Genomic DNA, 72,089 nt, shown 5'->3' on the forward strand with positions numbered 1-72,089 from the left:
CACATTCAGTTGGATCATCTTTCTTGGGAATAGGCATAAATATGGATCTCTTCCAGTCAGCTGGCCAGATAGTTGTTTTCCAAATTTCTTGGCATAGACAAGTGAGCACTTTCAGCGCTGCATCTGTTTGTTGAAAACTTTTAACTGGTATTCCGTCATTTCCTGGAGCCTTGTTTTTCACCAATGCCTTCAGTACGGCTTGGATTTCTTCCTTCAGTATCATCAGTTCTGGATCATATGCTACCTCCTGAAATAGTTGAACGTCGACCAGTTCTTTTTGGCATGTGACTCTGTGTATTCCTTCCATCCTCTTTTGATGCTTCTTGCATCATTCAATTTTTTGCACATAGAATCCTTCACTATTGCAACTCTAGGCTTGAAATTTTCTTCAATTCTTGTCAGCTTGAGAAATGCCCAGAATGTTCTTCCTTTTTGGTTTTCCAACTCCAGTTCTTTTCACATTTCATTATAGTACTTTTTCTTCTGGAGTTGTTCTTAGACATCTTTTGTTCAGTTATTTTACTTCATTATTCCTTCTGTTTGCTTTAGCTACTCTACATTCAAGAGCAAGTTTCAGACTCTCTTCTGACATCCATTTTGGTCTTTTTTTTTCTGTCTTTTTAATGACCTTTTGCTTTCTTCATGTATGATGTCCTTGATGTCATCCCACAACTTGTCTGGTCTTCGGTCATTAGTGTTCAGTGCATCGGGTCTACTGTTGAGATGGTCTCTAAATTCAGATGCAGATGGGATATACTCGAGGTCCTACTTTGGCTCTCATGGACTTGTTTTAATTTTCTTCATCTTCAACTTGAACTTGCATATGAGCAACTGATGATCTGTTCTGCAGTTGGTCCCTGGCCTTGTTCTGACTGGTGGCATTGAGCTTCTCCATCATCTCTTTCCACAGATGTAGTGGATTTGATTCTGTGTATTTCATCCATTGAGGTCCACGTGTATAGCTGCAGTTTATGTTGATGAAAAAAAGTATTAGCAACGAAGAAGTCATGGTCTTGCAAAACTCTATCATGCAATCTCTGGCCTATCACCAAAGACATATTTTCCAACTACTGATCCTTCTTTGTTTCCAAATTTCCCAACCCAATCACCAGTAATTAACAATGCATCTTGATTGCAAGTTTGATCAATTTCAGACTGCAAATGTGGGTTAAAATCTTCAATTTTTTTCATCTTTGGCATTTGCAGTTGATGAATAAATTTGAATAATAGTCATATTAACTGGTCTTCCTTGTAAGAATATTGATATTATCCTATCTCTGACAGTGTTGTACTTCAGGACAGATCTTAAAACACTTTTTGATGATGATTGCAACATATTCCTCTTCAATTTGTTATTCCTGGCAAAATAGACCATATGTTTGTCTGATTCAAAATGGTCAATACCAGTCCACTGCAGCCCACTAATGCCTAGAATATTAATCTTTATGTATTCCCTTTCATTTTTGTTGACTTTCAATTTTCCTACATTCATACTTCATACATTCCATGTTCCAATTATTAATGGATATTTCCAGCTGTTTCTTCACATATTGAGTCGTGCCAAATCAGCCAATGAAGGTCCCATGTCATTAAGGTCAACTCTACTTTGAGGAGGCAGTTCTTTCCCAGTGGTATTTTGAGTGCCTTCCAATCTGAGGGGCTCATCTTCTGGCACTATATTAGACAGTGTTCTGCTGCAATTCATAAGGTTTTCACTGGCCAATTTTATCAGAAGTAGAGTGCCAGGTCCTTCTTCCCAGCCTGTCTTAGTCTGGAAGGTTGGCTGAAGTCTGTCCATGATAGATGACCCTGCTGGAATTTGAAATACCAGTGGCATAGTTTCCAGCATCATAACAACATACAAGCCACCACAGTATGACAAACTGACAGTGGTGGAAAAGACAACAGAGCAACATATTTCAGATATTCAGGAAGGAAAATGTGAGACAAGGATTACTGAACTCAAACTGACCTTCAAATCTCAGGCAAATTGTTATGAATATGGAAGAACTCAAGGAATATAATTTTCTTTAGGTTTCATTAGATTTGAGTTATCTTTCCCGGTCTTTTCTATGCACGCATAGAGATAGATAGATAGACAGATAGCTGCTGTCCAGTCTACTCAGACTCATGACAACCTTATGTACAACACTATGAAACATTGCTGGTTCTATGTCACCTTCACAATCACCAAAGTGTACATGCGAGTCCATCATTGTGACTATTGTGCCAACTCATCTCACCGAGGGTCTCTCCCATGCTCCCTAGCCCTATATTTCACAGCAATTGATTCCTCCCAATGACACGTCCAAAGCACGTGAATCAAACAGTGTTCTTTTGTGATCCATAAGGTTTTCACTGACTAATTTTTCGAAGTAGGAGAAAGGCCAGGCCTTTCTTCCTAATCTGTGTTAATCTGGAAGCTCTGCTGAACCTGTCCACCATGGGCAGGGGGTGTAGCTAAGGTATGCCCTGGGTTCTGCTTAAGGAGGTGTGGGGCACCCATGAGCAATTTCTACTGGCCATTATAGTTTCCACAGCCAGCTGTGAGGGATCCTTCAACGACTTAAAACTAATTGCCATAGGTGCTGTCTTCCATAGATATGCTGCTCATGGGTTACCCTGCTGATATTTAAAATACCTGTGGGATAGTTTCCAGCAGCATAGCAACAAGCAATCCACCACAGTACAACAAACTGACAGATAGTGGATGCACACATTAGATAGTATACTTCTTTTTTCTCTCCCCATTTCTTACAAAAACGTAGTACACTATGTACACCTACACATTTCTTTCTTTTTTAAATTTTGTTTATTTTGTTGTTACCGTTGAAAATATACACAGCAAAACACAGACTGATTCAACAGTTTGTAAGTATGCAGTTCAGTGACTTGATTACAGGCTTTGAGTTGTGCAACCATTCTCACCCTCCTTTTCTGAGTCGTTCCTCCCTCATTAGCATAAACTCACTGCCCCCTAAGGCTCCTATCTAATTTTTCCAGTTGCTGTTGTCAATTTGATCCCATATAGGTAGTTTTTAAAAGAGCATAATGCTAAGACAGACTTTTTTTTTTTTTTTACAAGTTAAGCTAAACTATTGTTTGGTTTTAAGAAGACTTCGGCGGATATTTTTGGTTGCACAGTTCTTTTTTTTATTTTATTTTAACACTATATAGTGGAGATCACTCCATTTACAAGTTTAGAAATCTTTCTCATTCCTTTCACAGCTTGTATTAGTTTCCCAGGGGCCCTGGTGGCACAGTGGTTAAGCATTTGGGTGCTAACCAAAAGGTCAGCAGCTGGAATCCACCAGCCACTCCTTGGAAACACTATGGGGGAGTTCTACTCTGTATGAGTCAGGGATCGACTTGGCAGCAATGTGCTTGGTTTTTAAAATTTTTTTATTTTTTGATTTAGTTTCCCAGGACTGCTGTAACAAAATACCACAAAGCAGATGGCTTTAAGGAAGAGGTACTTATTGTCTCACTGTTCTGAAGTCTAGTAGTCCAAATTTAGGCTGTCAAAAAATCCCTTGTCATCAAATTAATTCTGACTTCGACTCACAGAGACCCTGTAGGACAGAGTAGAACTGCCCCATAGGGTTTCCAAAGTTGTAATCTTTTATGAAAGGAGTCCTGGTGACACAGTAGCTAAGCGCTTGGTTCCTAACTTAAAAGGCTGAGGTTTGAACCCACCAGTCACTCTTCAAGAAAAAGATTTGGCAGTCTGGTGCCATAAAGATTTACAACTTTGAAAACCCTGTGGGGCAGTTCTACTCTGTCCTATAAGGTCACCAGGAATTAGAATCCACTTGACTGTAAAGGGTTTAATCTTCCAGGGTATCAGCAGGGCCATGTTTTCCCTGGAGGCTGTAGGGAAGGCCCTTTCTTGTCTCTTCCAGGTTCTGTTAGCCTCAGAGTTCCTTGGCTTACACATACAGTATAACTCCAGGCCATCGTTCCTCTGTCCGCGTCTCTTCTCTTTTATGAGGATACCACTCAGAGGGAATTAGAACCCACCCTAATCCCATCTGACCTCATGTTAATTTAACTGATAACATCTCCAAAGGCCCTGTTTCCAAACAAGATCACATTCACTGATACTGGTTGGTTAGAACTTCAACATATCTTTTTGAGGGACACAATTCAATCCATAACACAGCTGTATGTATGCATCACAGATTGTTCAATAGTCCTCAATTAATGAACATGTGGTTTATTTTCAGTCTTTTTCTATTACAAAATTTAAGAAGATGAGCCATGTTCATATTTCATTTTGTATTTTTACCGGTAAAACCAAAAAACACAAAAACCAACCATTTGCTCTCAAGTCAATTTCGACTCATACTGACCCTATGGGATAGAGTAGACCTGTCCCACAGGGTTCTCAAGGAGCACTTGGTGGATTCGAACTTAGCAGCGGTAGCTTTTAACCTCTACACCACCATTTTTACCTGTGTGCGTTTAGAATTCATTGCTAAGAAAGGGTTTGCTGAATGGGAGGATAAATGCAAATAACATTTTTCTAGTTACAGCTTCGTACCTTTTGAATCTGTGCATATCACATAGCAGAAGCTCAATAAATATTTGTCAGAGAAAAAGAACTGGCATAATTTAATAGAAAAACTTACATGAAAAGTTATTTAGGGCATATCACTTTTCCTTTGGGAATGGGAATTCTGTAGCCACAACGGTCTGTGATTAATGGAATCAGAATTTACAGTTCAATAAGCACGTTAAAGAATTTAGGGGTTCTGAGGATACAGAGGAGAATGGTTTTCCATGGAAAGCAAAAACAGAGGCCCTACTGGGACTTGAACCCAGGATCTCCTGTTTACAAGACAGGTGCTTTAGCCAACTAAGCCATAGAGCCCATACGTTTGTGTGTGTTAGTACTGGGGCTATCCTGATCAATGATATGAAATATTGTTGCTAGGAAATCTACACCATCCAGAGCAGTTTACCATAAGAACGTGGGCAAACTCCAAGAAGACTTTTTGCTTACTCATATGTGCTGTAGAACTAATAAAGCAGGAAAAGTTTCAGGCAACTGGAGTGCCTAGGCCAATAATGCTTCAATTATTCCAAAGATAAATCCCAGTAAAAGTCCAGGATGCCTAATCTTTCCAAATGGGAGGAAGGTTTCTAAAAACAAACTTTGCTGTTACTGCGCCTCATCTTTGGTAACTTAGATTCTTAGTTCAAATGCCCTAAGTGAGGGTCTCTAACAAAAGAACTCCACTGAGAGTATCAGACCTCCAGGTTACACATCACTTGTGATCATAGCAAGCAATGATTTGGAGGGGAGGGAATCGGAGAGAAGAGAAGACTGGGAGAGTCCAATTCAACTACGGAGTCTCCTTTAAAGTTGCCGCTCCTTTAAAATCCCACAATGTCAATGTCAAGCGCTATAATGACCCTAATCAGACAACCAGAGGTGTAGAGCCTCTTGGGGAAGGGGGCGGGGAGCGGCGAAGAGAGGGGGTCTTGGCCACATGGGATTCCTGGATCCAGGTACAGTTCTCCTGAGGTGAAGACCCTTATGGCTCCAGCGAACCTCTGTTGTGTCCTCTTCCTACCCAAGGTCTGGTTTCAAAGCCAGTAGGCCATCGATTCGCAAAAAAGTAACGTCTTCTGGTCTCTAACCCGGGCCTTGAACTCTGCAGTGACCCCCTGCCATCCCCCCCTTTGCATCGCGGGGACGCTCAGAGGGCCGGGCTGGCCAGCTGTGAACCTGAAGGAAGCTCTGTGCCCCTGGGAAGTTCCCGCGTTCCACTGTAGAAGGGCTGTGGGAGTCGGCGTGAGGCTGCAGGGCCAGGAGACCCTAGGACATACATGGGCTGAAGTGTCTGGGGTGGGGGGTAGGGCAGTGGAGGGGAGACCCAGGGACCCCACCCAGACTGCGTGGGAGAAGTGAGAGCCAGCAGGACGTGTCCTCCCAAGGCCCTGGGAAGACACCAAGACAGGCGTCAATTGCAAACTGATCTGGGCTCTAAGGTTTGGGAATTAAGACCATCAACACATTCAGCAAAAGGTGGAAGATCTGGGCAGAGTTTCTGTTGCACATAGGGTCGCTATGAATTGGAACCAACTCAATGCCACCTAACACAACAATACATTTCTAAAGAGGAACCCTCAAATTATACGATTCAGGTTCTAAAAACCTGGATCCGTCTCCTATATTTTCTGTCAAATGATTTAAATTTTGATTTTTTACATTTAAAATTTTATGTTTCAGACTAAACTTTGTCCACATGATTACGTAATTGTCCCACACCAGTTATTGAATAGTCTCCACTCTTTCTCTACTTACTGTAGGCCCACTTACTCATAAATAAAGGTTTCATGTATGTGGGGATTTTTCCCTACACTTTTGTTCTTCATTCTAGTCTATTGGTCTAGACACTCATTCATACTCACTATTGAAGAAGTGTGTACCAACAAGCACTGAAGTGAGCCATCCTAGTTTCATACATATTCCTTCCTGCTCTCACTAAGTAACAACCATTCCATTTCCTCCTACTAATAAGGGTCATATAGCTCTTCCGTGATGGTTATCCTCTTATCATCTCCCTGGACTCAACGGGTCCAAAATGCCTAGGTTTCCCCTGTAGCTCCTACTCTGATAGGCCTCTTGCCATGTCCCCTATAAAGGCTGCACTATCTTTGGGACCATAGTCACTAATCTTGCAAAGCCCAGACTTGTGGGAATGGAAAGCACAAGTCCCCAGAGGTTCATTGGAAGTAATGATAAGTGGGGTCTTTCTTGGTTCCACTTCTTGGTTCCTGGACCCATATATTCTTCCTATTGGAGACACAGCACCATTTAGAGACTCTATGTATATTAAATCCTGGAGAATGTTGCATTACTTGAGAGCTGATCCTTCAGCTGTGCCTTCAGCAAGACCCTCTGTCAGAACAAGGGCTTCGGGATGATGTGGAAGTAAGCCCATAAGTATGGGCTTACTTCCACACTTTCTTTCCTGTGAGTGACCACCTCCTGGTCAGATACTATATTGTGTGAGATTCCATGCTTGTGAACTTGAATGACCCTAGAATTCAAATAACACTTGACTGAGGTTCTGTGAACAAGAAAGTCAAACCCTGTCTTAGTTGTCTAGTGCTGCTATAACAGAAATATCACAAGGGGATGGCTTTAACAAATAGAAATTTATTTTTCAGAGTTTAAGAGACTAGAAGTCCAAACTTAGAGCTCCAGCTCTAATGGAAGGTTTTCTCTCTCTGTTGGCTTTGGAAGAAGGTCCTTGTCATCAATTTTCCTCTGAGTCTAGGAATTTCTCAGTGCAGGGATCCCAGGTCCAAAGAACGGGCTCCACTCCTAGCTCTTCTTGTTGATAGTGGGTCTATCCTCTCTGTTTGCTTCTCTCTGCTTTTATCTCTTGTAAAGCAGTAAATGGTGGTGACTCAAGATATGGTCCACCCTAATCCTACCTTGTTAACATAACAAACATAATATAATCCTCATTACTATAACAGACAGCTCACTCTCAAAAAGGTACTGGATTACCACAGGCATAGACGCTAGGCTTTACAATACATCACAAAGTGGAAGATAATCAGATCACAAAATGGAGTACAACACACAACACTGGGAATCATGGCCTGGCCAAGTTGACACCCATTTTTGGAGGCCACAGTTCAATCCATGACAAAGCACTTGCTTGTCCATGATAGAAGGAGGCTAATATTATTTAGGAAACCCTGGTGGCATAGTGATTAAGTGCTAAGGCTGCTAACAAAAGGACTGGCGGTTCAAATCCATCAGGCGCTCCTTGGAAACTCTACAGGGCAGTTCTACTCTGTCCTATAGGGTCGCTATGAGTCGGAATCGACTTGAGGGCACCGGGTTTGGTTTGGTTTTTGGTAATATGATTAACCTGCCACCAAGTTACTGTTTGATCTCTTTGAGAGCCATATTCAGGATCTCAGCATTGGTCTCTATTGTTGGAAGTGTAGACATTCAGAGGGATCAATAGTTATCTCACCTTGGTAAATGGGAGTCTGTTCTGTTGCATCCTTGCATAATCTCTATTATCTGCCACTGCAGCCACTCCATTCATGTAGCCATCATGCCAGTTCTAGGGAAGCTGATGATAAAGGCTGCTTCCATAGCAGTGGGTGGAGTGGGTTAATGTCAACTAGTCAAGTCCTTTTTTTTTCAATGCAGCTGTTCAGTGCCTTTTTCATAGTGGATGCTTTCTGGTGGCTGCCATGCTACTTCAGGGTTCTTCCTTTGGGAGGTAGGCCACATCTTCAGTCAAAGTGTACCAGGTCTGAAAATTAGCTTTATTGAAGTAAACACCCTCAGTCTCTTGACTACTCATTCTTGCCTTCTTTTGATTGTGTATATTAAGCAGCAATTTCATTAGCTGCCTATCTATTTTTCCCTCTAGGGATGCTCCTCCAGTTTTTCTGGCTGTAATAATAATTGCAGCCCCCTGTACTCTGGTGCTTAAGCTCTGCCACCTTTCTTTATTGTCGCCATTGTTACTAGTGAACCAATGTCTGTGAAGACCTCTCTAATTGTCAACCCAGGTCTGAAGAAGATAGCCACCTCTGAACTTTTTTTTGATGTTGGTGCCTTTCTCACCAGCTCATTACTATTCTTTGAAGAGACTATTCTTTCCTCACTTAGTGGACTGGACACTTTTGCCAGAAAGAAGTTGGCATAGATATATGAGTTTATTTCTGGATGGTCAATTTTGTTCTGTTGGTCTATACATCTATCCTTATGCCAATACTACACTCTTTTGATTTCTGTAGCTTTATACTGTGTTTTGAAATTGGGAAATGTGCATCCTCCTGCTTTGCTCTTCTTTTTAAAGATTGTTTTGGCTATTGCATATTCCATATGAATTGAGAATCAATGTTTTCACTTCTGTGGAAAAGGCTGTTGGAATTTTGATAGGGTTTGAATTGAATCCGTAGATTGCTTTGAACAGTACTAATATCTTAACAGTACTAAACCTTCCAGTCCATGAACACAGGATGTCTTTCCATTTTTTTAGGTCTTCTCTAATTTCTTTCAACAATGTTTTATAGTTTTCAGTGTACAGGTCTTTCTCTACTCTGGTTAAATTTATTCCTTTTAGATGTTATTGTAAATGGAATTCTTTTCTTAATTTCCTTCTCAGATTGTTCACTGCAATTGTATAGAAACACAATTGATTTTTGAGTGTTGATCTTGTACCCTGCAACTTTGCTGAATTTGTTTATCAACTCTAGTAGTTTCTTGTGGGTTCTTTGAGACTTTCTTTGTATAGGGTCACGTCATCTGGGAACAGAGATAGTTTTACTTCTTCCTTTCCAATTTGGATATCTTTTATCTCTTTTCTTGCCTAATGCTCTGGTTAGGATTGCCAATAAAATGTTGAATAGCGGTGATGAAAGTAGGCATCCTTGTCTTTTTCCTGATCTTAAGGGGGAAGCTTTCAGTGTTTCATCATTAAGTTCAATGTTAGCTGTGGGTTTTCCATAAATGCCCTTTATCATGTTGAGTATCTCCCTTCTATTCTAGGCCTAGTTCTCTGAGTGTTTTATCATGAAAAGGTGTTGAATTTTGTCAAATGAGATAATTATGTAGTTCTTTTTCTTGTTCTAGTAATGTGGTGTATTATGTTGATTGATTTTCTTACGTTGAACCACCCTTGGATCCTGGGATAAATCTGACTTGGTCACGGTATATAATTCTTTTAATATGCCATTGGATTCAGTTTGCTAGTATTTTGTTAAAGATTTTTGCATCCATGTTCATAGGGAATATTAGTCTGTAGTTTTCTTGTGGTATCTTTGATTGGCTTTGGTATCAAGGTAATGTTGACTACATAGAATGAGTTAAGAAGTTTCATCTTCTTCTCCTCCTCTTCATCTTCTGGAAGAGTTTGAGAAGGATTTGGTGCTAATTTTTCTTTAAATATTTGGTAGAATTCACCCTCTAAGCCATTTGGTCCTGGACTTTTCTTTGTTGGGAGGTTCTGAGTACTAATTCAGTCTCTTCATTTTTTTTTTTTTTTTTATACGCCTGTTGAAATGTTCTATTTCTTCTTGAGTCAGTTTAGGTAACTTGGGTGTTTCTAGGAATTTGTCCATTTCATCTAGGTTATCTTATTTGTTTGGCATACAATTGTTCATAGTATTTTTTATAACTACTCTTACTTCTGTAGGGTCAGTAGTGACATCCCCACTTTTATTTCTGATTTTAGCTACTTGCATCTTTTCTTTCTTTCTTTTTCTCCTTGTCAGTCTAGCTAAATATTTTATTAGATCCAGGTCTTTTCTAAGAACCAACTTTCTTTTCATCTCTATTCATCTTTTGGTTCTTGTTTTCTGTTTATTCAACAATCACAAATGTATTTCTCTTCCACAATTGTGATAAAAAAGGTATCTCATTTTCAATGAAAATCATTTTAGATATTAACGTTTTAATTCAAATTTAATTTGTTATAATTTGCGATGTGAAATATAGACTCAAATTACTTATTCACCGTACCAACATCAATATTATTTAATATGAGCAACATCTAAGATACATCTACTGATCCCATCCTGGCTAGAGCAAAGGAGAATGAAGAAAACCAAAGACACAAGGGAAAGGTTAGCCAAAAGGACTAATGGACCAGAACTACCATGACCTCTGCCAGACTAGCCCAGAAAAACTAGATGGTGCCGGCTACCACCATTGACTGCTCTGACAGGGATCACAAAAAAGGGTCCCGGGCAGAGTGGGAGAAAAACATAGAACAGAATTCAAATCGACACACACACACACACACACACACACAAAGATCAGACTGCTGGTCTAACAGAGACTGGAGAAACCCCAAGAGTATGGCCCCTAGACCCCCTTTTAACTCAGTGCTGAAGTCATTCCCAAGGTTCGCCCTTCAGCTAAAGATTAGACAGTTGTATAGGACAAAAAATAACACATAAGAGGAAAGTTCTTTGTAGATCAGTCACGCATATGAGACTAAATGGGCACACCAGCACAAAAGCAAAAGTGAGAAGGCAGAAAGGGACAGGAAAATTGGACGAATGGAGACAGGGAACCCTAGGTGGAGAAGGTGAGAGTGTTGACACGTCTAGGGATTGGCAACCAATGTCACAAAACTATTTGCATATTAATTGTTTAATGAGAAACTAGTCTGTACACTTTCACCTAAAGCACAATTAAAAAAAAATCACAATCTGAAAAAACATATATATTGTTTAAAAATGGTGCTTCCTTTCCCTATTGTTGAGATACTTCTGGTTTAATAAGTCCTTACAGTAATTAAATGTAAAAACTCATAAATAATTTTACATTTTAAAGAAAATTCTGTACAACTTTGATAATTATTTTTTTAAGGTCTTTAAAGTTCTAACAGGTGAGACACTTTTCAAGGTAGTTCCTTTCAGATTTATTTGTTTCAAGAGCTTCCTATGCTTTAGCATTTTTCACTGATATTGTACTGAAAGTTCATATGGCATTTTCAAACTATCCATTAGAAGTTTTGTTTGGAAAGTGGTTATCTGCACGAGTAAAGGTTTTCTTGACTTTTGAGCATGGTTTTGGTGGGCCATATGTACAGAGGAGAATGTATTTCAGATTATTGTTGGCTTTCCCATTCAGAATAAAGCATCAATTCCTCATATTCTCTTTGATGAAATGGCCCTTCTCAGAAGACTCCTCAAAGCTCCTTTAACATCCTTGTTCCTTAGGGTGTAGATGAATGGGTTGGCCATAGGAGTAATAACACAGTAAAATAGGGTCAGAAATTTGGCAAGGTCTTGAGGACCATTCTCTGAAGGCTGCATATAGATATAGATTCCAGGGCCATAAAATAAAGATACTACCAATAAATGCGAAGAGCAAGTATTGAAGGCCTTTAGTCTCCCATCAAGAGAAGGAATTTGAAATACAGCTCGGGCAATGTAACTGTAGGATATAAGAATCATGAAAAGCGGACCCATTATCAGGAGGGTGGCCACTACTGCTAAAGTAATCTCATTGACTGTGGTGTCCACACAAGCCATCTTAATAAGACCAGGCAGCTCACAGAAAAAGTGGTCCAGTACCTGGTTCCCACACAGAGGCAACAGGACTGTGAGTGTGGACTGCAGCAGTGAATTGGTCAGACCGAAGAGCCAAGCAGTGTTAGACAGCTGCAGGCAGAGCTTGTGGTCCATGATTACAGAGTACCTCAGAGGCTTACACACAGCCACATAGCGGTCTAAGGCCATGATGCCAAGCAGGATACATTCAGTACAGCCTAGCCAGTGAAACACATAGGCCTGGACCATACAGCCTATGTAAGTGATGCTCTTATTAGATGCTGCTAAGTTGAACAGCATTTGGGGCACCGTTGTGGTGGTGAAACAGAGATCCAAAAAGGAGAGGTTGGTGAGAAAGAAATACATGGGACTCTGTAGTTGGGAGTCTAGTTGAGAGACCAGAATAATAGTAATGTTTCCCAACCATGTGAAGATGTAGGAGGTCATGAGGACAAAGAAGAGAGGCAGATCCAAGCATGGGTATTTGGTAAATCCCATGAGAATGAAATCCTTTGGAAGACTTTCATTCATGTGCTTCATTGAATTTTGTTGAGAGGTGCCTGCTAAAATCAAGAAAGATTTGGGTGATTAAAAAAAAAAAAAAAAACCCTTGTGTCAGCAGAAATTCTGACGAAATTACAAAAAAATAATATGCTTTCAAGTGGGAGAGATGAGGTACACTCTCAATGGAAATCAAAACAAAGATAATAAATATTATTATTAGTAACCTTTGAAAATCTCACTTAGTAGAGAGAATGATTTTATATACATATAGTGCATATGTGCACATATATATATATAAAGTCAAAGTCCTTTTCAATGAGTTAATGGAGATTGGCGTTCCTGTATGACTAAAGGAGCCAATGGAGTGTGGACACTGTATTCCTTCTCCGAGCTTTCTGGAAGCAAAGGGAATATGGGACCTAGGTTTAGTCAATCATATGCTCCCACTGACAGGGAGTGGGAATCTTGGTGAAATTATGCAAAGGAATGATGAAGGGGAAAAAGACTGTTAGAAATTTGAGCAACTGCCTTAATGATTAATGGCCCATGGTGGCAGCACCAAGGGGTGTGTCCCACATAGTCTGTTTCTGCAGTAGAATCTTGGCTCAGTCTTTCTTCCCTTCATTTCTGCTTGTTTATCAAGTTAGGTTCATCACCCTTCCCATTGATTCTGTGACCTATCAGTAGTTTCTTTCTGCATAAGTTGTCAAATTTGCTTTATTTGTTTACAACCAAGGACTTTACTAATACGGAACATGTTGAAAGAAAATGAGTTGAAAGCTTCTGCAGGTCTCTTGTAAGTCAGGGTACTGATGAGGAAAGAGTGGGACTCCAAGAATTGGAATAAGGATATATGGAACATTCAGAATGTTCATGGTACCCTACCACCCATCTTCCCATTCTAGCCAAGGCAGACTTCCTACTATGTCTGATGAAGTAGCCTTGCTTGAGAATGCTGTACCTCCTCACAGAGAGGGTTATAAGGTAAAAGAAAGCCAATTCTCCTCACGAGGCTCCTCACATTCATCAAGTATACAGGGTTAGATACCAGCAGACTCTGCCAGGGCCAATTCCAGAGGAAAATGATATAAGAAACATTGCAGTACTTTGCTACATGTGGGTGGAATTTGTAGACTGTATGTGGAAATGAATTCTGAAAGTGCTAGACCAAGGATATTGGATATGAATTTATCATAATGGGCACGCTTACCAAGGAGACTTGCTTCAATTTACTAGCTAGAGCCCTGAGTAAGTTTGACCTGGTTTTAAAGTGACCTGCTTAAATAATGTTGATTTGCCAGAATTCCTTAATGTATGGTGGAAAGACCCTGGAGGGATGAATGGGTGAATGTAATATCTGAGTTAACACAACTGATGAGAACAGGCTGACGATGAGGACAAAATCGTCATTTCATGTGGCTCATTTGGTTTCAAAGGGAGAGAACCATATCCACAATCATAGACTATAATTTTATTCTAAGACAGCTGTTTTAAATGAGTGACATCATGTGATGATGGATCAACACAAAGTATCCCCTCTCTTTAAAAAGCAACTCAAAGTGTAAGAAACCTTGCCTTTGTTACCAATTCTATCTTTATAATACATAAAAGGAGGATATTTTATATAAAACATGGATAATTGTGATAGATTTTTGTGACATGTAAAACAAAACACAGGTATCTGATTCATGACAAAGTAAACTAAATTAATCTACAAATCTGTTAAGAATGCAGAATTCTCAAATGAATACACCGAGGCAAGTTTCTGCTTTTTCTAGATCTGGGTAGCCTCTCAATTTGCACTTGTACTAGAAACCAGAGAAGGCTTTTCCAGGAAAATGCCATACCACATACCCAGCTGAACTGTCCTTCATCTAGCTTTGAGCCAATTCTTTTCTCTTACTGTATTTATGCCATTTTGAATGACTGTGTCAAATCCAAGAAACCCTCCTGACTAATTCCACTAGAATCTGCTCATTCTCTACTCTCTCCTTTCTGTCTCTCATTTTTCCTTCCTTCATTCCTTTTTTTTTTTTTTTTTGTCATCTATGTACCATGCATTCAGTCTTCGTTACATTACTTTGTCTTTGCAGAGTTTTGGCTTTATGCACTTAATTAAGGCATTTCATCTTTGTGTTGTAATTGTTCAATTAAACTATTCAAAATAAATATTCATGTTTCTTATTTTCAGAGATTTTGATCTTATAAGCCCTTGGTGGGGTGCAGGAATTGGTATTTTCAACCAATACTCCATGTAAGTGGCTTTTAGATCATACTTTAAGGAATAAAAACAAAAAAAAAAATTTTTTTTTTAAGAAATACTCATACTTAAAAACTATTCATTCAATAAAAATTATTTGAGCGCCTATGATATATTAGTGACTATTCTAGGTGCTGGGGATACATAATTGAACAAAATAGACACTCCCTTCATAAGCTTTATATTCTGGTTGAGAGAGACAGAAACTAAGCAAACAAGTACTAGAGGGAAAAATAATACAACATAAGGGGAGGTAGGGCATGCTGAAGAGATTTGCTATTTTGTGCAGGGAAGTTAAAAAATCTTTCTCTGATAAGTTACATTTTGAGTAGAGACTTGAATGAAGTGAGGAAGAGAGCCATGGAGATTTTGAGGGAAGAACATTTCAGGCAGGTGGTACAGCATAAACCCTGAAGAATAGTCACGCTGAATGCGATTGAGTAGAAGCAAAGGTATTCGGTAATAGGAGCTCAATAGTTGTAAGATGCCTCTCAGAATAAGCAAAACATACTGTGTCTGTTTAGAGAAGAAAATGAGAATGGAAGGAATGAATAGAAAATCATAAGTCATGTCAAGTTCCTTCCAAAACATAAGGCTTCATTTACTCACCAAGAATAACCTCATGTCTTCAAATTCAATTTCCAGATGGCGCAGGAGTACCCCAAGATCACCCTATGAATGGGAGAGCCAGATTTGCCCTACACCTCCTCTAGCTCCCACCTGGAAGATATCAATTACTGAGTACCTCATATCTGAAGAACATGCAAGAAATGAAAGAAATAAAATACATGGCCTTTTCCTTTAAGGACCTGTAATCTGACCATGGTGGCAAAATATTTAATAAAATGAAATGTGTATCAAAAATTAATATATCTAGAGTATAGTCTTAATATGTAAACTAAAAAATATACTGGCTGATTCATTTATTGAGTCATTTATTTATCCATTCACTCATTGAATTAACATTATCACCTATGTCTACCAAGCACTGAGCACTGTGCTAGGCCCTGTAGGGCAGGAAAATGAACCAGACCCGATCCCTAATCTCAAGAAGACTATACACCAAGAACTCTCTATGTGTGCATAAATAACAAAGAATATTTAAAAATGTGCTAATGGCCATCCTAGACATGTAGGTAAAGAAAGGAACAAAGAGAGTTTGGAGGTAGAAGAAATTATTTCTAGTTGGAAATCAAGGAGGTGATGGTATTACGAAGATGGATGGTATTGAACCAGATCTTGAAAATTAGATATGGGTTTCAGCTTAAGCACGGCATATTTAACACGCACATTTGCTTCTTCCTACCAAAATGGCAGTGGGAATAAAAGAGGTATAAATTTACAATGAAAAAGAGACTGAGAGCGGGAGGAGATGGTAGCAGAAAAACAATGTCGACAGCACTTTGGAAGCTGGAAAGCAGATGATTGGGTGATAATTGTCTTAGAAGAGCTGAGAAAGCAGAAACCCTAGGCAGTAGTTAAGGGAGCCAAAAAACAAGTAGAGTCTTGTGAGAAGCCAGAAGGATGCAGGAATTGGAGGATTTCTGATGCCTTGAAAGTGATGGGGTGACATAGAACTGAAGAAAAAAAGGATTATCTGAAAGACTTTATAAAGAAGTGGGACATTCAGAACCCCAATTTCTTTAATGCTGCCAAGCAACTGCTCCTCCTCTTACTCTGGCAGAAGGTGGCAGGTGAAAGCGAGGGTGAGGGTGAACTAAAGATGCTCTGAACTTAAGGACACCAGGCAAACCTAAGAGCTGGAGTGAAGGAACCAAATGAAAATGGGATGAATGGTGAGACCCCAACTCTCAACCCCTCTCAATGATCAGAACATTGGCAGGATAAGTGGCTATTCAAGAGAATGAATACAAACTACAATGGTAAATGTTGTAGGAGGCTGCCAGAGAGTAAACAAGATTGGACAGGCACCAGGAGCCATGTCTTCAAGGGCAGGGGGAAGGGATTGGATGGACTACCTGGTGTGACAGAACTGAGAAGAGCTTTTACCATAATCATAGTTTATTATATGATTTCACTGTGGTAATATTTATGAGATCATGAAAGTATAGACCCTCAAAGCCCATCTAACCAAAAAGTGTAATATAAGAGTATCTGAGTATTTGAATGGTGAGGCATAGGTCTCCCCCTCCTCTTTCTCTTCATTGTGTAGGGATTAAAATTTCTCATTTTTTAATAGTAAGCAGTAAATAGTGGAAAAATCTAAATAAGAGTAAAAGCTTGTTGCTAGGAAATATGGGTAAGTAGAAGAAAATACTGAAATTATTCAAATTTTATTGCCAGAGGGGAGCAGGAATTGGGAGTGAGAAATAAGGAGGAAGAAAACTGCTATTTTTCATTGTAAACCTACTGTATCATTTGATTTCTTTAAATTTGAACACAAAGTTCTTTCACATAAATGAATATTAAATAAGAAGAAATGGAAGGGAACTTAATATCTATAAACGATAGTGAAGGGCATCGGAGAGACACGCATTGACTCAAAGGATAAAAAGCACACGTCATCAATTATTGCAGCATTGGGTGCATGAAGTGGTGCAGTGAAAAATCAGGCTGTAAAAATCAGGTCCCTAATATGGAAAATCTTGAATACTGGGTTAAGGAATCTGATCAAATGAAGATTTTTTTTTCAGAAGTAGTATGAAACGATTGGAACAGGACTTCAGGGTGTTTAATATGGCAGCATAATAAAGGATTAAAGAAGGAGAAACTGAAGGCTGGGAGGCTACTGGAGGAGTGCAAGGGAGAGAGACTGAGACCACTAGCTAGGATAATGGCAGTGGAAATCAGGAGCAAGGTACGAGTAAGATAGAAGAAGGAACTGAAAAACAGTTTGAAGTTTTAACCCAAGGTGCTGGGAGAATGGAGCTACAATGAACAGAAAAGGGCTTATATGTGAGGACTTATCAGAGTGGATGATTTCATCAAGAAAGACTTTTTAAGAAAGGTGAATTTTGAGTTCAGTCTTTAAGAACTGGCCTTGAGAGTCCATTCACCAAAGGATGGATTCCTGCCTTTCGCACACAACCCTAGGTCAATCTGACCAATTACCCATCCACAAAATATCATACAACTTCCTGAATCTGTGAGTGGGGTAGTTTGTTTCAGTTGTTTAACCACAAGGGCAGGGCCAGGGACAGATACAGGGGCAGAGGGTGTGGCAGGTAATATGTCTCCAAAAACAGAGATGATAATAAATGACTATTTGATAGAAGTCCATGCATTTGCATATGAAATGTGAGAGGGAAGGAGCAAAACAAAATTTCTGCCCCCCCTCCCAAAATCCTCAATATTTTGGCTTATTGGTCATTGTTTATACTGTTTGATCTTTTAGTTAATGTTCAAAGTATTGGATTTTAGAGGGTTGATTTTTAGTGACCTGAACTGTGCTCTCATTGCTCCCTGATTCCTAAAAAAAAAAAAAATTCCTAGACAACTGGTTATTTTGGATATGTTTCTGGAATTGGGGTAAAGAGGTGACAGCCTGGCTTAATGAGAATTCACTTAGCTCATTGAGGCATCTTACCCTGCCTGACCTTATGCAAAATTCAGAACCTGCAGTTTCTCTCTCAAAACAAAATAAAATAAGACAAATAACACCATCCTATGCTGGTGTGACTAGAAAGAGACATCACCAGAACATACCTCTTCTCATCTGGACTTGTATTAAGAAAGTGTCTTTAGCTTTGGAAGCTTATTTAGCAGAAAGACTACAAAAGGGTTGGATCACAAAAATTCTGAGGGAAGCAAGTACCTTGAGTCTAGGGCTCTAATAAGAGCCACCAAAGATCTTGATTTGCCAGCTAGGGTGCAAGTAATCCTGCAGGCAGAGGATACTCACTCCTAGTCCAAGTCTGTTTCAAAGGCAGATAAAACCAGTTATCGCCAAGGGCGCAACTGATCCCTTAGGGGTTGCCACAGGTGAATGAGTCTCCCTGGAGAGTCAGCAGGTCTTTTATTTACCATTTTGTTTATGATTATAAATTGCATCGTTTTTTCCATGCATGTTAACAGCAAGGGAGAGCAGGATTTACCCCCACTAATTTTCATAAACAAATGCTGTGTTAATAATAGTAGCAGTGACAGTAATAGCTACATTCTAGACACTTTACTTGAATCATCTTACATAATGCTCTTAACAACTCTTTGAGGTGATGCTATTATCGCCCTCATTTTATAGATGAGAATATTTAAGCTTAAGGAAGGTAATAGTTTCTTCAACATTTACAGAGCTCACAAATGTCTAAATCTCAAACACCAAGTGAATGCTTTGCAAACTCCATGAGTAAACATCGCATTTTTTTGTCTGTGAGAGCCCTGGTAGTGCCATGGTTAAGAGCTCCACTGCTACCACGAGGTTGGTAGTTCGAATCCACCAGCTGTTCCTTGGGAACCCTATGAAGCAGTTCTACTTTGTCATACGGGGTTCCTATGAGTTGGAATCAACTTGATGGCAACGGGTTAAGCTTTAAGGTTAAAGTAATGTTTGAGGCACATTCTTCTTTGGTCTTTTCAATGAAATTGAAAGCATCTTGGTGACAAAGGTTCATGTCCTCTTTTCAATTTGCTTAAGCACAGTGCTAATCAAATTAAGACTATGAGTCGGAATCAACTTGACGGAAGCTGGTTTGGTTTGGTTTTCGTTTTTTATTTCTTACAAGGGCTGGTAAATTCCAATCCATCTCCATCACATGAAGTCTATCTCGGAGGAAGCCACTCCTCAGGTACTCCTCCAAGGCAGAGCTTAAGAAGCAACTTAAAAAGTGCTTTAAAGATCAAATCCTTGCTTAATTGTCTGACATAGTGATTTTTCCAATGCATGTATTCTCAATACTTTTTTCACATCCACAAATCTCCCTTATTAGATTCTGCCATGACTAAATTGTTGCTCAGAGTTGTGCCCTAAAACCCTCCCTCTTCCTACATCTATCTCAACACTTTTTCTTATCTACAAAGCTCCCTTATTAGGTTCTGCCATGACTAAATGGTTGCTCAGAGTTGTGCCCTAAAATCCTCCCTATTCCTACTTTTAAATCTAAAAAAATCAGGGAATGGGGAGAGCATGTCTTAGCAGAAGCAGATCTAAAAAAATCAGGGAATGGGGAGAGCATATCTTAGCAGAAGCAGATGAGTAGAGCCCAAGAGATGGAGATAATTGATTCAGTCTGTTTATGTGGCCTGTTAATTCTTCATTAAGAACCTCCTGCATGGATTTCTGATGCTCCATTTTTCATTTTACTCCTTCATGAGGGAAATGAGTTAAACAAATATTCACTCAGCTAGTATTTTCTCCTTGCAGAAAACAAAGAGTTCTCATGCTCCCTAACCCATGGGGCAAAGGTTTGAGACCAGTCTAAGTGCCTATTTTTGTTTACCTCTGTGGTCAAAAGCTTTATCACTAACTCCAATCAAATAGATGTCTTGAGAAAGCAGGATTCTAGAGTCAGACAGCTGGCTTTGACTCTAAACTCTGTTGCTTACTAACTATATTACCTTGAACATCATTAAGCCTGTTTCCTCTCTTCAGAGATCTGGTTATAATATGTATTTGACAGGATTATTGGGATGATTAAATGAGATTGTGTCCGGAAACATCTGGAATATAACAGACTTCTGATAATCCTCACTTCTTGTCTCTCTTTATGATAAGAGTGTAAATGAATGACAGTCCACCCATGTCATTAGTACTTTCAGACATAGGTAAACCTCATAGTCAGTTTAGCTCTGAACATAGTATTTTAAGCTGGAGATTTGTATGTGGGATTCATTTGCTTCAAAATCACTTGGAGTGCTTGTTAAAAATGAAATTTCTGGGCCCTTCACCAAACAAGAATTGAAACCTCTGGGATAAGTCCCAAGGAACTATATTTTAACTAGTTCCCTGGGTGATTCAAATGTGCACTTAAGCTTGGGAATCAATGCATTAGAGGAACACTCTCTTTATTAAAATGAGGAACTAAAGTTCAACTTTCAGAGGGGCCAATTTGTTTATTTTCTTTGGGACTAAAATCCATCTGTGAAGTCTGAGGGTGTGTAAACCAAAAAACCAAACCAAACTGGTTGCAGTAGAGTCTGACTCATAGCAACACTGTAGGTCCGGTAGAACTACCCCATAGAGTTTCCAAGGAGCACCTGGTGAATTCGAACTGCTGACCTTTTGGTTAGCAGCTGTAGCTCTTAACCACTTCACCACCAGGGTTTCCAAGGGCATGTAAGCAAATATAAATTACTGTTGTTATAATTCAGTGATATTTGGCAAATCAAATGTAAAGCAGATAACACAATGATAGGTTCTCTAGAATCAATAATAAACTATATGAGAGTTCAGAAAACAGCTTTAAGTATGGGGGACATTTTTATTATTGTCTACCCCACGCATGCACCCGACAAAAGATGACAGGGAAGAGCTTCAACAAAGACATCGCAAACATTTCAAAGAGAGCTAAAAGAAATTAAGACAATGATAGATGTTATGAATGTATTAATATAAATAAGAACTATAAAAACTCATAAATGAGATATTTGGACAAAATGGAGATTTAAGAAGAGTGCTGACAAAGCTCAGGAGAAAAGAATAGAAGTAAAAAAAAATATTTCAACTATAAAGAGAAACCAGAAGGAACACTAGAATGAATTGACATCACAGATAAAATGATGAGGGAAGCAAATATTAGAATGGAGGAAAGTGAAAAAATTTTCAATATATATGAGGGAGAGAGATAAAACACATTGAAGAGAAAGATATAGAAGATAAGTGTCATGGATTGAATAGTGTCTCCCTAAAATTTCCGTAAGCTTGGCTAGGCCACGATTGTGTGATTGTCCACCATTTTGCCTTCTGAGGTGATTTTCCTATGTGTTGTAAATCCTGCCTCTATGATGTCAATGAGGCAGGATTAGAGGCAGTTATGTTAATGAGACAGAACTCAGTCTACAGGATTAGGTTGTATTTTAAGTCAATCTCTTTTGAGGTATAAAAAAGAGAAGTAAGCAGAGAAACAGGGGACCTCATACCACCAAGAAAGCAGTACTTGGAGCAGAGCGAGTCCTTTGGACCCAGGGTCCCCGGACCTGAGAAGCTCCTAGACCAGGGGAAGATTGACAACAAGGCCTCCCCAAGAGAGAAACATTTCCCTGGAGCTGGCACCCTGAATTTGGACTTCTAGCCCATTAGGCTGTGAGAGAACAAATTTCTCTTTGTTAAAGCCATCCACTTGTGGTATTTCTATTATAGCAAAACTAGATACCTAAGACGATAAGTAGATTCCAATATATGTAATAAAAGAGTTATTACTAAGAAAGAAAATGAAACAGTGGAGCAGAAGAGGAGAAACATAAACTATTAATATAATTTAATTTGTTCTTTAAAAAAGACTGAAATTTTCACATAAAATTACACATTTGGAAATAAGACAGTCACTACCAAGACATGGTCTAGTAAAACTACCGATCTTGAAAGAAAAAGAAAAAAAAATCTTTTGGAAATATGGGTAAAAAAATTCAATCAGTAATAAAAGAAAATGAGATTGGCATTAGATTTTTTACAGTAACGCTTACCTTAAGCTAAAAAGATAATGTTGTTCTTAGACGCCATGGAGCCCATTCCGGCTCATAGCGACCCCATGCACAATAAAACAAAACACTGCCCCGTCCTGTGCCATCCTCACAATCTTTTCACATTGTTGTAGCCACTATGTGAAGCTCTTCCCTGTCATCTTTTGCTGGGTGGGTGACCAATCCATCTCTTTTTCACTAACCCTCTACTTAGCATGATGTCCTTCTTCAGGGACTAGTTTCTCCTGATAAGATGGCCAAAGTAGGTGAGACAAATTCTCACTATTCTCCTTTCGAAGGAGCGTTCTGGCTGTGCTTCTTCCAAGACAGATTTGTTCATTCTTCTGGCAGTCCGTGGTATATTCAATATTCTTCACCAACACCGTAATTCAAAGGCGTCAATTCTTCAGTCTTCCTTATTCACTGTACAGCTTGTGCATGCATATGAGGCGATTGAAAATATCATGACTTGGTCAGGCATGCATTAGTCTTCAAGGTGATATCTTTGCTTTTTAACACTTTAAAGAGGTCTTTTGCAGCAGATTTGCCCAATGCAACACGTGGTTTGATTTCTTGACTGCTGCTTCCATGAGTGTTGATTGTGGATCCAAGGAAAATGAAATCCTTAACCACTTCAATATTTTCTCCATTTATCATAATGGTGCTTATCAGTCCAGTTGTGAGGATTTTTGTTTTTTATATGTTGAGATGTAATCCATACTAAGGTACTAATCTTTAATCTTTATCAGTAAGTACTTCAAGTCATCTTCACTTTCAGCAAGCAAGGTTGTGCCATCTGCAGATTGAAGGTTGTCTGTGAGTCTTCCTCCAATCCTGATGCCTCCTTCTTCATACAGTTCAGCTTCTCAGATTATGTGCTCAACATACAGATTGAATAAGTACAATGAAAAGATACAGCCCTGGTGCATACCCTTCCTGATTTTAAACCATGCAGTAGCCCTTTGTTCTGTTCAAATGATTGCCTCTTGGTCTATGTGCAGGTTCCTCATGAGCACATTTAAGTTTTCTGGAATTCCCATTCTTTGCAATGTTATCCGTAATTTGTTATGATCCACACAGTTGAATGCCTTCGCGTAGTCGATAAAACATAGGTAAACATCTTTCTGGTATCCTTTGCTTTCAGCCAAGACCCATCTGACATCTGCAATGATATCCCTTATTCCACATCCTCTTCTGAATTCAGCTTGGATTTCTGGAAGTTCCTTGATGATATACTGCTGCAACTGCTTTTGAACGATCTTCAGCAAAATTTTATTTGCGTGTGATATTAATGATATTGTTGCATAATTTCCATATTCTTTTGGATCGCCTTTCTTAGGAATGGTCACAAATATGGATCTCTTCCAGTCAGTTGGCCAGGTAGCTGTCTTCCAAATTTCTTGGCATAGACGAGTGAGTGCTTCCAGTGCTGCATCCGTTTGTTGAAACATTTCAATTGGTATTTCATCAATTCCTGGAGCCTTGTTTTTTGACAATGCCTTCAGCGCAGCTTGGACTTCTTCCTTCAGTGCCATAGGTTCTTGATCATATGCTACCTCCTGAAATGGTTGAATGTTGGCCAATTCTTTTTGGTACAGTGACTCTGTGTATTCCTTCTGTCCTCTTTTTATGCTCCCTGCATCATTCAAGTTTTTGGACATAGGATCCTTCAAGATAGCAACTCTATGCTTGAATTTTTTCTTCAATTCATTCAGCTTGAGAAATGTCAAATGTGTTCTTCCCTTTTGGTTTTCCAACTCCAGTTCTTTGCACATTTCATTATACTACTTTGTCTTCTAGAGCTGCTCTTTGAAATCTTCTGTTCGTTTCTTTTATCATCGTTTCTTCTTTTTTGCTTTAGCTACTTGACATTCAAGAGCAAGATTCAGAGTCTCTTCTGACATCCATTTTGATCTGTCTTTTTTCTGTCTCTTTAATGGCCTTTTGCTTTCTTCATGTATAACGGCCTTGATGTCATCCCACTTTTCTGGTCTTGGGTCATTAGTGTTCAATGCGTCAGATCTATTCTTGAGATGGTCTCCAAATTCAGTGGGATATACTCAAGGTCGTACTTTCACTCTTGTGAATTTGTTTTAATTTTTTTCAGCGTGAACTTGAACTTGCATATGAGACTTGGTGGTCTGTTCCACAGTTGGCCCCTGGCCTTGCTCTGATTGATGATATTGAGCTTCTCCATCATCTCTTTGCACAGATGTAGTTGATTTCATTCCTGTGTATTTCATCCAGTGCGATCCATGTAGAGTCACGGTTGATGTTGTTGAAAAAGGTATTTGCAATGAATAAATTGCTTACCTTGCAAAATTCTATCATGCAATCTCTGGCCTATCACCAAGGACATGCTTTCCAACTACTGATCCTTCTTCTTTGTTTCCAACTTTTGCATTCCAATCACTGGTAATTATCAGTGCATCTTAATTGCATGTTTGATCAATTTCAGATTGCAGAAGTTGGTTAAAATCTTCAATTTCTTCATCTTTGGCATTTGTGGTTGGTGTGTAAATTTGAATAATAGTCTTCCCTGTAGGGGTATTCATATTATACTATCACTGACAGCATTGTACCTCAGGATAGATTTTGAAATGCTCTTTTTGACGATGAATGTGACACCATCTGTCTGATTCAAAATGGCCAATACCAGTCCATTTCAGCTCACTAATGCCTAGGATATTGATGTTTATGCATTCCATTTCATTTTTGAGGACTTCCAATTTTCCTAGATTCATTCTTCATACATCCCATATTCCAATTATTAACAGACATTCAAAGCAGTTTATTCTCATTTTGAGTCATGCCACATCAGCAAATGAAGGTACCAAAAGCTTTACTACATCCACATCATTAAGGTTCACTCTACTTTGAGAAGGCAACTCTTTCCCAGTCATATTTTGAGTGCCTTCCAACATGAGGGGCTCATCTTCTGGCACTATATCAAACAATATTTTGCTGCCAACTATAAGGTTTTCACTGGCCAATTTTATGAGAAGTAGATCACCTCCAGGTCCTTCTTCCAGTCTGTCTTAGTCTAGAAGGTCGTCTGAAATTGGTCCATGATGGGTGAACCTGCTGGTATTTGAAATACTGTTGAAATAGCTTCCAGCATCACAGCAACAAGAAGCCACCAGAGTAGGATAAAATGATGGTGATGGAAAAGACAAAAGAGCATATTTCAGATATTCAGGAAAGAAAATGTGAGACAAAGATTATTGAAATCAAACTGTCCTTCAAATTTCAGAAAAAAAATTGTTTAGAATATGCAAGAACTCAAGAAATATAGTTTTCTTTAGGTTTCATTAGATTCGGGTTCTCTTTCCAGGTCTTTCTTATGCACACATAGAGATAGATAGCTGCCATCCAGTCTACTTAGACTCATGGCAACCTTATGTACAACAGAATGAAGTATTGCTGGTTCTTCATTATCCTCATAATCACCGACATGTGCATCCAAGTCCATCATCGTGGCTATTGTGTCAACCCATCTCACCAAGGGTCTACATCACGCTCCCTGGCCTTATATTTCACCAGCGATTGATCCCTCCTGATGACATGTCCAAAGCAAGTGAGTTGAACTATGTTTCATTGTGATCCATAAGGTTTTCACTCACTAATTTTCTGAAGTAGAAGAAAGGTCAGGCCTTTCTTCCTAGTTTGTGTTAGTCTGGAAGCTCTGCTGAAACCTGTCCCCCATGGGCAGGGGACAAATCTAAGGTATGGCAGGTAGGACTCATGCCCTGGGCTCTGCTTGAGAAAGGAGGGGGGCACCAGTGCGCAGTTTCTGTTGGCCATTATAGTTTCCACAGCCAGCTGTGAGAGATCCTTCAGCAATTTAAAACTAATTGTCATAGGCATTGTCTTCTGTAGATGTGCCACTGATGGGTGACCCTGCTGGTATTTGAAATACCTGAGGGATAGCTTCCAGCATTGTAGCAACAAGTGAGCCACTACAGTATGACAAACTGACAGATAGTGGATGCACACATAAGTTATTTTTTTTTCTCTCCCCTATTTCTTACAAAAAGATAGTATACTATGTACATCTGCACATTCCTTACTTTAAAAAAAAAAAAAAAGCTTATTTATTTTGTTGTTGCTGTCAGGAATATACGCAGCAAAACATACACCGATTCAACAGTTTCTAAATGTGCAATTCAGTGACATTGATTACAGGCTTAGAGTTGTGCAACCATTCTCACCCTCCTTTTCTGAGTTGTTCCTCCCTCATTAACATAAACTCACTGCCCCCTAAGATGCCTATCTAATTTTTCCAGTTGCCATTGTCAATTTGATTCCATATAGATTGTTCTTAAAAGAGCATAATGCTCAAGACAGACTTTTTTTTTCTTACAAGGTAAGCTAAACTATTGTTTCGTTTTAAGAAGACTTTAGGTGATATTTTTGTTTGCACATTTTTTAAATTTTTATTTTAACACTATATACTGGAGATCACTCCGTTTACAAGCTAGAAATCCTTCTCATTCCTTTTACAGTTTATATTCCCAGGGGCTCTGGTAGCACAGGGGTTAAGTGTTTGGCTGCTAACTGAAAGGTCCGCAGCTGGAATCCACCAGCCACTCCTTCCTACTACTCTGTATAAGTCTGGGGTCGACTTGATGGCAATGTACTTTTTTTTTTTTTTTTTAATTTCCCAGGACTGCTGTAACAAAATACCACAAAGCAGATGGCTTTAAACAACAAGTATTTGTTATCTCACAGTTCTGAAGTCTAGTAGTCCAAATTCAGGGTGTCAAAAAATCCGTTGCCATCAAGTTGATTCCAGCTTCCACTCACAGCAGCCCTATAGGGACAGAGTAGAGCTGCTCCATAGTGTTTCCAAAGTTGTAATCTTTTATGGAAGGAGCCCTGGTGGCACAGTAGTTAAGCCCTTGGCTGTTAACTGAAGAGGCTGAGGTTTGAATGCACCAGCTGCTCTTCGAGAGAAAGATGTGGCAATCTGCTGCCATAAAGATTTACAACTTTGGAAACCCTGTGGGGCAGTTCTACTCTGTCTTGTAGGGTCACTATGAATCAGAATGCACTTGGCCGTAAAGGGTTTAATCTTTCAGGGTATCAGCAGGGCCATGTTTTCACTGGAGGCTGTAGGGGAAGATGCCTTCTTATCTCTTTCAGGTTCTGGTAGCTTTGGCTTACACATGCAGCATAATTCCAGGCCATCTTTCCTCTATCTGCATCTCTTCTCTTTTATGAAGATACCCACCCTAATCCCATATGAACGAATGTTAATTTAACTGATAACATCTTCGAGGGCCCTGTTTCCAAACAAGATCACATTCACTCATACTGTGGGGTTAGGACTTCAACATATCTTTTGGGGGGATGCAATTCAATCCATAACACAGCTGTATGTGTGTATCATAGATTATTCAATAGTCCTCAATTAATGAACATGAGGTTTATTTTTAGCTGTTTTCTATCATAAATTTTAAAAAGATAAGCCATGTTCATATTTCATTTTGTATTTTTACCCATGTGTGTTCGGAATCGATTGCTAACAAAGGGTTTGCTGAATGGGAGGATAAATGCAAACAACATTCTTATAGCTACAGCTGTGTACGTTTTGAATCTGTGCATATCACATAGCAGAAGTTCAATAAATATTTGCTGGAGAAAAAGAACTGGCATAATTTAATTCAAAAACTTACATGAAAAGTTATTTAGGGCATATCACTTTTCCTTTGGAAGTGGGAATTCTGCAGCCACAACTGCCTGTGATTAATAGAATCAGAATTTACAGTTCAGTAAGCGCCTTAGAGAATTTAGGGGTAAGGGAGGATAGAGAGGAGATTGATTCTCCATGGAGAGGAAAAACAAAGGCCCTACTGGGATTTGAACCCAGGATCTCCTGTTTACAAGACAGGCGCTTTAACCAACTAAGCCATAGAGCCCATGAGCATGTGTGGGTTAGTACTAGGTCTAGCCTGATCAATTATATGAAAAATTCTTGCTATGAAGTCTTCATAACCCAGAGCGGTTTACCTTAAGAAAATGGGCAAACTCCAAGAAGACGTTTTGCTTACTCAGATGTGCTGTAGAACTAATAAAGCGGGAAAAGTTTCGGGCAGCTTGAGCGTCTGGGCCATAATGCTCCAATTAGTCCAAGGATAAATCTTAATAAAAGTCCAGGATGCTTAATCTTTCCAAATGGGATGAAGGTTTCTAAAAACAAACTTTGCTGTTACTGCGCCTCATCTTTGGTAACTTAGATTCTTAGTTCAAATGCCCTAAGTGAGGGTCTCTAACAAAAGAACTCCACTGAGAATCTCAGACCACCAGGTTACACATCACTTGCACCCATAGCAAGCGGTGATTTGGAGGGGAGGAAACCGGAGAGGAGAGAAGACTGGGAGGGTCCAATTCAACTACAGCGTCTCCTTTAAAGTTGCCGCTCCTTTAAAATCCCACAATGCCAATGTCAAGCGCTATAACGACTCTAACCAGACAACCAGAGATGTAGAGCCTCTTGGGGAAGGGGGCGGGGAGCGGCGAAGAGAGGGGGTCTTGGCCACATGGAATTCCTGGATCCAGGTACAGCCCTTCTGAGGTGAAGAGCCTTATGGCTCCAGCGAACCTTCGTGGTGCCCTCTTCTTACTCAAGGTCTGGTTTCAAACGCAGTAGGTCATCGACTCGCAAAAAAGTAACGTCTTCTGGTCTCTAACCCGGCCGTTGAACCCTGCGGTGACGCCCTGCCCTCGTTCCCCCATTGAGTCCCCCACCCCGGGGATTCTAGGAAGGCCCAGTTGGCTAGCTGTGCACCTGACTGCAGCTCTGCGCCCCCAGGAAGTCCCCGAGTGGGACTGTGGGAGCCGGGGTGAGGCTGCAGGGCCCGGAGCCCCTAGGACAGACAATGACTGAAACGCTGGGGCGGGGCGGGGGGGCGGGGGGTCGGAGGGAGGCAGGGCAGTGGAGGGGAGACCCAGGGACTCCGCGCAGACCGCGTTGGTGAGGTTAGAGCTGGCAGTAAGTGACCTCTCAAGACCCCAAGAGGACTCCAAAACAGGCGTCAATTGCAAACTGCTCCGGGCTCTGAGGTTTGGGAATTAAGGCCATCAACACAATTCAGCAAAAAGTGGAAGAACTGTTTGCACAAGAAAACTCACACACATGTACATATACACACAACACACGCATTCACACACAGCCATGACTCAATTTCCGGGTGGGTGGGACCGGGAGCTCCTCTGTTCTCTGGTTTTGGACAGAAAGAATAACTTCCCGCTGCACAGCTCCCCCATCCCGCACCCCGATCCCCAGACGCAGCTGACTAGAGGCTTCTTCACCTCCACCTAGTCAAGGTTCGGGCGTAGCGTTCTCCCTACCTAACAAAACCTGTTGCCACCCTAGTGATTTTTAATCATTTTCTCAAGATTTTTTTTTTTTTTTTTCTCTTGTGGAGTTCCATGGATTTTATTCTTTGGCTGTCTTTACACTTTGATATCCGGGTACCATAAACAGCAGCAAAGGAGGCATACTAAAGTCTCCAGCGTCCCTGCTTGATGGACCTAAAACCAAATTCTTTGCCCCTGATAAAGTGTCAAGGTCTCTTCCCAGTTACCCAGTTCCTCAGGCACACACACAGCTTCTTGTATATCCTCTCAGGCAAACTCAGTTTCTTGGGTATCCTCTCAGGGACATTATTTCCTCCACTTTTCATACCAATAAGGGAATTCCAAACACATTCCACTGCATCTTGGTTTTTTCACTTCATGTACGTTGTAGTGGTTTCCAAATCAACACAGAAAGAGATTCTTCCTTTTTTTTTTTTTTTTGCTTGGCACCGTGGAATTCCACTGTATGGGTATATCATAATATGTATCTTGCCCATACAAACAATGCTGCAATAAGTAATACTGTGTATCTGACATTTCAAATGGGTGTGAGTACTTTTTATACATGGAATTGCTGAAGCAATGTATGTGATGTGCGATGTTAATTCTGATGGATCTTGCCTAATAAACCTTCCCACCAGCATGCCACAATGGTCTGGTTTCCCACACTATTACAACCACTTTGTATTATAATACAATGATGACAATAACAATAATAACAAACCCATTGTCTTCTAGTTGATAGATTCTGACTCTTGGTGACCCCATGTGTTACAGAGTAGAAATGCTCCACAGGGTTTTCTTGGCTGTAATCCTCATGGAAGCAAACTGCCAGGCCTTTCTTCTGCAGTGCCACTGTGTGGGTTGGAACCACAAACCTTTAGGTTAGCAGGTGAGCTTAAACCTTTTTCACACCCAGGGACCTTTGTATCAACATAGGCCTTGGGTAAATGACACATGCAGATATTAACATAGAGTAAACAAGCATTGTTGGACCACCCAATTTGGTCCAATGGAGCCAGCCAGAAATTGGAAAATAAATAGCTATTTAAGACTCCACTTAAAATTGATGCAGCAAAATGAAAAGTTCAGATAGGATGAAAAGTAAATAATGTAAATAAAAGTCGAAACTCAAATAGAAATGAGTGGATTGTTTGATAAATGGTCTTGGGTTAATTTGGTAGCCATCTGGGAAAATAAAAGCTTTTATCATATGTCACCTGTGATACTAAAATAAATTTCAAATAGACATAAAATTTAAAAGTAAAAAATGAAAAATAAAACAAAATGTAATTACTGGAAATGCTAAGACAGAAAGTTTGTATAATTTCAGGGTAGAAAACCAATTTTTACACAAAACTTAGAAACAATGAAAGTTTGACATAATTCACTACAGGAAAAAATTCTGCCTGGACACACTTCCATTTTCTTAAAAAAAACAAGACAAAACAACAACTAAAACCCCAAACAAACAAAAAACACATAAGCAAAGTGAAAAAAAAAAATCAAATGGACAAACTATGAAGAAAATATTTATAATTTCCCTAATATGTAATAGGAAAATATGAATTTCCCTAATATATAATATGCAATAAATTAGGTTCAGAACATATAAAATATGGGGAAAATAAGAAGTAGATTTCTACTGGTTTGTTTGTCCCTGAGTGGTACAAATGGTTAAAAGGCTGGGCTGCTAACTGGAAGATTGGAAGCTGGAATCCACTCAGAGGCACCTCAGAGGAAAAACCTAGTAATCTACTTCCAAAAAATATCAGCCATTGAAAACCTTAAGTAGCACAGTTCTACTCTGACACGTGGAGTCTCCGTGAGTCAGAACTGACTCGGTGGCAACTGGTTATCGGCTTGTTTACGCAAATGACATTTCTTGCAAGTAACCCCAGACTGATATAGTTGCCTGGGTAGGCAGAATCCCGTGCAGCTGGAATGTGGAGGGAAGTGGTGGAAGAGGAATGTTTTCACCGTATATGAAAGTTTTTGTTTCTGTAATTCGGAAATATGTGAAAGTTATATTTATTTCAATATAAACATTAAAAAAACATGAAAGTCTTTTTTTCCTTGGACACAATATACCGTTCTCATAGAAGACAACAGCTGGATTTTCTTAGAAGACTATAGTTGATCACTTACCCTGCTGTTAACCCAGCCTCAAGCAGCTTGCCCCAGCCAGTTTTGCAACCTGTTCTGGGGTGGATTCTGCTTATACAATAGGGTTGGCAGCGGTGGGATTCGAACCCACGCCCCCGCAGAGACTGGAGCCTTAATCCAGCGCCTTAGACCGCTCGGCCACGCTACCGCTTATGGAGGAGCATTTCAAATCTTAATATTCGTAATGACACAAGAATGTTTTCTGGTATGTTTGAAATCTTAAGGTCTGTAAAGACACAAGAATGTTTTCCACCACGTTATTCTTTTCTCAGAACATTTCTACAAGGTAGTTGTCCAGAACATCAGTAAATAACAGTTGAAATTTATTGGGAACCTATTATGTGCCATGCACTGTCCTTACATACACTGTCATTCAGTCCTCTAACCTGCCTCAAAAGATAGATACTTTTACTATGATCTTCATTTTCCTGATGGAGAATTTGAGGCACAGAGATGATAAGCAACTTGCTGAATGTCACCCAGCGGTAAGTGATGTTTACAGCAGAGTGGAAAACTTCACCCTGTTGTATATTTATTTAACCAAGGGTAAAATTCTGAAATGATTTTGATCAGTGCTATTGTGACAAACCGCAACAGCAAATTTATGTATGACGTAGCATCAATTCCTTTTGGGGCACTGAGGTGTATAAAGCCAAACCAAACCCGGTGCTGTCGAGTGAATTCCAACTCAGCGGCTCTGTAGGACAGAGTAGAGCTTCTCCATAGGGTTTCCAAGGAGCGGCTGGTGGATTCCATCTGGAGATCTTTTGAGTTGCTGCCTGAGTTCTTATCCACTGCGTCGCCAGGGCTCAAAAAAAAAAAAAAAAAAAAAAATCCAGTACTCTCCCCGTCGGGGAATCGAACCCCGGTCTCCCGCGTGACAGGCGGGGATACTTACCACTATACTAACGAGGAGTGGGCTTACAGTACGAAAAAATCTAATTTTTCCAGAAAGTTCATTGAGACTTGAAATCTCTGGAATCGAGAGGTTTGCTAAAAGCGGCTTGTATAAGTGCCTTCTTAGCGCAGTAGGCAGCGCGTCAGTCTCATAATCTGAAGGTCCTGAGTTCGAGCCTCAGAGAGGGCATGAGGGTTTTTTTTTTTTTTTTTTGTCTCGTCTACGTAGATACACTCACTTGAAAAAGAAACGTGGTAGTAGAGAAAATTATTCCACTAATCAAATTTTTGAGAATGAAACACAGATTCCAGAAGTGACTCTCAGTCAGTCTCATGTAATGTGATTTTAAGTGGGGCTGTAGAATCTGTGATTTTAAACACTCTGCCAATGAATCCGTCAGGAACTTTATCAGTTTCCTTTGGTAGCAAGACAGTTTGTCAATACACTGACTACAGTACGACCTAATACTAAGCTCTGGATTAGTTGCCTGTTGCCACTGCAGCAGATGACCACAAAATTGATAGCTTTAAAAAACGCAAATTTATTATCTTCAGTTCTGGAAGTCAGAAGTCTGAAGTGAGTTCTATGGGACTAAACTCAAAATGTTGACAGAGTTGCATTTTTTCTGGAGACTCTGGTGCAGAATTCATTCCTTGCCTTTTCTAGCTTCTAGAGTCCACCCACGTCACTAAGGTCCATTCTACTTTGAGGAGGCAGGTTTTCCCCAGTCCTATTTTGAATGCCTTGCAACCTGAGGGGCTCATCTTCCGGCACTATATCCGACAATATTCCACTGGTATTCGTGAGGTTTTCACTGGCCAATTTTTTCAGAAATAGACTACCAGGTCATTCTTCCTAGTCTGTCTTAGTCTGGAAGCTCCGCTGAAACATGTCCACCAAGGATGATCCTGCTGGTATTTGAAATACCCGTGGCAAAGCCTCCAGTATGATAGCAACACGCAAGCCACCACAGTAGACAAACTGACAAACATACTCCTCAAATTAGAGTAGACCTTAACGATGTTGATGGAGTCAAGGTTTCAGGACCTTCATTTGCTGATGTGGCACTACTCAAAATGAGAAGAAACAGCTGCTGATATTCACTAATAACTGGAACAAGGAATATACGAATTATGAATCTGGGAAAACAGAAGTTTTCAAAAATGAAATGGAACCCATAAAGATCAATATTCTAGGCGGTAGTGAGCTGAAGTGGACTGGTATTGGCCATTTTGAATCAGACAATCATATTGCCTACTATGCTGGGAATGACTGCAGTCTGAAATTGATTTTAAAAAATGCAATGAGGATGCATTGATAATTACCGGTTGTTGGAATGCAAAAGTTGGAAACGAAGAAGAAGAATTAGTAGTTGGAAAATATGGCTTTGTTGAGAGAAACAACGCTGGAGATCACATGATAGAATTTTGCAAGAACAATGACTTATCCATTGCAAATACCTTTTTTTAAACAAAATAAACGGCAACTATACACTTGGTGAAAACTCTGGTGGCATAGTGGTTAAGAGCTACTGGCTGCTAACAAAAAGGTTGGCAGTTCGAATTCACCAGCTGCTCTTTGGAAACACTATGGGGCAGTTCTACACTGTTCTACATGGTCACTATGAGTCAGAATCGACTCCAGGGCAATGGGTTTGGTTTTGGTTTGGAAATATTGGACCTCACTGGATGGAAAACACAGGAATCGAATTGACTATATCTGTGGAAAGAAAGTGGAAAGAGACGATGGAAAAGCTCAACATCAGCCAGAACAAGGCCAGGGACCAGCTGTGGAAAAAGCCATCAATTGCTCACATGTGAGTTCAAGTTGAAGCTGAAGAAAATTAAAACAAGTCACCCAAGAAATCCACTGCCGTCGAGTCGATTCCAACTCAAAGCAACCCTATAGGGCATAGTAGAACTGCCCCATACGGTTTCCAACGAGAGCCTGGTGCATTTGAACTGCCAACTTTTTGGTTAGCAGCCTCAGCTCTTAGTCACCACGCCACTAGGATTTCTAAAACAAGTCCACAAGAGCCAAAATACTAGTACATCCCACCTGAATTTGGAGACATCTCAAAGGTAGATTTGACACATAAAACACTAATGACCAAAGATCAGACAAGTTGTGGGAAGACATCAAAGACATCATACACGAAGAAAGCAAAAGGTCATTAAAAAGACAAGAATGAAAGAAAAAACCAAATCGGATATTAGAAGAGACTCTGAAACTTGCTCTTGAAAGTGAGGTAGCTAGAGCGAATGGAAGAAATGATTAAGTAAAAGAGCTGAACAGAATATTTCAAAGGGCAACTCTAGAAGACAAAGCAAAATATTCAAGTGAAATGTGCAAATACCTGCAGTTAGAAAACCAAAAGGGAGAACACACCTGGCATTTCTCAAGCTCAAAGAACTGAAGAAAAAATTCAAGGCTCAAGTTGCAATATTGAAGGACTCTATGGTGAAAAAATTGAATGGTGCGGGAAGCATCAAAAGAAGATGGAAGGAATATACAGAGTCACTGTACCAAAAAGATCTGGTTGACTTTCAACCATTTTAGGAGGTAGCATATGATCAAGAACCGATGGTATTGAAGGAAGAAGTCCAAGCTGCACTGAAACCACGGGTGAAAAACAAGGCTCCAGGAAGTGACGAAATACCAGTTGAGATGTTCCGACAAATGGATGCAGTGCTGGAGGTGCTCACTCATCTATGCCAAGAAATTTGGAAGACAGCTACCTGGCCAACTGACTGGAAGAGATCCATATTTGTGCCTATTCAAAAGAAAGGTGATCCAACAGGATGTGGAAACTGTCAAACACTATCATTAATATTACATGCAAGTAAAATTTTGCTGAAGATCATTCGAAATCCGTTGCAGCAGTACATTGACAGGGAATTGCCAGAAATTCAGGCTGGATTCAGAAGAGGACGTGAAACCAGGGATATCATTGCTGATGTCAGATGGATCTTGGCTGAAAGCGGAAGATACCAGAAAGATGATCACCTGTGTTTTATTGACTATGCAAAGGCATTTGACTGTGTGGATTGTAACAAATGATGGGTAACATTGGTAAGAATGGGAATTCCAGAACACTTAATTGTGCTCATGTGGAATCTGTACATAGACAAAGAGGCAGTCGTTTGAACAGAACAAGGGGATACTGCATGGTTTAAAGTCAGGAAAGGTGTGTGTCAGGTTATATCTTTTCACTATACTTATTCAACTTGTATGCTGAGCAAATAATTAGAGAAGCTAGACTATATGAAGAAAAATGTGGCATCAGGTTTAGTGGAAGACTCATTAACATACTCAAATGACACAACCTCGCTGTCTGCTTTTGTAAAGATTACACCTAAGAAAATCCTACAGTGTAACGTATGAGGTCTCCATGACTTGGAATCAACTCCATGGCAACTAGCATCAACAATGATAAAACCAACAATGACAGCGAACTTTAATAATTGCTTATTTATGTGACAGATATCTTTCTAAAGTATCTTATGTATATTTACTCATCAAGTCCTCCCATCAGCTCTATCAGATAGGCTTATTACTATGTCCATTTTATATACGTGGAAATAGAGGCCAATTGGGTGAAAGTAATTTGCCAAGTTCCCTTAGGAGCAGCTGGGGGTTGAATACAGGCACTGTGATCTAGTTTAACAGGGTTCTACTCAAAATGAAGAGAGGTGATGTCTAGACATAGTTGGGGAAAATTTTTCTAATTATTTAATCTTGTTACTGATGATAATTAGGAAAATATAGTGGTCACATCTTGAATATTTCTCATTAAAATAATTTAAAACAATTGCCAGTAACTTTTTGCAAGAGACAGGACGTCCCTCTCTGGTTATCCTGCCCCCACCCTGTACACTTCCCATATTTCTTCCTTGCTTTATTTTTCTCCATAAACTTCATCAATATCTGATATGTTTACTTATTTTTTTACTTATTTTACACATCATTTTCTTTATTGTCTGTGTCACTGCCGCCAGAACATAAACTTCATGAGAGCAGTGATTTTCTGTTGGGTTTTTCCACATAGATACCTGGCACATAAAAGACCTGCAGTTAATATTTGTTGAGTTAATGGGTGAGTAAAGGGAGACACAAAGACGTAAATTTTCATGAATCTATAGGGCTGAAGCTAAGTTGCTGTAGATATTTGACAGGTTTCCCCAATCTAATCTTTTCCCTCAACAAATGTGTCCTAGCTCTGGATGTACGTGGGTCTAGGACATTTTATCTTCCAGACGATCATCATTCTTAAGGTTTTCTAGTTCTTTCTAAAGAGGATTACCATGGGAATATAATTGTTTTTTCTCATATCCTCTTCAAAATGGCAAGATGCCGCTACAAACATCCTACTTTTCTTTTGTAGCTAATAGTTTATTCATTGTTCATTAATTTATCTTAACTCTTATAAAATGGATTATAGAACTGGAGATGGTTGGACTTTAGAGAGACTGCATCTACTTATCTGGGTGCTTTTAACTGTTAACACATTTTAGGTGCAGAAAAATATTTTACCACAGTTTAATGGAAAATATGTATGAAGAGTGAACGAGGTAAGCTCACATGCATTATTCTTTGGCAGTGGTTTGCATTTAAATTGTCATTTCCCTAAGAATCTGCTTCTTTTGAACAGCAGGCTGCAGTCAAACAAATTCAAATCACCGGATCTGCAGGAAGACACTTGCCAGTTTAATAGATTTTCAGCAAGAGGTGACTTTCTAGGAAAACCTTAAGGCCCTACTGGGAGTCGAACCCAGGATCTCCTGTTTACGAGACAGGCGCTTTAACCAACTAAGCCATAGAGCCACACGAATAACAAGGTCTTGAACTGTGTCTATGTCATTTCACTTGGGCTGGGTGAAGAAATCCGTTGTTCTGTGCATAGTCAAAAACTCAAAAAAAAAAAAGTTGTGCATAGTAGCAGAGAACTTTTCACTCTGTTGTACATAGAGTCGCTCTGAGTCGGAACCGACTTGAGGGCATTTAACAACATTTGTTGTCTTTAGAAAATATGCCAGCTCCAAATAGGTGCTTCACTTGCTCAGGTGCACTTCAGTTGAAAGAATCCAAGAGGAAAAGTATCAGGAAGCTGGAGCTTCAGACAGAGGATTTCTGTATTATTCCAAGGAAAATCGTTGCAGAAATATGCCATATGTGGATAAGACCATTCCACACTATTAAAAAAAATTCTTTTGAACTTTTAAGTATTTGTATAAGGTAACTGGCCGTACAGACCAAAGTAAGTCACTGGCGGCACGTGGAACTGCCAGATGTGTTAAGAGGGGTACCCGCATCTCTTACGGGGAGTCCAGAAGACTGTGAAACAGGTGTCAGCAACCTGGTTTCTCTTCCAGTTCCGTTAGGTCATTTTCAAAAGCATGGTAATGAGCTATTTTAACAACCTTCCACGTGGAGCCTGGGGGGCTGAGGAGAGGGAGGCAAGTGCCCCTGCAGCTTTGTCCTCAAAGACTTTAGGGAAAACTTGAAAAAGCCGACCAAGAAAAGAAGCCATTAGTTTGTCCCAGTTTCGCCCCGCCCCGCCCTTTGCCCTCTTTTCTTCTCTCTGCCTTGGTTTCTTATTCATGCAGTTCTAAGAATCAGCTCCCGGAAGAGTTAACGCCTTCCTTTCCCGAATCTGGTCCTTGCACCCCGCGGTGTCCCTGCCCTGGCACCCAGACCCTTTTCCCTCGGTGACGCTCAAAGAGAGAGCACCGCCTGCGAACTGTAAACCCGACGGTGGCTTCGTGCCCCAAAGCCTCGCGGAGGGCGGGGAGAGGGCGTGGGAGTCAGGGTGAAGCTGTGAGTCCCGGGGTCCCGAGGACAGACTGGACTGAGACTTGTGATGGGACGAGCGGCGGTGGGGTCGGGCCAGGGGACCCAGGACCCAGCCCAGAAAGCTTTGGAGCGAGAGGGATGCGTACTTTTAGCGCCCGGGGAGGATGCGACCGTCCGCGTCAAAAGCAAACGGATCCCCGCTCTGAACTTCGTGAATTAAGATCATGAACACATTGGGTAAGTAGGAGGTCCGTCCGCACAGACATTTTCTCCCATGTCTTCCACAATAGGGACTTTACAAGAAAGCTGGAACTGGAGTTCGAGGTGTGTGAGGATGGGGATGGGTTGGGAGCCTCCTGGGTTTTCTGGTTGCTGACATTAAAAATAACTTTCCGGTGCTGATCCCTAAACACAGCCTGTAAAACTCAAGACTCTTCATCCCCCGGTCCTCACAGCCCTGGTGCCACGTAGACTGTGGTTACTGAATTTCCAGAATTGAATGGGGTCGCCCAGTGTCGGGATGACTCTATGGTAACGGGGTTTTTTTGTATTTTCTGGCTGCCTTCCCCTTTACACCCCGGTCTGTCAGTTTGTTCTACCGTGATGGCTTGAGTGTTGCTATTACGATGCTGGAAGTTACACCAACAGTCTTTCAAATACCAGCAGGGTCATTCATGATGGACAGATTTCAGTCGGGAGCTTCCAGACCGGGAAGAAAAGCCAGGCGATCTACTTCTGAAAATTAGCCAGTGAAAACCCTATGGATCACAACAGAATATTGTGTGTACAGTGCTGGAAGATGTGTCCCCTAGGTTGGAAGGTGCTCAAAATGCAGAGTGGCCACAATGGACTCAAGCATACCAACAACCAGGCAACGTTTCCTTCTCTTGTCCATGGGGTTGCCATGAGTCAGAGCACACCGCAGGGGAACTAACAAAAACAGCATCATGAAGAGACAGCACAGGAAGTGAAATTCAGGTCTCCTGAGTCCCTGTTGGAAGGACAGTGGGGTAACGACTAGAAACCAAATTCCATGTTTGGCAGGTCTTTGTAGCTGGGAGGGCTCATTACAGTGTAGTATATTGAGGGGAGGAGGGTGTAGAGCTTGGTTTCTACATAATTTTGCAAATTAGGAATATAGTTTAAAGCCAGGAAACGCCCCCTTGGAACATGATGACTGATTAAAATTTTAATGGCTTTAAACTATATTCCTAATTTGCAAAATTATGTAGAAACCAAGCTCTACACCCTCCTCCCCTCAATATACTACTAGCTTTTTATTAGACTTTTAAAATAGATTATTAGAAGTCATAAACAATTTATTTCCCTTTCATGTTGTGTTAAAAACAGCGTTAAGATTCAGTTTTCCCTAATAAGGGAATAGAAAAATTGCCGTGATGATTGTCATTTAGGTTTGATTGCCATGCACCTTTCCACTCCACTTCTAAGTAACGCTTACTTGTTTCATCATATGGTCCATTTATTCTATGTATCTTTAACATATCCTGCAGATACTAATGTACTTACTATCTATATTTAACACAACTTATAAATTCTTCACCTGTCTCATAAGTGACTTGATTATTCATTTTTCTACTTAACAATCCTGTTAGTTTTGCCTGTATCTCATAATCTTACTTACTATGTAATAGTCTTAGTTATCTAGGCCTGCTGTAACAGAAATACCACAAGTGGTATCTTAACAAAGAGAAGTTTATTTTCTCACAGCCTACTTGGCTAGAAGCCTGAATTCAGGGTGCCATCTCCGGGGGAAGGCTTTCTCTCTCTGTTGGCTCTGGGAAAAGATACTTGTCATCAGTCTTCTCAGGCTGAGGAGCTTCTCAGTGCAGGTCCAAAGGACTCACTATTCTCCGGGCTCTTATTTCTTGGTGGTATGAAGTCCCCCATCTCTCTGCTCACCTCTCTCTTGTATAGCTCAAAAGAGATTGGTTTAAAACACAACCTCGTCTTGTAGAGGAAACCCTGGTGACATAGTGGTTAAATGCTAGTCTGCTAACCAAAAAGTTGCAGTTCGAATCCGTCAGGTGCTCTTTGGAAGCTCTATGGTGCAGTTCTACTCCGTCCTATAGGGCTGCTATGAGTTGGAATAAACTCAACAGCAGTGGCTTTTTGGTTTTGATTTTTGGAATCTCATAGATTGAATCCTGCCTCATCAACATAACTGCCTCTAATCCTGCCTCATTAACATCATAGACCTAAGATTTACAACACATAGGAAGATCACATCAGATGACAAAACGGTGAACAGTCACACAATACTGGAAAGCATGGCCTAGCCAAGTTGACACATATTTTTGGATGACATAATTCAATCCATGACATTCACCCAATTTTTTTTTTAATGCTTTCTATATGAGGATATTATCAAATAATACAGCAAACATACTTAATGAGGTCATCCAGCCGAGCATTCTTTCTTCTCGGAACTGAAGTCTAAGATGTTACGGTCCTGAATCAGAATGAGTCTGAGCCCGGTCGTCAGGCTCAGAGGGCCAGAGGGTCTTCAAAAATTCAAAAGTGTATGAATTGTTGTTTGAAATGTAAGTTGGTAGGGCCAGTTTGGAAAACAGTTTGACGATTCCTCAAAAAGTTGAACATAGAAGTGCATTAAAAAAAAAAAAAAACCTTTGGCTACTTGTGGATTCTGACTTAAAGCGACCCTGTATGGCGCAGTAGTTAAGAGCTATCTGTGGCTGCTAACCCAGAGGTCAGCAGTTCCAATCCACCAGCCACTCCTTGGAAACCCTGTGGGGCATTTTTACTCTGTCCTATAGGGTCAGTATGAGTCGGAATTGACTCGACGGCAACGCATCTGGTTTTTGAGTATGAGTCAATACGGATGACAAAGGGTTTGTTTGTTTTTTGACTACATGCTAAAAGGTAAACAACACTGTCATAAACTGTAGGTGGCACTCTGAGGTTATGAAATAGTTTGTGTAGTGCACTGAGGCCCCTGTATTCTAGAGGCCAAAGCCAAAAAAAAAAAAAAAAGCCAAACCCGTGGCTGTCCAGTGGGTAGAACTGTCCCATACAGTTTCCAAGGAGCAGCTGGTGAACTGGAACTGTCAACCTTTGGTTAGCAGTCAAGCTCTTAACCACCACACTACCAGGGCTCCCTTGAGGCCAAAGGGTGCCCAGAAGACACTATTATGCCCTTCCTTGCATTTTGCAAGTAAACAAGAAAAGGTAGCCTGTATGGATTCATTAGGAAAACTTTTGGGGGGAGTAAAATCTCTATCCAAGAACTTCCCAGAGAGTCAAATAATATTTCTGATTTAAAACTTGAAAGAGCAAGAGAAAGCTTGTAGTCAATACAAAGGCTGGTGGGGGGAGGAGGGTGATGAAAGAGAGAAGAGAAAGTGAATTTTTTTTTTTTAACTTCAATTCACAATGTACATCTAAGTCTTTGGGAAGATAACACACCTTGAATTGGGACTCACTCACATGGCGACCACAAGGATCAAAGACTGAAGAAACTGAAAAACCAAAAGGAAGGCTGGACTGTCGATGTCAACCTTCAGGTCTCAGGAACACTGTAAAGACTGAGTGGGGGTGGCAGTGTGGCTGTGGCTGTGGATGTGGCTGTGCAGAGGAGTCTGTAGCTACATGAAGTACAGGAGAAAATATCTTCTTTCATCCGGTGTCAAAATGACAATGTTTCCTGCAAATCCTCCATTCCCAGAGCAGTGGAGTTCGAACTTTAGCTTTTATGAGAATTGCCTGGAAAGCTTGCTGTTATGGATTGAATTGTGTCTCCCAAAATATATATTGTAAATCCTAACTTCTATGTCTGTGGTTATAATCCCATTTGGGAATGGGTTGTCTTTGTTATGCGAATGAGGCAGGATTAGTACAGAATGTGTCTTGAGTCAATCTCTTCTGAGATATAAAAGAGACTAAAACAAGCAACAAGAGAAGCAGAGCTGGGGGAAGACATGCCAAGCCACATGAAGATTGACCAGGAGTAGAAGCTCAGAAGAGACGAGGACCTTCCTCCAGAGCTGACACAGAGAGAAAGCCTTCCCCTAGAGCTGGCACCCTGAATCTAGACTACTAGCCTCTTAAACTGAGAGAAAATAAATTTCTGTTTGTTAAAGCCACCCACTTGTGGTATTTCTGTTATAGCAGCATAGATAACTAAGACACTTGCTAAAATATAGTTGGATGGACCCTATCCCTAGAGTTTCTAATTCGGTAGGTCTGGGATGAGGTCTGAAGATTGCTTTTCAAATAAGTTCCCAAATGCTGCTGCTGCTGGTGGTCAGGGGACCACACTTTGAGAACCAATGCCCTAGAGATAGATCAAGAAAGAGAAAATGGTGGGTGAGTAAGGGAATGAAAGTTTGTCAATCTCCTTCTCTTGGGGCCTCTAGTGGGAGTTTCTCTAAACAGTGAGTCGTTTGTGGAGGGTTGCTGTGCTATGGATTGCTTTCGTGTGGCCTTTCTTACCATGGTCTTGTAACTCCCACCCAAGCGATTGGGTGGGACTGAGTAATAGGGTAATTGTGGCCCACCAAAGGGATTAGTCAGTTTTGCCATCCTGCTGGGCTTGAAATGAGCCACCCCACAGGTGGGAAAGAGAGAATCCAACCACCACCAAGAAAGAACAGCCAGGAGCAAAGAGCATGTACTTTGGGCCCAGGATCCCTGTGCTGAGAAGCTCCTAGAACCAGGAGACAGAGAGAAAGCTGTAACACTGAAGGCAGTGAGACCTGGCAGCAGAGACCCAGTGGCAGAGACCTGGCAGCAGAGACTCAGCAGCAGGAGACAGTGATAGAAAGCTAAGTGCCTCTGGGCAGAGTCTAGGGCCAGGGAGGGACATGCCTGTGAGCATGGCTGGGATAAGTCTGTCCTGATAGAACTGTATCCTTAGTGTTCCTGAGCCTGAATTATAACTGTTACTTCCCTAATAAACCCCATAATCGTGAGTATTGTCTGCGAGTTCTGCGTGGCCCTTGCAATGAATTATCGAACCTGGCAGAGACATAGAGACTGACATAGGAGGGATGGTTGATGTCAGAATTGATAAAGATGGTGGAGAGGGGAGGCATGTCTGTCCTCCACCTCATAGGAATCAGCCTTGGACTGTTGATCTTGATTCTCCTTCCCCCTTCTGAAGTTAGAGGAGGTCAAACACCGCTCCCGTGTCATTTTTATAAGGGTAATAGGTGGCTTCATGGTCCTATCCAGATCCCCTTTACTGGACCAGTGTACCCACCCCACCTGCTCTGCGTGTTGGCTGCAAATGGCTCACAGACACCTCTTCTTCAGAGTATTGCCCTCAGACTTCTCCAGAGATTTTCCTATAGACAAAATCAGTCACCTCACCTGGGAGTTATGCCTCTGAGGGGCAGGGGTTAGCCCATAGCTAACGACTGACTGGCATGGGTTACAAAAGACCAGCCCTCTTGCTTCAAGGTGGGACTGACTATAGTGCCATTTATACTGAAGCTAAAATCCAGGAGAAATCTTGTCTATACTTCTCTCCTTTCCCCTGCCCTGCCCTGCTTCAATGGTTTGTTTTCTCCTGAGACTACTCTCAATAAGTGGTGTGTGCCTGAATCATTTTTCAGGTTCTGTTTACAGCGATTGGAGCACAAGTCAAGGAGTGTTCATGAGACCACAGGATCAAGACTTTGATGTATTCTGGGATGGCTACACTTTCCTAGAAATTTTGGAACTCCAACTCCAGAACTAACATGAGCATCCTTAAAGGTCAATAACCACCAATGTCCATACAGCCCACAGGGAAGGGAAAGACTGTATTGGAGTCTTACCTTCAGGACTGGGCTGCTCAGCAAATCTGGGAGTGGATGATTAGAAAGGATCTGAGTCCTGGTTATCTGGGACTTAAAACTTCCACACCCTGCTGGAGACTCTCCCCAAAAGCTTTGCAATCAGTGGAGACCTAGTGATTCTAGATGCCTTTTAGGTGGTTTACATGGCAATGAGTTTATGTGGGAGCCTTGCTGGTATACTGGCTAAGATCTATGGTTGCTAACCAATAGGTCAGTAGTTCAAATCCACTAGCTGCTCCTTGGAGACCCTCTGGGGCAGTTCTACTCTGTCCTATTGACTTCATGGCAACAGGTTTGTTTTTTTATGGTTTAGGTTTATGTGAAGATGCCTGGGCTTGGGACAGATAAGTTCCAGTTTATCTGATTTGCATGAAAAGGTCTGGGAACTACTGGTTCAAAGAAAAAAAATTGCAGTGAAAAATGGTACCAATAAAGATAATGGTGATAATTGCCGTGATAGTAATAGTAGTAAAGTTTAACTACTATAATGGACCTGGAGTCCTGAGACAACTCTGGCAGTTCACCCCCTCCCAGGAGGTTTCATGTATGACTTTCCTTGGGGACTAAGATCTGTTATAGGAATTGAGGTGGGGAGTGCAGAGTGAGAGAATGAACAAGCTTATCTCTTGATCCTCTCTTTGTAAAGAGTTTATCATTAGTATTGTTATTAGTTACCTTCTGATCAGGACCGTTGACCCCATAGCTACCCCTCACGTACTCTCACTTCCAACTGCAAGGTAATTTTGGTTTCTGGGATAGGAAGATCTATTCATTTCCCTGGTCTTGGCTGTCCCCAGGACAATAATGTCTGTTTTCTGTTCAGGGACAGCCACTGGAGGGCACCAGGAATATATAGAGCCTGGATTTCTCAGCACAGATGTGGATTGAGACCTCTCCCTAATCTTCAAGTGTAATATGCTCAAACCGAAGGTTGAAATTCCCCTCTTTCATTAGTGGGAAATGTTGTTTTCCTGGAGTGTTCAGCTCTGTACATGAACTTGAGATTACTGGTTTAGGCTTGATTGTCCTGATATGAGAATAGTAAGGGATCCAAAACTCTTTTGGAAACTATTAAGGTCTCTGGAGGTTATCAAGACCCTCAGAGATTTAGAAGAAACTCAAAAAATGAGACATGCATTTTTCAACACCACTGGTAACTGGTTCTTTTGCTATAAGGGCAAGACCTGAGTGTTTGTGGGAGAAAGGGATGAGTTCACATTGAGGTCTGAGACTGGGCGTAATAGAGAATGTCTGAGAAGAGATGGACCAGAGACCCAGTAGAGTCAACTTCTAAAGGACCAGAGGCATCCTAGATGTTAAGAAAATTGGAGGTCCAATGGACAGGTACTGATAATCTTGCTCATTATGTATTTACTAGTGTTGCTTGTGGCTGTACAAACAGTTACATCTAGTGGTTTTCTTCTCATTCAGTTCCCATTTTTTGTCAGTGGCAGTTCTCATCATTCCTTTCTCCTTTCCTTTTAGGATTTGAATTCCAAGTTGGAGTAGTTTGGAACAGAGGTTATTGGTTCCACATCAACCTTATCAAAAATTTGGAACCTAAATTCAGAGCATGATATCCATGTACCTCGAATATACCAAAATGTAGACATAGCACTGAGAAGATAGAGCTAGAAATCTAAGAGTCGCTGGGTGAGCCAATTGCTCTGTGCCTGACCCTTCTGTAATCCCCTCACTGCCTTCACAACTGCCATTAAAAAAACCCAAAAAAACCAAACCCATTGCCGTTGAGTCAATTATGACTTATAGCAAACTAATAGGACGGAGTAGAACTGCCCCATATAGTTTCCAAGGAGCACCTGATGGATTTGAACTGCCTGCCGTTTGGTTAGCAGCTGTAGCTCTTAACCACTATGACACCAGGGTTTTAATAGTGCCTAGTAAGAGATTCATGGAAGAACCAAATCCAATGGGCTATGGCCAATCAAACCAAACCAAACCCAGTGCCATCGAGTCGATTCCGACTCATAGAGACCCTATAGGCCAAAGTAGAACTGCCCCATAGAGTTTCCAAGGAGTGCCTGGCGGATTCGAACTGCCGACCCTTTGGTTAGCAGCCGTAGCACTTAACCACTAGGCCACCAGGATTTCCAGCCTAAATGGTAAAATTAAAAGAAAAAAAAAAATCCGTTTTCTGTCCTAGGTTTTAAGTTCAAGAAGACAAAATATCAAATTATTTTCAGTTTCTCATGTGTGTTTACTGCCTATGAATTTTAGGATCTTTATAATCACTGCTGGCTCTGCTGTGTCTGACTTAGTTTAGCAATATTCATGATGCTATAAAAAGATCAAGTAGGGGATTGCATTTTTATTTAGGTGCACAGCAGGATTATAACCCCCTGTATTGTTTGATATTTTACCCTGGTATTTAAATTTTCTGCACTTCATAAGTGCAAAATATATTTTAAAGTATAAGTACCTGTGTTCGAAACAATTTGTGAAAAAAAGAAACAGCTATTTTATTTCCCTTCCCTTACCTAATCTTCTCTTTCCTTAGTTTCTACCAATGATTTTTTAAAATACACGTCCATATAAACAAGTTCCATTTTAATTATAAAACTGTATGGGGCAGACAGTCATTCCTAGCTGACTCTTTGATCATCTGATAAGGAGTGGTTTTTTTGGTGTGCTTTTCTTCTGGTTTTATGTGTTTTTAGATTTTAACAGTGTGAATTAATTAATTAATTAATTAGGGGTCCCTCAGGAGACCTGACTGGGAGTGTACAGAGGGGCCCTGATTCCAAGAGGTCTGTGCTCACTGTCACAGCATCACTGTGAACATCCAGGCCCAGCCATTGATGCTGCCTACTGCTTTTGAACGGGCCAAGGAGGGATCTAGAGAGCTTTTGAAAAAGCAAAATACTGAAGAACTAAGCTAAGTGGTCAAGGGATCAGGGACAAAGTGAGAGAGGAAGAAGGAGTATGACTCTAGGCATAATATGAGATTAGAGAAACACCACAATGAGCCCATCTGCTGCATAAATTTTTTTTTATTTTTTATTTGAGACAATGATGACTCCAAAGTTGGAGAGACCCAGGGTGAGAGGAGACAGCCCATCGTCCAGAGTGAAGGGACATCCCTGCCCACGTGCCATGACCTGAATGCACTAAGGGACAGGCACCAGGGAAGGTTCTGGTAGGGTCTGACCTAGAAGGGCTTTAGGACCCACCATCATGGATATGTCCCTCCCTTCATGTAAGGTGAGGTTCCTGCTTTCACCCTGCCTTCAGAGGTCCTACAGGACAACTACAGGATGTCAGGGCAATGAAGGAGGACTGCATAGGGAGAGAAAGAGTGTCACAATGCATACCTAATTTCTAGGAGACAAGAGGCTATGAAGGGGACCCAGACAATCTTGTTGCCAGTTCCTGCTTTCTTTAAAACGTCAGCATGGGAAAAGGGTAGGTGTCAGAGCTTCTGGGTATTGCTTTTTGAGGATCATGGGGTAATCTGAACCATCTACCTTGATTTCATTTGGAATGGATTGGAAGAAAAATTGATACTTTGGGAAGAGAAAATTGGGGAGATAGGTTTCCCATTTCTAATTGTTCAAACACACACATATGCAGGTGCTTTGGTAGTACAGGATGGTTTGGTCATATGTAGGCTGGGCTGGAAGCAGTGCAGAGCGAAGATGGATTCTTAGTTACGTAGGTCCTTCAGGTGGGAGGAAGGGTTGCTACTTTTGCCACTCTCTGGCCCTTTCTACTGGGTTTCAAACTGCTTCAGGTACTCGAGGATGTCTGAATTGACTGTGCTGACTGAAGCCTTATGGTACCAGCGCATGACAGGGACTCCATCAGGTCCCACCAGGAATTTCTCAAAGTTCCAGCGGATGTCATGGACCTTCATAGGCTCCCAAAAGAGTTGGCTTGATGAGCCCAAAATCTCAGAGGGGGGAGGGCAGGAGTTCTGCAGCAGAGATATGAAAAATAAAAAGATGTTTATTTCTGCTTCTGTCTGGTCCCCACCCCTATATAGTCTACTCACCATAATATGTATCAATTATTAACTACCTGACATCCTCCCAATCAACCACAGACATATCAATGAATCATCGACAATACAACTACTACTATTCAAGCAACCAAGAGTTAGACAGCATGTTGCTAAACAGAACACATTCCTCCTTTCCCTGCTTCCCCCCCATTTTCATGATTATACCATAGTGCTTCAGAAAAAGAATATATAATTTGTCTAGCTTTAGTTTCCTTAGCTGAAAAATAATGGCTTGGATTAGTGTAGTTGTTCCCAGAGTTTGGGACTCCATAGGCCAGTAAAAGTTCAATGAGTATTTTTTTTAGAGAGTAAAGGAAAATTACCAGCATTCATCATGACAATAAAAAATTTTAAAGAAAATTAAAATTTAAAAATGAAAGGATTTTTAAATATTGGGTTGAACCATATAAAATTTCCCCTATCATCATTTTGAACAATGAAACTGGCAATTTCATATGTTTTAACTTAATATCAGAATAAAGGATGGTCTTTTACATTCAACTAAGTTTTACAGAAAAACTCCCAATGTTGTCCTTTTTTTTTCTCATTTTGGTATGAATGAGTGAAAATTTCAACAAGATCCAGCCTTATTCCATAGGCCAGCATTCGGAAATCAGTGGACTAAGAGATCCTCAGGGGCCCTTTCATGCTGGTCTTCTGCAGCTCTAACATTCTGTGACTCTAAAAACACTTACCACATGGCAGCTTACATAGGCATTTCTATGTTTGTCTCCCAACTAGATATGAGCTCCTATTAATATTTGTTAACTCATTGCATAGCCTAGTAGGGATTCAATAAACAATTGTTGAATAAATAAATCATTACTATTCAGTAGGGGAGGTTAGCCCACGTAAGAGTGGACATACATACTCTTGTCAAAAAAGAGCTTATCAATTTTGTTGATTTGATAAACTCTTTTTTGACAAGAGTATGTATGTCCACTCTTACATGGGCTAACCTCCCCTACTGAATATGGATTGGACTGAACAATGGATTGGAGAGGGATGCTGGTGAGGAGTGAGCTTCTTGGATCAGGTGGACACTTGAGACTGTGTTGGCATCTCTTGCCTGGAGGGGAGATGAGAGGGTGGAGGGGGTTAGAAGCTAGCAAAATGGACACGAAAGGAGAGAACGGGGGGAGAGGGCGGGCTGTCTCATTAGGGGGAGAGTAATTGGGAGTGTGTAGCAAGGCGTATATGGGTTTTTGTGTGAGAGACGGACTTGATTTGTAAACTTTCACTTAAAGCACAATAAAAGTTATAAAAAAAAAAAGTTTATCATACAAACATTATGTGTTTCCTCTGCTTGAACTCAGAGCCCCACAATAGTTGTTGCCATGATCTCTGAACTTATTTGAGCATCTCCTTCCAAGGAGTCCACCCCCAATCCCAGACATGAGCCCCACTGCTTTCAGTGCATCCCTGCCTGAACAATCTATACCAAAATTATGTTCACTCACCTTCAGGAAAGTAAATATCTTCTGTTCTTTTTCTCCATTCACATCCCCTTTCTCAAAGAGCTGGAAATTGGGGACAAAGCCACCACCTGGACGCACGTACCTGCAACGAACCCGAGTGTTCCCAGGAGGGTTCAAATTAAGACAACGGTGTATAGTAATGGCTACCACAATTTTGCCAAAAAAAAAAAAAAAGGAAATGAGACATAAAGGGAGAGAGGTTGTAGATAGGGAAGGTGAAGAAAGAGAGGTATCTGGGTATCAGGACTTCATGCAATAGGCTTTATAGAGCCAATGGAGAATTCCAAGAATATTGGAAGGCCTTAGTTGAGCTTGATTACAGGAAATGGAAATGAACCCCTTCTCTTTCCCCTCAGTCTCCTCATGATTTGTTTCCATTTCATTCTCTTCTTTCTCCTAACCTTCCAACTCCGGAACCAGCATCTCTGTGCTGCTTTTCCACTATATGTTTCCCTGGTCTCACCATCAAAGAACTCAAAGTTAGTGAGACTACTTCAGCATTGCCACAAGGGCCAGAAAGAATTCAAAGCATCATGGTGATGTTCTTGAACCTATTAATCTACCATCCATACCAGAAGTTTCCAGAATGGAGGGCCTCTAGGCAGAGAGGGGAGGGAAAGTCCTGGCAAGACCTCTGCAGGCACTCACTTGAGTCCAGAAAGGATCTCTGAGTTCTTTCCTGGTTCTTGTTTTCCAAATTGGTTGCAAGGAAAGCCCAATACAACTAGACCAAAAGGCTTCAGCTCCTCTTGTAGTGCATTCAATTCTGTAGGTAGAGAACAGAAAGCATAGGTAGCTTGACCAGCATCCCTGCTTTGATCAGAGAAACATCATTGGGTTTTTCCATTTAACACCTAAAGAAATTGAATACTATAAAAAGAAAGGTTCAAGGTTATAGAGATTGACAGGTTTCCAGAATTCTTTGGCTGTTTTTTTTCTCACACAGTATTTTTCACAACTGGCTATACTTCAAAATTCAATGGGAACAATTTTTAGAAAACACAGGTTGGTTGGTCCTATATGGGGGTCCTATTTGATTCAGAAGAGAAGCCATATTTGAAAGCCACTTCCTTCCTTAGTTGGTGGACTGAGCAAAAATTTTTTTAAGGAAAAGGCAAATCTTTTCCTCCCCCACCCCAGTCTGCTCCATAATGACACAACTTGAGGATTATGGGGGCACTACAGTCACATTCCCAGGAGCACACTCTGGTGCTCTAACCTGGGAGTGGCAGAGGGAATCAGAGAAATTTGAAGCCTAGCTCCATAGTATTCTCTGCTCTCTTATCAATTCTAGTGACCTAACTAATGCCTTTTCCCCTGGAATCCTCACTGGCACTCCAGGGCACAAACTCTAACTTGCTCCTTACCACTACCAGGAAGTTGTCCAACTTGTCTGCCTAGGCTTGGAGCATTATTTCCATCTTAGTCATTTTCAGGTCAAATTTATTAGTCCCTTTGAGGAGCACCAAACAGTACCATTCAGACTCAGCTCTACCTGCTGGCATCTCCCCTAAGAACCTGCTCTTATACAGAGAGTGGCTCTCTATTTTTATGTATTTCCTCAGTTATTGTCCACACATATCTCCCTCTTATCTTTAGCAATCAAGAATATTTCCTTCCCATCAATGACTGCCCTGACAGGGAACACAAAAGAGAGTCCCTGATGGAGCGGGAGAAAAGTGTGGAGCAGAACTCAAATTCACGTAAAAAGACCAGACTTCGTGGTCTGACTGAGACTGGAGGAATCCCCAAAGCCATGGCCCCCAGACACTCTGTTAGCCCAGAACTAAAACCATTCCGAAGCCTACTCTTCAGATAAAGATTAGACTGCACTATAAAACATAAAATAACACTCATAGGGAGTATGCTTCTTAGTTCGATCAGATACATGAGACCAAATGGGCGGCTCCTGTCTGGAGGCAGGATGAGAGGGCAGGAAGGGACAGGAGTTGGTTGAATGGACACAGGAAACCCAGGGTGGAAAGGGAGAGTGTGCTGCCACATTACAGAAATTGCAACTAGTGTCATAACAATATGTGTATAAATTTTTGCATGAGAAATTAACTTCAACTGTAAACTTTCATCTAAAGCACAATTTAAAAAAGGGGAAATACATAAATATAAAGAATGTTTCCTTCTTAAAGCAGAAATAGAGTACTTGAGTGGAGCAGACAGTTAACATGCTTGGCTGCTAACCAAAAAGTTGGAAGTTTGAGTCTACCCAGAGGCACTTCAGAAGAAAGGCCTGGTGATCTACTTCTGAAAAATCAACCATTGAAAACCCTACGAAACATGGTTCTGCTCTCACACATATGGGGCCACCGGAAGTCAGAATGAACTTGACGGCAGCTGGTTGGTCGGTTGGAATAGTAGAAATACTTCACAGACCTTGATTCTGGTCCTTTGGCAAGTTTCCTCTTATTTTCCTCATCTGGAGTGTAATTTGAATGAGATACACTTTTAAATCCTCACTAACTATGTAATTCAATAAATTATATCGCGGCAAAGTAATGGAAAATTATATACCTTAGAAGTGAATGAGGAAACTCATTACGTGTTGTTATAGAATAATCTCCAAGATATTTTACCATGTGAAAAAGCAAGGTGCAAATGGTTACCTAAAGGGAAGGGAACATAAAAGGTTTCATTGTAAAACCTTTTGTATCTTTTGAATTTTGTAAATGTATCGCCTATTCAACATATAACATGTTTAAATTAAACCTAAAGCAGAAAATAAAGTCCTTGTCATGTCAAGAACAGCATCTGTCTCTAGTATAATCCGTATAGAACTTTAAATCACCTTTTCTGGATAACCAGGAAACTCAAACTCTTCTTGATGAGCGCACAAAGAAAGAAAAATCTACCTCAGCCACTATAGAAAGTTGGGCCAAGTGTGGAGAGATGGAGCATTCTCCCATATTACCAGTCACCTCGCCAGCCTTCACACTACCCCAAAGGCATTCAGATAGAAAACCACATTCCCTTCTTCTCTGTCATTTTGAGATGCCCATTGATCTCAAAATCTTTTCCCAAAGATCAATCCTATCTCCTGTTGTTACCAGGAGTCACCAATAAGAAATATAAAAGCAACCCCTCACAGGCAAGATCTAGTCTGGAAATCATAGCTAGGCCTTGGTATTCTCCTGTCGAACACAAACAATTTCACAAAACATCAATAACATATAACTTGTGACCATAAATGATCAGGGCAAAAATAAGACCACTCTGTAATCATGTCCGAACACAGGCAAAACAAGAACATTTTCCAAGCCAAAAAAGGGACCAAACATCCCTCATTCTTGCCAATATGAGTGACTGACACTTCTTTACTATTACAGCTTTGTTTTTGTTGTCGAGTTGGCCTCTGACTCACAGCTATCGCACAGCAACCCCATATAAGAGTAGAACTGCCCCATAGGGTTTTCTTGGCTGTAATTCTTATGAAAGCAGATTGCCAGGTCTTCATCTCATGTGGCCACTGAGTGGGTTCAAACTGTCAGTGTTTAACAATTGCACCACCAGGGCTTCTTGAGGTGCATTAGTCTTGCTTTATTCCTCCCTAAGTGTAGATATGATTTACTAAGATATCCAATCACAGAATTGCCCCCATTTCCTGACAGCATCCAATCCAGAGCAAAACTTCAGTTCCTTGAATCCTTCCCCAAATCACCTAACACAAGGCCGGACACTATAATAAGTTCTTTCTAATGCCTTACTAAGAAGCCCTATAATTCCCTACAGTGTATGTTCTCCCAGGTAGCACTGAGCAACAAACTCAACTTGTTCAACTATAGGTGTGTTTCTGGTGGTCTTTGGTTCAATCTTAGTTCTCAAGTGTAGAGAGAATTCTTCTGGTAGTCTAAGGAGCAGAGCAGTGGTAGGACATAGGGGAATGGAATCATATCTCTCCTCTGCCACCAAAAGAATACACTAGCAAAAATTTCTGTAATTAGAATATGTAAATAGAATATGGCCATCTGGTAAAGCTAGTTCCAAAAGAGTTGAAACATGAGTTCTCACCAGGATACTGAGCTGTTAAGCCTCAATAGGTGGCCACATTGACGAAGAGGACATGCTTGCCCACATACTGCTTGAACTGGATATATTCCTCGCCGTTGAGAGTGAGGGCTCCATACTCATAGATGTTGCCTGTCACCCCTTTGTAGCAATCCGTCTGAAATGTAATAAAAAATAATCATAAAGATGCAATAGTAAAATAAACAATTCCCAAATACCTGTAAACTTTTTCAAAATACTCAAAGACCTTTCATGCAATAAGTTGAAACTCTGAGAACTGAAGAGACTTTTCAAGTAATATTTATAATCGGGTTCACACCACTACTAGAATTTATGTCTTCTGACTTTTTTTCTTCTTCTTTCTTTGTGGAGGAACAAGCTTCATAATGCTCTTCCCATTTCTGGAAAATTAATACATCTCACCTCTGTTCTGGCAATGCACCCTCCCCTACATCCTTACTCCCACCTCCAGTCATCCATCCCTTCTCAAATATTCTTAATAGACTTTTGCAGAGTTTATCATAATAGAAATAAGTTCTACATTAATTTCTCATTTATGTGTTCTTATCTTGTAATTTCCTTCCCAAAGCCAGGCCCAAAACATGACCCTTCTCTTGATCCCCTTGAAGAATCTTTTCAAAGTTTGCCTATGGGGTGCTCACTGTTACCAATCCCCCTCTTCTTATCCTTATATTGTGGAGAAACAATTTAGACTGCTCAGGAATGGGGGATTATAAATTATAAAGCCTAGGGAGGAAACTTCCTATCAACAGGCATACCAAGGCTAAAAGGCAGACTGAGCCTGGAACCAAAGACCAAGCTCTTGTTATAAGAGGGGTTGGATTTAAACTAGACAGACTTCCTGGAGATGTGGAGGAAAGTCTTAGAGTTTTAAAGTAATATAATTTGGGGTATATGGGATCTTAGTTCACCAAGGTCTGCCCCACGCAGTGAAGGAATACCCATAGGTGAGCTTCTATGGTGAGAGTGGGGCAAGAAGATTTATCATCTACTAAGTCTGTAAATACTGACACCAGGACACCAGGCAATAGCTGTTCTTTCACTATTCTTGGCGAGAAGGAGGTTCCCTCTAGGGCAAGCCCCTTTCCTAAGTGTCCATACATTCATTCACACCTGCGCACACACAGAAGTCCATATATTTGGGAGCATCACCCTAAGGAACTCCCTGTGAAGGGGTTGCCATCTATGTGCCTGCATTCTCCTTGCCTTCATGCCAACATTGCTCTGTGCTAAACGATTTCTAGCATTTGCCCTTCTTGTTACTGCAGTAGAAAGCTACATGGAAATCACTCTGTAAGCTGGAATGCAGGGTCCCAGGAAAATTGTAGACTTAAAGTCTCCAATCCTTCCTTTCCAGCTCACCCATATTCTTTGATTCTGCTTCAATTTGTTTAGGTCTGTCTGAAGAGGTCAGGATACCCGAAAACATAAGCTTTTCATAAGAAAATTTTCTACATCCAGAACTCACACCTACTCAGGAAGCAGTGACTGATACAGACCTGGAAATTCACTTTGGAGATTGCTTTTTTATTTCAGAGAGGGGGAGTAATCTTACTGCAGGTACCAGCTGTTGATTTTACATGCATCATCTTAGTCTTCACATGAACTCAATAACAGAGCTAATTCAAGTGTTGTCTGAGGACTAACCTTGGGAGCAATGTTAGAGATGCAAATGCCTGGGCCCTACCTCAGAGCTACAGGATCAGAAGCTATGGGGTTAGAGCCTAGAGATCTGTTCTACAACAAGCTCTTTACATGATTCATAGGCAAGCTAAACTCTGAGATGCCCTGCATTACCAGATGGGCATTGTTCTTCATCTTTTATAGATGGGAGGAAGAAACCAATACAAGATATGTGACAGGTCTAAGGCCACAGCGAGGCTCAAGTTTTTGAATGAATTTGTGTGGTTTTAAAGTTAGCACTTGTTGCCTCAAATCATCTACTTCAGCCTCAACTCCTAACCCCACCTCATAAACCCCTAGACATATACACACACCTTTTACCAGGGCAACTGAGATCCAGTATAGGGGCTTTCTGATGGGTGTCAGGCAATTTGGGGCAGAACTAAGACCTAAGAGCACATTCTCTTCCTCAGATCGCAGCCTTGTCTCCACCTCACCACAACCATCTCCTCTATGATTACAACTGGCTGACAGCCATCATAGCCTTATATACTTTATTGTTCCCTGAAAAAAAAAGCTTTTCTTTCTCTGACCCTGGAACCCCTCTGAGCACATTCCCGTACCAGCTTCTTTTCTCCCTCTTCCTGCTTTCTGCCCGAGCAGCCTCTCCTAGAGATCAGGTCTAGCTTCTTCTCAATCCCTTTGCCTTTCAAGACCCGCCCCATTTCCCGGGAACCAGAAGGCTGCTCCTTAGATAAGTTTGAGACAAGTCTGGAGATTGGCTCTGGCCTATCAAGCGGCCCCCAGAAATAAACAGGAAGGAGAATGTACGCTTTGTCCACGGTCTACGCGTGTCTCGATGAACCCCAAGCACAGAGGAGAAGAAGGTCCACTTGAGAGACAGTCGGTTTAGGAGAGGCCCTGCCGCAGACGCAGAAGTTTGGGAAGAGCTGGGAAGGCGGATCTCTTCCTTAGAGAACAGGGGAGGGAAGAGCTCCTTGCATCCCTGGAGGCCGAGCTAGTCTTCAGGTGCTCAGATCCACCTGGGTCCCCTGCGGGACACTCACCTTCATCTTCTCCTGGTTCGGGCTCGGCTGAACAAAGCCCACCAGCAACAGCGAGAAAAGATAGGAAGCCCAGACCTGCCGGATCATGGCTCGTACTAGGAGGTCCCAACGAGTCTGATATCCAGCGGAATCTCGGCCCCTTTTGAGCCCCTGGCAGGGACCAGTTTGAAGACTCGCCCTCCAATCGCAGGGCGGCATTCGGTCCCACCCTTTCCCTCCCTCTAGCCCCTCCCCCCTCGCTAGCGCCCCCCTCCCCAGGGCACTGGGGAGATGGGACTAGCACGCGTTCCAGAATCTGAGATACTGCCCCTGCCCTCTCCAGGTGAGTGTCACTTCCTACGCGGTGGCGCAGTTAAGAGCTAGCCTGCCATGCAAACCCTGGTGGCGTAGTGGTTGAGTGCTAACCAAAATGTGGGCAGATCGAATCCACCAGGCGCTGCTTGCAAATTCTATGAGGCAGTTCTACTCTGTTTTATAAGGTCGCTATGAGTCAGAATCGACTCGATGGCAGTGAGTTTTGTTTTGTTTTGTTTTTTTGCCATGCAGAAGATCGGCAATTCGAATCCATCAACAGCTCCTTGGAAATCCTATGGGCCAGCTCTACTCTGTCCTATAGGGTTACTGTAAGTCAGAATCCACTGGAAGACAGCGGTGCGGCTTTTTCGTACCTGGATATCCAGGAAGTAAAGCCACTGCCAGATAGTTTGAGTTTCGTTATTCCAAAGCACATCACAATGCTTTTATCACAGCTTGAAAAACAAAAGATCTTTCTAAAGTTTCTAGTACCACTTATGTTATAAGAGAGTCGGGAGAAAATTGACACTGGGTGAAAAATATCCTCAGTGTAAAGAGGAAAGATTAATGTTTATTATACCAATACTGCTTAAAAGTCTAGAAGAAAAACGGCCCTACAGGAAATGAGCAATTCACTTGAAAAGGAATGAGAATGAAGAAACTATAGAAAAAAATTCCCTCTCCAGTAAACATATATATATATATATAGTTATTAGGTGTGGTGGAGCTGGTTCTAACTCATAGCAACCCTACGTGCAACAGAAAGAAACACGGCCTGGTTCTGTGCCATCCTCAAAATTATTATGCTTGAGCCCATTGTTGCAGCCACTTTGTCAATCCGTCTCATTGAGTGTCTTTCTCTTTTTCACTGACCCTCTACTTTACCAAGCATGAAGTCCTCCAGGGACTGGTCCCTCCTGATAACATGATCAAAGTATGTGAGATGTAGTCTCGCCATCCTTGCTTCTAAGGAGCATTCTGGCTGTATTTCTTCTGAGACAGATTTGTTCGTTCTTTTGGCAGTCAATGGTATATTCAACATTCTTCCCCAACACTATAATTCAAAGGCGTGAATTTTTCTTCAGTCTTCCTTATTCCTTGTCCAGCTTTTGCATGCATTGTGAGATGATTGAAAACATCATGGCTTGGTTAGGTGCACCTTAGTCTTCAAGGTGACATCTTTACTTTTTAATACTTTAAAGAGGTCTTTTGCAGCAGATTTGCCCAATGCAATACATAGTTTGATTTCTTGACTGCTGCTTCCATGGTGTTGATTGTGGATCCAAGTAAAACGAAATCCTTGACAAGCGCAATCTTTTCTCTGTTTACCATGATGTTGCTTATTGGTCCAGTTATAGGGATTTTTGTTTTCTTTATGTTGAGCTGTAATTCATACTGAAGGCTGTAATCTTTGATCTTCATCAGTAAGTGCTTTAAGTCCTCTTCACTTTCAGCAAGTAAGATTGTGTCATCTGCATACTGCACGTTGTTAATAAGTCTTCCTCCAATCCTGATGCCATGTTCTTCTTCATATAGCCCAGCTTCTTGGGTTATTTGCTCAATATACAGATTGAATAAATATGGTGAAAGGATACAACCCTGACACACACCTTTCCTGACTTTAAACCATGCAGTATCCCCTTGTTCTGTCTGAACAACTGCCTCTTGATCCATGTACAGGTTCCTCATGAGGACAATTAAGTGTCCTGGAATTCCCCTTCTTTGCAATGTTATCCATAATTTGTTATGATCCACACAGTCAAATGCCTTGGCAGAGTCAATAAAACACAGGTAAACATCTTTCTGGTATTCTCTGCTTTCAACCAAGCTTTTTTTTTTTTTTTTTTAGCTCAGGGAAAGGCCAAAAAGTTCAGGGTCTTTCTTTCTCCAGGACCTTGAGACAAGATTATGCCCAAGAAGTTCACCATCTAGACCTACTCAGAGAACCAAAAAAATTTCTTGAAACTGATCCCAGTGCAAGGGAGCTCATTTGGACCATAGTTTGATATATTAATATTCCTATAAAAGCTGGAATGTTCCAGATTGAAATCTACTCTCTGCCACCTTCCCTGATTATAATCTTTATAGGTTAGAACTGGACAGAACTAAAAAATCATCTTTACTTCATAGATAAGGAAACTGAGATTCAAGAACAAGTGACACACCCGAAAACCCAATGCTGTTGAATGGATTCCGACTCATAGTAAAGCTATGGGACAGAGCAGAACTGCCTGGCAGGGTTTCCAAGGCTGTAACTCTTTGGTAGGTTCAAACTACTGGATTAGCAGCCAACCGCTTTTAACCCCTATACCACCAGGGCTCCTAGAACAGGTAATAGTTTGGCCAAAGTTAGGAGCAGGGTCTTCAGTCTCAAGACCAGTGTTTTTCCCACTTCACTGAACTGTTATCCTCCTTCAGAGATGATTTCAGCATCATGCGTGCTAGACAAATCAGTAAAAAAGAGGAATACCCTCGACAAGATGGATTGACACAGTGGCTGTAACAATGGGCTCAAACATACCTACTAGTGTGAGGATGGCACAGGACCAGGCAACAGTTTGTTCCGTTATAAATGGGGTCACTATGAGTTGGGGACAACTCAATGCCACCTAACAATAACAGTATGCATTGCAATAGCTAATCCTTGATAATGGAACTATCTTACATTTTCTCTCAATTTTAATAATGTAAATGAAATGAACTTAAATATACCTTAGAGATCTGTCAGTTTTCTCAATGATGTTAAATGTTTCATCTGAGGTCATGTAGCATTTTGGGTTGAGCTGGAGGAAAATTCCTTCATGGATCTTCCTGGTCTTTTTTTCACCACACTCCGTTGTCTGCTAAGGAACAAGCTCTTATTCAGAGAGACAGATGGTTGTTCCCCAAACTGTTTATTAGATTGATCTATCAGCAAATCCATGTTCCCAGCACTTTGCTAGGCACCGTGGCGTTAGAAGATGAAAATATATATCATGTCCTCAGGGAGCGGAGAAGGAGTGGAAAATGAGAATCAAGGGTCATAGTTTTCAAAGGAGAATTTGGCATAACATAAGAAATGAAGAAGGGAATTAAAGAGAAAACTCCCAATATGTTCAAATCTAAGGAAATAATTTGTTACCTTATGGCCATAGGACTAAGGATATGATAGATGAACCACATCCTTTAAGTGCTTTATTTTAATGGATCTTTGGCATGCATAGCTCAACACTAATTAGAGTATGAGCTATGATTTAAAATCAAAGCAAAGTGAGAATGAGCAGCCTTATCTCTGGTAAATAATTTATTTTACTTAGCTGTGAAAATACTGAAAATAACTCATGGAACTTATAGCACCCCATGTAGGAAACAACTCTGTTACAAAGAAAAAATTCTGAGGGTGGAAGGTGGGACTCAGGAATTGCACAGACCAAGAGACAGAAAGGGCCATATAAACCAGAGACTACATCAGCCTGAGACCAGAAGAACTAGGTGGTATCCGGCTACAACAGATGACTGTCCTGACAGGGAACACAACAGAGAATCCCTGATGGAGCAGGAGAACAGTGGGATGCAGACCTCAAATTCTCATAAAAAGACCAGACTTAATGGTCTGACTGAGACTAGAAGGACCCCAGAGGTCATGGTCCCAGGACTTTCTGTTAGCCCAAGACTGGAACCATTCCCAAAGCCAACTCTCCAGACAAGGATTGGACTGGACTATAAGACAGGAAATGGTACTGGTGAGAAGTGAGTTTCTTGGCTCTGGTAGACACATGAGACTATGTGGGCAGCTCCTGTCTGGAGGCAAGACGAGAAGGCAGAGGGGGACAGGAGTTGGCTGAATGGACACAGGGAATACAGGGTGGAGAGGAGTGTGCTGTTTCATTAGGGGGAGACCAACTAGGAGTACATAGCAAGGTGTATGTAAGTTTTTGTATGAGAGACTGACCTGGTTAGTAAACTTTCACTTATAGCATAATAAAAAAAAAAGAATTGCAGAGAAATCATGGAATCATATAGCTGAAAGAGACTTCAGAGGTATTCTAATCTAAATTTTACATCTTCCAAGGATTGTAATAACTTCTGCTTACTTACTCTTGGTTAATAAAAGGAATAGCCCAAGGAAAACAGAAATACTGAAGTTTGGGACTTCAGGGCAGTAAGAACAGAATCTTGTGGGACCAGAAAACCTTTGGAAATAAACATACCACCTCCCACACACATACACATTCACCATAAAATCTGAAATGTCCATTGATTATAAGATAAGCTTGTCAAAGAAAGAGGAGAGCACTGAAGACAGGTAGGGTCACAATAACAGAATTCTTTGTGTCTTTGGCTGAATTTCAGTGTGGGGCATTCTTTATCACACAATAAACACTAGGCTCAGATGATAATTTAGTAGGAAAGCCTCTTAACTTCTCAGAGGCCCCCAGGGCCTGAAAGAAGGGCCACAGAGTCCCTGAGAAGAAGACCGTATTCTTTACTTCTCCAGAGGCATCATAAGTCAGAAACCCCGGAACTCACCAGCAACTTTCAACAATAGCCTCACAGTTTTTGCCAATATTTTGCAACTAGAAAAGGGTGGAGGAATGGAGGTCTAGGATTCTGGGAAATCCTGGTTTTTCTACATGTAGGAGAGGCTTACCTCTCCATTCCTATCCTCTATGCAGCTTGTGGGCAGACATCACTCAAATGAGGGCCAGTCAAGGGTATCTGCCAATACACTTACCATGTGACCTTAGTTTTCTTCCTCTGTCAGCCTCATGTCCACATCTATTTAAAAGGCAGTTTCTAAAATGGTACAACTAAGACAGAGGTCCCGGGCTGTGGAAAATTCCACCGCCTCAAGTAGCTTGCTTGGCAAGTGCTGTAGCTTTAAGTTAAAATCCTGGTTCTACTCCCCTTAACTGCTGCCCAAAAGTAGAGGAAATTTGCAGAAACCAGTTTAGGTGCCATGTTGGCATTCAGGATAACCTTTTAGCTCATTAAATACCTCATACATAGTAACTTCCCTGCCTCTGAGTGGAGTTTAACTGCCTTTTTCTGAACAAGTGATGCACGAAGTTATATGTAAACCCTATTGTGCCTGCATAGTATAATTAAGAATGTTGCTGATGTAACTTGTAAGAACTTCTTACTTGTAAACCCCTTAAAATAACCTTCCCTCTCACCCTTGCTGAGCAGTCTTGGTGGCAGCAGCCCTGACTGTCCCTTTCCTTACACAATGAAATAAAGAAGCCTTTCTACTCTTGTTTGTTGGCTGTGATAAGTCATGCTGAGCAGAACCTGAGGTTTCCACGCAACAACACAACCACTGTGGAAAACAGTTAGGTGGTTCAAAAAGGTAAACATAGAACTGCCATATGACCCAGCAATTCCACTCCCAGGTATATACCCCCAAAGAACTGAAAACAGGAATGCAAACAAATACATGTACACCAATGTTCATTGCAGCACTATTTACAATAACCAAAAGGTGGAAACAACCTAAGTGTCCATCAGGAGATGAATGGGTGAATAAAATGTGGTACATACATGCGATGGAATACTACTCAGCCATAAAGAGAAATGAAGTCCCGAGGCATGTTACAACATGAATGAAATTTGAAAACATTATGCTGAGTGAAATAAGTCAGTCACCAAGGGAAAAATATTGTATAATTCTACTTATATGAAATATCTAAGATAGGCAGGTGTATAGAGATCAGAGTTAATTAGTGGTTACAAGAAGTGGGAGTGAGTGAAAGGGAGGGGAAAGGGGGGACTCACTGCTTAGGGGACACTGAGCTTCTGTTAAGAGTGATGAAAAAACTTGGAAACAGATAATAGTGATATTTGAACAGTGTGATAAACATAACTAAATCACTGAATTGTACATCTTTCTCCCACAGAATGGGAGTTTGAACCACAGACCTTTCAGTTAGCAGCCAAGCTCTCTAACCACTCTGCAACCAGGGCTCATTGTACATTTACCACACACACACACACACACACACACACACACACAAAGAAGGTAGATCCAGTCCTTCCTATCACTTGCTACTTCTAAAGGTCTGTGCTGAGGGTATAAGAGAGTATTGAAGGAGGTTTTAAGGGATCTGGGCAGGTGATTTTTGAGAGAATCCAAGAGACCTTCTTTTGAGATCAAATCATCTGATTAGCATAAAGTGTTGCATATAAAAGTTACTCAGCATGTGTCTTATGTATTTAGTTGAACTTCAAGTTGTGAAGAGAAATTGCATTTAAGGTTGGACTGGGCATAATAACAAACTATAAATTTGAAAACTCAGCTTGTCTAGCCCTTTTATTTAATGGATAAGGCCAGAGGCACTAGAGTGATTTTCACAATACCAAACAGCCAAAGCATGGACCCTGGTCACACTTTAAGATGCTCTATCTGCCACTCGAATTCTTATCCTTCATTATTATTAACTCCTTCCCTAGCCTGTTTGTGATTTCCTGGCCTCTAAAAAAAAAAAAAAAAAAACATTTTTTTTTTTTTTTTAATGGCGTGTAAGACTGAGGGAAAGAGACAAATGTTTTTGTGGCAGTGACAAGATTTAGCAACAGGTCTTCATTAATGCTAAAAAACAATCAAATAGCCCCTTCTAACCTACTTCTTCTACCCCACAATTATAGGTACCAAAAGACATGAAAACCTAGCAAAGCAAGAACACAAATTCTCAAATAAACATGAGGTTTAAGCCATTGTTCTATATTCCAATGTAATGGGACATACAATACTTCCCAACTTGGGCTGAAAATTAATAATTTTCTTCCTTAAATCAAATATTTATGATATGGCTTAATCTTACATCTACCACCCAATTTCTCCACCCTAACGTCTCTTTCTCAGCAAATGATAAAGCATAGCACAATAATAAATAGGAATTTATTGGAAAAGAATGGTACAAGTCAAGAGGCTATAGGGACCAGAAGTTTGGCCAGATGCATTGTATAATCATGGGCCAATGACCAAGCCCTGCACTCTCATTCCCCAGCCATTTCATTAGCCTCTTAGCCTGGGGACAACACTGCCATAAAAGAAAGAAGAGAGGTATTGAAGTGAGGAGTCAGGATATTGAGTTTTCATCCCAGTTCTGACGGTAATTCACTGTGCCCACTTGGCAAACCAATCCTCTCTGGACCCCAGTTTCCTCATCTGTTGACTGGCACATTTGGACTACTCACTGGGTAATTACTAGGGTGTCTTTTAGCTCTAATAAACTATGTTTTTATGATGTCTCATGGATCCATCAGAGGCAGGTTAGGTAAGAATACATTTTTGACCCTTGCTACTCAATGTGTGATTCATGAACCACCGAAATTAGCATCACCTGGAAGATTCTTGGAAATGCCAAATCTCAGGACCCAACCCCAAGCCACTAGATCAGAGTTTACTTTTTAAACAAGCTCATCATGTGATTTATATGCACACTGAAGTTCCAGAAACATTGCCCTAAAAACAAACAAAACTCTTTGCCATCGAGTCAATTCTGACTCATAGCGACCCTATAGGACAGAGAAGAACTGCCCCATAGGGTTTCCAAGGCTGAAATCTTTAGGAAAGCACTCTGCCACATCTTTCTCCTGAAGAGCAGCTGATGGGTTCAAACCACTGAGCTTTCAGCTAGTAGACAAGTGCTTAACCACTGCTGCACCAGTGCTCCTTTTACCATTGTCCTAGATGACTATCTTTTGCCCTGTGTCCTCAAACTTTCATCACCGAACCAATGGAACACTATGCAGTACATTTAATTATGAAGATTAGCCGTGGGGGCCTGAGTATCTCACTTTGCCAAACAGCCTGTCCCCTGGAGAAGGGCTCATTCATGCAAGAGTAGCAGGGATGAGGGATGCACAGTCACAGTGGAAAGTTTCCAGAGTGAAAGCTCTAAACTATGAGTCAGTGAACTCCCCTGGGCTTGAGTTTCATTCTCTGTAAATGGTGGTCATTGTCTCTGCCTCACCTACTCTATAAACCTACTGTAAGATAACTGGAAAGGTACTGGGAAGTATTTGGGTTGGCAAAGAGGCACAGAGTTGGTTTCACTGGCTACCTCCTTCCATTCTTCTCCCATCTGGCTTTTCATAGCCAGCTCAGCTTTACGGAACTCCTTGTGAATTGAAGTGATAAATTCTTCCCCTCGCCTGCCCCGCCTCTTCCAGGTTCACAGAAAAGGCTGTCACTGCCTCCTGGAACTGAAGTCTGGGTGGGGTTTAGTTTTTGTGAACTCTCTTGGAAGACAGAAACTTTTTGTTATCTCAGATTTCTGAGTTCTTTTCAGTGGCCTCTAATCTATGTCCTGATCAGTGACACCCAATCCAGTCATGCAGGGCCCCAAGGCCTTTTGGGCAGTCAGGCAGAAGGCGGCCCTCTTTGGGCACAGACCTGCACATATTCCCAAGCTATTCTGCTCTCTACTCCTTTAAAAAAAAAAAAAAGTGGCCGAACCTTAGACTATGAGGCTATAGAGACCATCCAATTCACTACCCCATGTGCCACCAACTACCTCCTTGATTCTGAGAAGCTATTGACTCTGTACCTCATTTCCTGATTAGTAAAATAAGGATAATAATAGTATCTACCTCTTAGGGCTGCTGTAAGGATTGCTATTGTTGCTAGGTGCTGTCAAGTCAATTCTGACTCATAGTGACCCTAGGTACAACAGAACAAAATGCTGCATGGTCCTGTGCCATCCTCACAATTGTTCTTATGCTTCAGCCCATTGTTGCAGCCACCGTGTCAATCCATTTCATTGAGGGTCTTCCTCTTCTTCGCTGACCCTCTACTTACTTTACCTAGCATGATGTCCTTCTCCAGGGGTTGTTCCCTTCTGATAACATGTCCAAAGTACATGAAACGAAGTTTCACCATCCTTGCTTCTAAGGAGCATTCTGGTTGTGCTTCTTCCAAGACAGATTTGTTCACTCTTCTGGCATTCCATGGTATATTTAGTATTCTTCGCCAACACCATAATTCAAAGGCATCAATTCTTCAGTCTTCCTTATTCATTGTCCAGCTTTAGCATGTATATGAGGCAATTGAAAATACCATGGCCTGTGTCAGAAATACCTTAGTCCTCAAAGTAACATCTTTGCTTTTTAACACTTGAAAAAGGTCTTTTGCAACAGAAAGCAATATGTGGTTTGATTTCTTGACTGCTGCTTCCGTGGGCATTGATTGTGGATCCAAGTAAAATGAAATCCTTGGCAACTTCAATCTTTTCTCCATTTATGATAATATTACTTATTTGGCCAGTTGTGAGGATTTTTGTTTTCTTTATGTACAGGCTAAATCCATACTGAAGGCTATAGTCTTTGATCTTCATCAGTAAGTGCTTCAAGTCCTCTTCACTTTCAGCAAGCACGGTTGTGTCATCTACATATCACAGGTCGTTAATAAGCCTTCCTCCAATCTCGATGCCACGTTCTTCTTCATACAGTCCATCTTCTTGGATTATTTGCTCGGCCTACAGATTGAATAAGTTTGGTGTAAGAACACAATTCTGATGCATACCTTTCCTAACTTTAAACCATACAGTATCCCTTTGTTCTCTTCAAATGACTGCTTCCTGATCTATGGACAATTTTCCTATGAGCAAAATTAAATGTTCTGAAATTCCCATTCTTGTAATGTTATCCATCATTTGTTATGATCCACAGAATCCAATGCCTTTGCATAGTCAATAAAATACAGGTAAGCATCTGTCTGGTGTTCTGTACTTTCAGCCAAGATCCATCTGACATCAGCAATAATATCCCTCATTTCATGTCCTCTTCTGAACTCAGCTTGAACTTCTGGCAGTTCCCTGTTGAGGTACTGCTGCAACTGCTTCTGAATGATCTTCAGCAAAATTTTAATTGTATGTGATATTAATGATATTGTTCAGTAATTTCCACATTCTGTTGGATCACCTTTCTTTGGAATGGGCACAAATACGGGTTTCTTTCAATTGATTGGCCAGGAAGCTGTCTTCCAAATTTCTTGACATAGATGAATGAGCACTTCCAGCACTGCATCTATTTGTTGATGCAACATCTCAATTGGTTTGTCTTCAATTCCTGGAGACTTGTTTTTCGACAATGCCTTCAGTGCAGCTTGAACCTCTTCCTTCAGTACCATTGGCTCTTCATCATATGCTACCTCCTGAAGTGGTTGAACATAGACCAATTCTTTTTGGTACAGTGACTCTGTGTATTCCTTCCATCTTCTTTTGATGCTTTCTGGGTTGTTCAGTATTTTCCCACATAGAATCCTTCAATATTGGAACTCAAGGCTTGAACTTTTTCTTCAGTTCTTTCACCTTGAGAAATGCTGGGCATCTTCTTCCCTTTTGGTCTTCTAATTCCAGGTCTTTTCACATTTCATTAAAATACTTTGTCTTCTTGAGCCGCCCTTTGAAATCTTCTCTTCAGCTCTTTTAATTTATCATTTCTTCCTTTCACTTTAGCTACTCTATGTTCAAGAGCAAGTTTCAGAGTCTCTTCTGATATCCATGTGGTCTTTTCTTTCCTGTTTTCTTAATGACCTTTCGCTTTCTTTGTATAGGATGTCCTTGATGTCCTTACACAACTCATCTGGTCTTTGGTCATTAGTGTTCAACGCATCAAATCTGTTCTTGAGATGGTCTCTAAATTCAGGTGGGATATGCTTAAGATTGTATTTTGGCTCTTGTGGACTTGTTCTAATTTTCTTCAGCTTGAACTTCAATTTGCATATGAGTAATTGATGTAAGGATTAAATGTGATAATAACTATAAAGCGCTTAGTCCAGAGTCTAACATAGCAACTAGAAGTTTATTTATCACTCACATTTCCATCTTTATGCATGAAAAAGCTGAAGGCCAGGGAAAGAGGTCATAGGGTTAGCAATGGTAGAAAGAAGGCAAACTCTTGATTCTTACTCTAGAGCCCTTGCCCTGGTTCCATATGGATCATGATGCATAGATAAGTGTATAGAGAATTACACAAGTTTTGCTTTTACTCAGCCAGTAGGATAATAAAAGTAATAAAACATGCTACAACATGGATGGAGCTGGAAGACATCATGCTGATTGAAATAAGTCAATCACAAAAGGACAAATATTGTATAACTTCACTTATATAAAAAGATAAGAGCAAGCAAATGTATAGAGACCAAAGTACATTAGTGGTTACAAGGGGCAGGAGGGAGGGGGAAAGCGAGGTTATTATTTATGGAGTACTGAGTTTTGGTTTATCGTGATGGAAAAATCACACTGGTTTCTTAGTTATCTAGTGCTGCCTTAACAGAAATGCTACAAGTGGATGTCTTCAACAAACAGAAGTTTATTCTCCCACAGTCTAGTAGGCTAGAAGTCCAAATTCAGGGCATGAGCTCCAGAGGGAGGCTTTCTCCTTCTGTCAGCTTTGGAGGAAAGTCCTCATTATCAGTCTTCCCTGGTCTAGGAGTTTCTCCTCGCAGGAACCCCAGGTCCAAAGGGCACGCTCTGCTCCCGGCAATGCTTTCTTGGTAGTATGAGGTCCCCATGTCTCTTTGCTTGCTTCTCTCTTTTATATCTCAAAAGAGATTTGCTCAAGACACAATCCAATCTTGTAGATTGATCCTCCCTCATTAATATAACTGCTGCTGATCTCATCTCATCAACATCATAGAGATAGAATTTACAACATAGGAAAATCACATCAGGTGACAAAATGGTGGACAATCACACAATACAGGGAATCATGGCTCAGCCAAGTCAACAGATATTTTCAGGGGACACAATTCAATCCATGATAGTAGGGTTGCACAGCCAATTATTGTAAGTGCTATCAATAAGTTGTACACCTGTAAAAAGTTGAATTGGCAAAAGTTGTGTGATAGATATATTTACAACAATGGAAAAAAAAAAGCGTAGCTGCTGAGGTTGCTTATGTACAACCAAATGCCCCATGAGATTTGGTCTGGAGATTTACAGTTATGGTTTCATGGCATATCCCAGTTAATTGGCCTAATAACACGTTTAGTTCTTCTGTTCTACCCCCTATTTTATTGAGTAGTGCCTGGGGTCTTAAAAGCTTGAAAGTGGCATTCAAGGTACATTGGTCTCTATTTGCCTAAGGCAACAGAGGAAGGAGGGTCAAGAATAGAAGGAGGAGATGGAATGTGTAGTCAGTTGTCTCCATAAACAACTCCCTCTTTCGCCAGGAAACGAGAAGTGGATGTTGCCTGGCTACCATTAATGAGTATTTTGATCAAAGATTCTATAAAATGTTAATGGAGGCACGGAGACTGGATGAACCCCTGAAACTATTGCCCTGACATAACTTTTAAACCTTAAACCAAAACCCCCCTGAAGTCTTCTGTAAACCAAACAATAGTTTAGCTTAACAAGTAAGGAATGTCTGCCTTGAGCATTGTGCTCTTTTAAGATCTATCTGTATGTGGGATCAAATTGACCACAGCAACTTGAAAGATTAGGTAGGAAACTTAGGGGTCAGTGAGTTTATGTTAGTGGGAGAGAGGAGGGGAAGAACAACTTGGGAAAGGAAGTTGAAAATGGTTGCACAACTTGGAGAATGTAACTGATATCACTGAGTTGTACATGCAGAAATTGATGAATTGGTGTATGCTCTGCTGTGTATAGTCTCAACAACAAAAATAAAACAAATTATATTTACAAGAAACCAAAAGAGATCTACATAAATGGAAAAGCATGCTCATGAATAGGTAGACTCAACATTTTGAAAATGTCAGTTCTACCCAAAGCAATCTACAAATACAATGCAATTCTGATCCGAATACCAACAGCATTCTTTAACCAGATAGAAAAACTAATCATTAACTTTATATGGAAAGGAAAGAGACCCTGAATAAGTAAAACACTATTGAAGAAGAAGAGTAAAGTAGGAGGCCTCGCACTACCTGACCTCAGAGCCTACCATACAGCTACAGTAGTCAAAATAGCCTGCTACTGGTACAACAGACACATTGACCAACGGAACAGAATCGAGTATCCAGATGTAAACCCATCCACCTATGGTCACCTGTCCTTTGACAAAGGTCTACAGTCCATTAAATGGGGAAAAAGGCAGTCTTTTAAACAAATGGTGCTGGCAAAACTGGATGTCCATCTTTAAAAAAATGAAACAGGACCTGTGTCTCACACCATACACAAAAACTAATTCAAAATGGATCAAAGAGCTTAATATAAAACCAAAAACTATGAAGATCATAGAAGAAAAAATAAGGTCAACACTAGAGGCCCTAGTACCCGGTGTCATGGATTGAATCGTGTCCCCCCAAAATATGTGTCGACTTGGTTAGGCCATGATTCCCAGTGTCGTGCGGATGTCCTCCATTTTGTTATTTTCCTATGTGTTATAAATCACAATCTCTACCTGTGGTTTAAGAGGATTAGGGTGGAATGTAACACCCTTGCTCAGGATATCCAATGTACAGGGAGTTTCTCTGGGCTGTGGCCTGAACCACCTTTTATCTTACAAGAGATAAATGGAAAGGGAAACAAGCAGGGAGTTGGGGACCTCATACCACCAGGAAAAAAGCATGGGAAGCAGATCACATCCTTTGGACCTGTGATTCCTGCACAGAGAAGATCCTAGTCTAGGGGAATATTGATGAGAAGAACCTTTTTCCAGAGCTGACAGAAAGAGAAAACCTCCCCCTGGAGCTGATGCCCTGAGTTTGGACTTCTAGCCTACTAACAAAACCAAAACCAAACCTAGTGTCATCTAGTTGATATTGACTCATAGACATCCTATAAGACAGAGTAGAACTGCCCCATAGAATTTCCAGGGAGTGCCTGGTGGATTCTAACTGCCAACCTTTTGGTTAGCAGCCGTAGCTGTTAACCACTACGCCATTAGGGTTTCCTCTAGCCTACTAGACTGTGAGAAAATAAATTTCTTTTTGTTAAAGCCATCCACTTGTGGTATTTCTGTTATAGCAGCACTAGATGACTAAGACACATGGCATAAATAGGATACAAACCATAACTATCTATACACAAACACCAGAAGATAAGCTAGATAACTGGAATCTTCTGAAAATTAAACACTTATGCTCATCAAAAGACTCCATCAAAAAAATAAAAAGAGAACCTTCAGATTGGGAAAAAAAATCTGTGGCTATGTTATATCCAACAAAGGTCTAATCTGTAAAATCTATAGGAAAATCCAACACCTCTACAACAAAAAGAAACTGGCAAAGGTTATGAACAGACACTTCACCAAACAAGGGATTCAGGCAGCTAACAGACACATGAGGAAATGCCCATGATCACTAGCCATTAGAGAAATGCAAATCAAAACCACAATGAGATACCATCTCACCCTGACATTACTAGTATGAATCAAAAAAAAAAAAAACAGAAAATAACGTTGGAGAGGCTGCGGGGAGATTGCAACGCTTATGCACTGCGGGCGAGAATGCAAAATGATGCAACTATTTTGGAAAATGATATGGCACTTCCTTAAAAAGCTAGAAACAGAAATACCATATGATCCAGCAATCCCACTCCTAGAGAAATAAGAGCTGTTGCATGAATAGACATATGCATACCCATTGTTCACAATAGCAAAAAGATGGAAACAAGTGCCTATCAACAGATGAATAGATAAACTATGGAATACTATGCAATAATAAGGAACAATGATGAATCTGCAAAACATCTCACAACTTGGATGAATCTGGAGGACATTATGCTAAGTGAAATGAGTCAATCACAAATGGACAAATAGTATATGAGACCACTCTTATAAAAACACATGAAAAGGCTTATACACAGAAAGAAACAATCTTTGACGGTTACAAGGGAGGGAAGGGATGGGGAGGGAAAGAGATTAACTAGACAATAGGTAAGTGATAACTTTGGTGAAGGGTAAGACAGTACACAATGCTGGGAAGTCAGCACAACTTGACCAAGGCAAAGTCATAGAAGATCCATAGACACATCCAGACTCCCTAAGGGACCAAACTACTGGGCTAAAGGCTATATACCATGGTCTCAGGGGACATCTAGCTCAATTGGCATAACATAGTTTATAAAGAAAATGTTCTACATCCTACTTTGGCGAGAGAGCATCTGGGGTTTTAAAAGCTTGTGAGCAGCATTCTAAGGTACTCCACTTGTTCCACCCTGTCTGGAGCAAGGGAGAATGAAGAAAACCAA

The 72,089-nt window shown here is 40.8% G+C and overlaps 2 protein-coding genes and 6 non-coding genes across 8 annotated transcripts; 1 reads left to right on the top strand and 7 right to left on the bottom strand.

The window, feature by feature from the left end:
- Positions 1-4,799: 4,799 nt before the first annotated feature.
- On the bottom strand, positions 4,800-4,873 carry TRNAT-UGU (transfer RNA threonine (anticodon UGU)). The gene has a single exon. It is a non-coding gene; the product is annotated as a tRNA-Thr (tRNA).
- Positions 4,874-11,632: 6,759 nt separating this feature from the next.
- Positions 11,633-12,591, bottom strand: LOC100666024 (olfactory receptor 2B11-like). The gene has a single exon (XM_003421114.4). The coding sequence runs from the start codon at positions 12,589-12,591 to the stop codon at positions 11,647-11,649; it is 945 nt and encodes a 314-aa protein (XP_003421162.4). The 3' UTR covers positions 11,633-11,646.
- Positions 12,592-28,237: 15,646 nt separating this feature from the next.
- Positions 28,238-28,311, bottom strand: TRNAT-UGU (transfer RNA threonine (anticodon UGU)). Its single transcript has one exon. It is a non-coding gene; the product is annotated as a tRNA-Thr (tRNA).
- A 3,673-nt stretch (positions 28,312-31,984) lies between these two features.
- On the bottom strand, positions 31,985-32,066 carry TRNAL-AAG (transfer RNA leucine (anticodon AAG)). The gene has a single exon. It is a non-coding gene; the product is annotated as a tRNA-Leu (tRNA).
- Positions 32,067-32,761: 695 nt separating this feature from the next.
- Positions 32,762-32,833, bottom strand: TRNAD-GUC (transfer RNA aspartic acid (anticodon GUC)). The gene has a single exon. It is a non-coding gene; the product is annotated as a tRNA-Asp (tRNA).
- A 99-nt stretch (positions 32,834-32,932) lies between these two features.
- TRNAM-CAU (transfer RNA methionine (anticodon CAU)) lies at positions 32,933-33,005 on the top strand. Its single transcript has one exon. It is a non-coding gene; the product is annotated as a tRNA-Met (tRNA).
- A 4,561-nt stretch (positions 33,006-37,566) lies between these two features.
- On the bottom strand, positions 37,567-37,640 carry TRNAT-CGU (transfer RNA threonine (anticodon CGU)). Its single transcript has one exon. It is a non-coding gene; the product is annotated as a tRNA-Thr (tRNA).
- Positions 37,641-47,285: 9,645 nt separating this feature from the next.
- Positions 47,286-56,853, bottom strand: LOC100665742 (epididymal secretory glutathione peroxidase). The gene is made up of 5 exons (XM_023540259.2): positions 56,656-56,853; positions 53,948-54,119; positions 50,576-50,693; positions 49,910-50,009; positions 47,286-48,362 (listed from the first exon to the last, which is right to left on the bottom strand). Exons 1-5 carry the CDS (start codon positions 56,851-56,853, stop codon positions 48,156-48,158), a joined length of 795 nt encoding a protein of 264 aa, XP_023396027.2. The 3' UTR covers positions 47,286-48,155.
- Positions 56,854-72,089: the final 15,236 nt, after the last annotated feature.

This window comes from Loxodonta africana, chromosome 1 (assembly GCF_030014295.1).
Source record: "Loxodonta africana isolate mLoxAfr1 chromosome 1, mLoxAfr1.hap2, whole genome shotgun sequence".
Lineage (NCBI taxonomy): Eukaryota > Metazoa > Chordata > Mammalia > Proboscidea > Elephantidae > Loxodonta > Loxodonta africana.

Coding starts and splice junctions, on each gene's coding strand:
- LOC100666024 (XM_003421114.4), bottom strand. CDS start 12,591: ATGAAGCACATGAATGAAAGTCTTCCAAAGGATTTCATTCTCATGGGA.